General features: G+C 38.6%; 6 protein-coding genes and 1 pseudogene across 8 annotated transcripts in view; all 7 read left to right on the plus strand.

Annotated features, from left to right (window-relative positions):
- Nucleotides 1-11,062, plus strand: part of LOC146485205 (steroid 17-alpha-hydroxylase/17,20 lyase pseudogene) — a 14,564-nt pseudogene extending 3,502 nt beyond the window's left edge. Inside the window, exon 2 of one of the 2 annotated variants that reach the window (XR_014863428.1) lies at nt 10,073-11,062. The product of XR_014863428.1 is annotated as a steroid 17-alpha-hydroxylase/17,20 lyase pseudogene, transcript variant X2 (transcript). Of the gene's footprint in view, nt 1-10,057 lie in introns of both variants that reach the window. The other variant, XR_014863427.1, reaches the window with a different exon arrangement.
- LOC146485206 (steroid 17-alpha-hydroxylase/17,20 lyase-like) lies at nt 7,883-10,065 on the plus strand. The gene has a single exon (XM_085103593.1). The coding sequence runs from the start codon at nt 8,061-8,063 to the stop codon at nt 9,501-9,503; it is 1,443 nt and encodes a 480-aa protein (XP_084959719.1). The 5' UTR covers nt 7,883-8,060; the 3' UTR covers nt 9,504-10,065.
- Nucleotides 11,063-13,896: 2,834 nt separating the features above from the next.
- Nucleotides 13,897-22,382, plus strand: LOC146485207 (uncharacterized). Its single transcript, XM_085103608.1, has 5 exons — nt 13,897-14,152; nt 14,974-15,260; nt 16,141-16,255; nt 17,342-17,578; nt 19,258-22,382. The coding sequence occupies exons 1-5, from the start codon at nt 14,056-14,058 to the stop codon at nt 19,569-19,571; spliced, it is 1,050 nt and encodes a 349-aa protein (XP_084959734.1). The 5' UTR covers nt 13,897-14,055; the 3' UTR covers nt 19,572-22,382.
- A 7,400-nt stretch (nt 22,383-29,782) lies between these two features.
- Nucleotides 29,783-37,822, plus strand: LOC146485208 (uncharacterized). The gene is made up of 7 exons (XM_085103553.1): nt 29,783-29,950; nt 35,837-35,950; nt 36,044-36,157; nt 36,252-36,365; nt 36,459-36,572; nt 36,667-36,780; nt 37,803-37,822. The coding sequence occupies exons 1-7, from the start codon at nt 29,785-29,787 to the stop codon at nt 37,820-37,822; spliced, it is 756 nt and encodes a 251-aa protein (XP_084959679.1). The 5' UTR covers nt 29,783-29,784.
- Nucleotides 37,823-37,897: 75 nt separating this feature from the next.
- LOC146485209 (uncharacterized) lies at nt 37,898-43,211 on the plus strand. The gene is made up of 2 exons (XM_085103554.1): nt 37,898-38,195; nt 42,363-43,211. The coding sequence occupies exons 1-2, from the start codon at nt 37,898-37,900 to the stop codon at nt 42,800-42,802; spliced, it is 738 nt and encodes a 245-aa protein (XP_084959680.1). The 3' UTR covers nt 42,803-43,211.
- Nucleotides 43,212-51,451: 8,240 nt separating this feature from the next.
- Nucleotides 51,452-52,527, plus strand: LOC146485210 (melanocyte-stimulating hormone receptor-like). Its single transcript, XM_085103555.1, has one exon. It carries the CDS (start codon nt 51,452-51,454, stop codon nt 52,370-52,372), a length of 921 nt encoding a protein of 306 aa, XP_084959681.1. The 3' UTR covers nt 52,373-52,527.
- Nucleotides 52,528-58,694: 6,167 nt separating this feature from the next.
- LOC146485211 (melanocyte-stimulating hormone receptor-like) lies at nt 58,695-60,323 on the plus strand. Its single transcript, XM_085103612.1, has one exon. It carries the CDS (start codon nt 58,706-58,708, stop codon nt 59,624-59,626), a length of 921 nt encoding a protein of 306 aa, XP_084959738.1. The 5' UTR covers nt 58,695-58,705; the 3' UTR covers nt 59,627-60,323.
- Nucleotides 60,324-64,604: the final 4,281 nt, after the last annotated feature.

Raw genomic sequence — 64,604 nt, forward strand, 5'->3', positions numbered from 1 at the left:
TTACTGAATACAGTTTATAAAACATTGCATGGTGTTTTTCACTATCTTGTCATCAGGTTTTATTGTGTTTGCAAGCAACTTTAACCAATGTTAAGGACGGTCCCTACTATTGTTACTGCGCATACGTTCTGTGCATCTCGAGATACTCGGGTTTCCTATGGGTAGTACTCACTAATACGGGGATATTTTTGCACGGTTTAAAACTATGCGGAGAGAGCAGAACTTAGCAAGTGCTCTTGGTATCCAAAAAGAAAATTGGGGGTAACCATAAATTTTTCAGAGAATTAAGCTTCTATTTAGGAAAAACTGCCCTACATTGCTTTATATTTGGGCGCTTTTTGGAAATATTGTTGCCTAATTATCTCTGAAAATGCGTTGTTACCCCCAAGTTCCTTTTTGGATTTCAATAGCCCTTGCTAACATCTGCTCTTCCTGCATAGTCATAAACCGCACAAAAATACTTCTGTATTAGTAGGCACCGTCCTTAAGTCAATCTCGTACCCAGATACCTCAAGCTCTTTGGCCAGCGCTTGGTCGCCAGGAGAGACTCTGGGGTACTGGAATCAGTTATTACAGCAGGATTTCTGCGGTAAAACAATGGAAGCCGTGACGGAGCTTATACAGAGCAGCTAATCAAAATTTTTTTTTCGAATTCTCCAGAGTCTCTCCTGGCGCCTACCTGTTGACTAAAAAGCCTGAGGACTCTGGCTACGAGACTCATGTACACGCGTTTAGTGGAACGGAAATGCAGGTGTCGTGCTAGCCTCCCACGCAGACGTTCTTAGTGGTTTGTCACGCGTTCCTGCCCCACGAACGTCCGCTGAAACGAACAGCCACTTCCGTTCGTCGACTGCGGACCACTTAGGAACCGTTTCCCAACTTTCGGTAAACTCGTGTTTGATATAAGAAATATTACCCGAGACAGGATGGCGGACTAAATGTGGCTTTTGATCATGTGTGCCAAACATTTGGTATAAGGGAGTTGAATGCGTATCAAAGAGAAGTCATAGTGCAATTTGCGCAGACGAAAACTGATGTGTTCGTAAACTTTCCAACTGGTTATGGAAAGTCACTTATTTATCAAACTCTATCGTTTGTTTACAATTCAATTCTTGAAGCTGCTGGTCACTGATTGTTGTTGTGGTTTCGCCGCATGTAAATCTTATGAAAGACCAGGTAGACAAACTGGCAAATCTTGGAATTCTTGCCGCTTCTCTCAGTGAAATCACTGAAGAAAATGCAAAGGGTGTTGTGGAAGGAAAAATTTCAACCGTATATGCACGTGCGGAAGCGGGGTTGAAAAATATCTCCACGGTTGAGGATTTTCATTGTTTCACAGTATGTGATTGGCTTTACTTGTCATAATGAGTCAGTGCTGATTGGTCTGTTCAGACAAAGGCAATTTGCCGACGAACGGAAGTGGCTGTTCGTTTCAGCAGACGTTCGTGGGGCAGGAACGCGTGACGAACCCCTACGAACGTCTGCGTGGAAGGCTAGTGTCGTTCACGAATTTCGCCGTTCGACTTGTTTCGAAATTGACCTCAATTTTCCCGTGAATAAAGCTTCCCGTCTCATTCTGACTTAATGACTAACATAAAAATTTCAAAACACAAAATCAATAACTTTTCAGTGAAAACCAATCGTATAAAGCTTTGAAAAGGCTGATATCCTGGTTAGAATCATGTCTCTCTGATTCATGCAACCGAAGCGCGGATGTCAACTCTTAATAGATCATTTTCGTATTATCGAAATTGAGTTGGAGCTATTTTGCAATGGATGCTTTTTCAGGGGAATATATAAATAATATTTGCACGTAAAAAGATTCACCAGCCTAAAATCTCGTGTGCAAGCTACTTCCAATTCAATATGGAGGATACGAAAACAATAATGTCAGTTGGATGTATGGTGGGAAATCCCTAAAGTAAACAATTCCGTATCGTCCAGAAAAACTTCTAGTTTGCTGATCAATTAATTGCAGTACTATTGGAAGAGTTGTCTCCAGAAATAAGTGACCATTGTGAACGAGATGTGATGTTATGTTGTAAGCTGGTGAATTAATGATCATGTATAATTTTTCAGTTAGCCGGACACAGGCATACCAGGAGTAAAAACTCCGAGTTCTCTCAACAAGATTAAACCCATGTCCTTACGATTACTTATTTGGATGTTCTACCACTGAGCTCCAGGAGACTTTTGGGAGGTTAATTAATGCCTTACCTTCCACGAGTCTCCTGTAGCTCAGTGAGAGACCATCGGAACTAACAACTGGAAGGTAATAGGTTCGTCTCCTGTTGGGAGAACTTGGATTTTTTTTCGATTATGCCTTTATCACTGACTGAAACAATTAAAGGAAAACAAGTGAGAACACTAGCTACATAAGCATAGGGACAGATCCACACGCAGAAAATAATTTCTTGACGGAATTCTCGATACCAGGTCCCTTCGAACAACCTGCCTCGTGCTTGTGATTGTGCTTATGTCACCTCCGTTCTCATTAGTGAAAACTGCGACGTAAGAATAGCGCATGAGCACAAAGTTAATTTTTTATTTCGCCTTTTTTTAGAAGAGTCATATTTTAAGACATTATTTACCTTGGGAAGACCGGAGAGAGCAAGGGGGGAAGGGATCGTTTTTGACATAACGACTTTTCAGAAATTTATCTGAGAATTTTTACCGGCATTACGTAAATACAAATTATTAAATAATAGCACCCTAGATATGAGAGGCCTTGTTGCGTTTTACACTATTTAGGGGGGTCAGAAAGGTTTTACTCTGTATCTGGGGAAGAGGGGGGGGGGGGGGGGACAAAAAAGTTTGAAGGTTGATATCATTAGTTTTGGGTTTTTTTTAAATTCTTCCAGAACCGCATGACATTTAATGTACTTGTACCACAGTAAATCAAACCATAATCTCACACCAATAGTTTACACAGCAAATGGGTTCCATTCTATGGATTTGCAAGTTAGATATGTTTGGATTTCACTGGCTGCACCAACAGATAGGCCGCCCTCAGAAATGAGTTGATCTAGGCCTTTCACTAGAACGGTTGGGTGAAGGCTGTCAGTGTTTTGCAGGCAGATCATGTCATCTGACTGTGGCAATATAACTTCTTCTGCACTTTGCCCAGTCAAGGACTCCACAACTGCAGCTTGGCACAGTCTTTTTCTCTTTCCTTTCCTCTGTTTTGCCTTTCTCTTGGCCTCTTTCCGCCTCCTACTCACTCCACTTTTTTTAGTGTCTGCCAGTTGCACAAACACCCTCTTTAGCTGCCTTGTGGTATTTTCCAGACTAGTGATTACACTCGGTATCACTTCAACCTCTACATTAACATACGTACTAGTTTCTTCTACTGCTAGTGGAGCAAGCAAAAAGCAGGCGAGTAAAGCGCATCAATGCATCATTGGGGGGGGGGGGGGGTCAAAAACGTTTACATGTTCTAGCTGGGGGGGGGAGGGGGCAAAAAAAGTTATCCTTTATCATTGAGGGGGGTACAAAAAGTTCCAAACGTTCCGTTTCCCTATTTGCCAGCCCCCCCCCCCCCCTCCTCCCCATAAATAATGAACACTTTCTAAGGCAAATTTACTTTCCTTCAAATGTGTCACCCGCGTGCATGAATACATTTGTCCCTAATCAAACATATGTAAACTCAATGCAGCCTTAGCTTTAGTGTTTGACATCTGTGCGAATTCACTAAAAACATACCGTTTTCCTTATATACTAAATGAGAGTAAATTTAACGCAAGGGCATTTATTTCTACCAGAAGTAAATATTGTAAAGCATTGGTGCAAACTTATTAAATTTCACCATGTTTTCATGAAATTACAGGAGGAGTAAATATATAATGCTTGCATATAATAAGAAAAGATTAAGCAAATCTAAATCAAGGATACAGTTTTAACATCGATGCAAAAGTAGGGTAAATTTAACGCAAAATATCGTATTTGTTATACATGTACATTTTTGAACAAATTCTTCAAGCGAATACATGTGTGTATACATCATCTTTACAAACAGCACAAATTTAGTTCAAATATAGAGCGCTGAATTTGCAATACATTATTTTGCTCCATTCGCAAACCTAAGAATATCCGTTTATTCGTCTACGTAGGGGGCGGGGGGATCATTTCTGACTTGTCGAATTGAGAAATTTATCTGAGAACACTTCGGCGCATTACGTAAATGTTTATTAAGTGGCACTTTCCCTAAGAACGGTCCACTGCTTTTCGGATCACAAAAAAGTTTACCCTCAAACTTTGCCCAGTAAATCATCTTGGGTCATAAGCCTGGGTTGTACATACTTTCACATATTATGTGATTGTTTCAATATACAGAACGAGTGAAATATCGCCAACTTTGCAATATGTAAATTATAGTAAAAGAATTATATATCACAAATAATAGCGAACATTTCCAGGACACATTGGGGGCGCGTATTCGAGAGGGAGCCCTTATTCGAGGACTTATGGTATTTTAGTGGACTGCCTGTCAACTAGCTTGGAGTAGTTTTAAAATTACACTTGCACTATAAACAACACAGCAACAATATACTTTACTGATGCTCCTTAATGTGGGATTTGATTATCCTTCGCTAGGAGGAGAGCTCGTGTTGAATTTTCAGTAAATAGGACTTTAAAATAATTACAAAAACAACGAGGCATTGTATTAAAAATGTTAACTACACCAAAAAGGGCAAGTTAGAAGCTTTGGCATTTGCGGCGAAGGGCCTGGAGTGAAACTCTCAGAGCGAGCTAACAGCTAACTCTACCTAGGACCCGAGTCCACCGGTATTACAACCGAAACACATCGCGACGGACGGATAGACGGATTCTCCTTCCCTCGCTTCCTATGAAATCTTTTTCTTTCTGTACAGTTTTTTTCTTTCCGGCTTCAAACACAAGTTCTTATCAATTCCTTTTGAGCAACATATTGATAATTCCCAGATTTTGAAAATCAATAAATCACATGTTTTACTTATAAAAGCGAATTCAAGTTTTTCTTATTACTACATAAAAATGTTTTCTTCTAACTGTAATAAAATGACAACTTGCACTTCAAAAGATAAGTGACTCAAACAACTTCTAGTCGATCTATCGTTTTTTTGTTTGTGGTTCAGAAGTTTATTTTATCTATATATTGAGAAAGACACTTTACGTAATGGGATGTACAGGCATCCTCCTTCTAGTCTGCGTGCCAATTTCAGCGATTTGTGATTTCAGATGGCAGTAGGCCAAACTCAGCGAAATATTTTACTTCCTAAAAGTCCTTCAAGCTATGAATACCAATTAATTGGCGTCAACAAAGCAGCGACGTGCAAAAAGAATAATAATAATAATCATCATGAAAACAAGTTTCTTAAAACCAAAATACTGTTTAGCAGACAGTACAGACCTAATTTGCATAAAAATTCCCCGCAAAGTATCCAAAAATCGGGACCGAATAAATCACCAATTTTAGGCATTTTAAAACGGTTAAAACTGTTATACATGTTATTTTGTGTGCTTTGCTGTGTAGTTAATTTAGAAAAGTGGAATTTAGCGATTAAGAATGTTTTGATTTATAACAATCTGAATTTGATCAACAACCTCGTTTGCATAATGCGGGTTTCATATTCGCAAAAGCACCAAAAGTGCGAAGTCGCTGTGGTCAAGGAAGATAAAAAGCGCAAGGTATTTTTATATTTCTATGCTTCCTTACATCTGTTAAGCAAAGTTCAGATGGAATTTAGAATGGTTCGGTCTGGACTTGTGAAATAAATGCCGGAAAAGACAGGGTACCTTCGCCGGTTTTTAGAAAGCGTTCTAACGAGGGTTAAAATATTAATTTTTGTGTCCCTAAAAATTAAAAACAAATCAAAATAAACATGCACTTTATACCTTTGAAGGAACACTTAACTTAGGAACTATAATTAATTTTTGTGGCGTCACCTGGTTTTCGAGCAGCAAGCTCATCAATTTTATACAATTTTCTATTTTCGACACGTTCAAATTAAGGTCCTCGACCGCTCTGACTGTTATGGCCTGTACAAAATATATTTTAACGTATTTCCAAAAACTAACGTCATTTCATTTGCTTATGACCCAAGATGATTTACTGGGCAAAGTTTGAGGGCAAACTTTTTTCCGACCCGAAAAGCAGTGGACCGTTCTTAGGGCAAGTGCCACTTAAATTTGTTGTGACCCTAGCACCCAAATTCTTAGTAGCAGGTCTTTAAACAAATGGGAATATTTCAATATTCCCCTTCTTTAAGTGAACAAATATTAACTTTCTCAGAGCAGTTTTCATGTCATTTTAATGTGCCCCAAGTCACTAAAGGTAGCTACTCTGTCTCCGTAATTTGCTAAAAGGGGATGACATAAAACTATTATTTTTATTCAATTCAAAGCGCTCGAGTACAAGAGAGGCTGTCTTTGGAAAATAGCCTGATGCAAATTAGGTCGCTTTTCTGTATGCCCGCCTGTATTGACAAGCTGTCAATAAAAGTATATACCCTATCTCGGTAACTTTCCAAAGGAGATGACAAAGAACTTTTGTTAATTTTTCTATTCAATTCAAAATACTTGAGAACAAGAGAGGTAGTTTTTGGTGAATAGCCCGATGCAAATTAGGTCGCTTTTGTGTATGCCTGTTTGTATCAAACAGCTTTCACTAAATAGAGATACGCTATCTCCGTAACTTTCCAAAAGCGATGACATAAAACGTTCTTCCATTTGATTCCAAATCACAAGAGAGGTTGAATAGCCCAATGCAAATTGGGTTACTTCTGTGTATGCCCGTCTGCATTGACAAGATTTGACTTAAGGGGACTACACTATCACCTGCTTTTTTTGCTTTTGGTCTAACTTTTACGCGAAAAAAGAAATCTAGGAACTTTGCCACATTAGTTTGAAAACCTGAAATTAAAATAGTGAGAGGGATGTCTCGTACCTTTCTGCTACTTATAAATGTAAAATTTGTCATCCTGCTGGTAGTATTTATATTACTAAAATATCGGTAATGTCATTTTATTGTGTTGTTTTGAGGTCTGGAATATGAATGCAATTAGTTCTAAAAACACAACGATTGGGGTAAGAAAACGTCTACTCTAAATGGTTTACATTAGTCTAGATGCATGTGATGGCTGATGGTTTCAAGGGCACAGGTTTTGAATGCGTTGCCAAGGTAATGCTCGATTGTGGCAACTATTTTGGTTTCGGTGTTCCAAATTTTCAGTGAGGGTTTTCTTTTATTAATTGTTATGTTTTTGTTAGCATTTTTGGACTTGACCATGTACAAACAACAATAGATCTTAAAATATGTTGGAGCTACTGACCAATAGAAGCGTTCAAGATAAGATACTCAACTGAAGTGTGAATATTATAACAAAGGATTGTGCACGGTCGCGGCCGTTACAACTTAAATTGTACCCTTAACTAAGTATGTCGAAACGTTGGACAACATTAGTTTAAAAGCCTATAAAGATGATTTAGCCTTCGAAATACCTTAAAAACTCTGCTATTCCTTAAGTAAGATTTAGCGATAGATGCATTTTTGATGCAGCCACATCGTAGGTTTAAAGCGCAATTAGTTATTGTTTTGACCTGCGAATACACTGAAACCCCGCCACCGAAGACACTCCACTCTTAAGTTCTTGCCAATTGCCATCGTAACGGATCCCGCGTTAGCCAAATTTTTTTTAATTAAGCCGTTTTCACGGTAACTTGTTGAGGGCCTAAAATATTGGACACCTCAACCAAGCACAATACATTGACCTTCCCGAGAAAGAGGCAATTTTTTTTACACTTCTTGGATTCTTCTAGATTCCTGACCTTTGACAACACTTCCATCGGGCATTTTCATTGACCAATCAGAGTTAGAGAACATGACCAATTTAAAGAGATATTTTCTTCGAAGATAAACACTAGGTAACCGATCGCGGCACGTCAACGTGAATAATTAAGGCGAGTGAACATAGAAAACTTTCGCTTGGGTGGTACCTGTTTATTTCTAGTCCCTGACCATTTTCACATTATATCAGTTCTCTCAATACCGCTTAAGATTCTTCTAAGTCAGTTGCTGTATCATGGATTGCTTCCCTGGAACGTACAATCTGCCTCCCGGGCCATTCTCTTTACCTGTTGTTGGAAATGCACACTTAATGGCCGCCGACTCAAAGTTAGTTAACTTTATGGAGATGGAGAAGCAATACGGCCAAGTATTTCGACTGAACCTTGGTAAACAACTTGCGATCATGGTTAGTGGAGAAGCTATCAAGGAGGCCTTCGTCTCAAAGGCAGCTGACTTTGCTGGGCGCCCGAGTCTTCACAGTATAGAAATCTTTACTAATGGCGGTAAAGCATGCACCGTCGTAACTGAGGACTACTCTCCGCGGTGGAAGCTTCTTCGAAAGATTTCCGTCGAGGCCAATAAAATATACACCTCCGATGTCCAAAAGCAGGCAACAGTTATCAACAAAGAATTCGACTCCGTCTTGCAGAGAATTCAGTCGAGGAATGGACAACCTTATGACATCACCAAAGACCTCCTGTTGGCTGTTACCAATGTGCGTTGCGTCATGCTGTTTGGCTCGAGATACGAGCTTGATGACCCTGAGTTTACCAGACTTTCTGAAGTCGAAAGTGGATTCTTTAACCTGTTTACCAGTGGATTATTGGTGGACGTGTTTCCGTGGCTAAATTGCTTTCCATTCAAGTCCATCCAGACCCTGAAAGAGTTCTGTGAGGATAGGGACAAGATACTTGGGAGGATTCATCGAGAGCATGTGGCGGCCAACAGAGTGCAGAATCCAGGAGACCTGACGGATGCGCTGTTAAAGGCAAAGAAGGAAGCTGAAGAAGAAGACTCCGCCAACGAAGGATTGGTCACAGATCAGCATGTAATTATGTTGATGAATGAGTTCTTCGTTGGATCCATGGTAAATATAGCAAACACTTTGAGCTGGGCACTGCTGTACCTCATTCACAATCCAAGCATCCAAGATTTGTTGCATCAAGAGCTAGACCAAGTGGTTGGACCAAATCGTTTACCTGATATCGATGACATAAACAGCCTGCCGTACTTGGAAGCCACCATTAACGAAACCATGCGCATCTCATCAATTATTCCATTCTCAGTTCCTTGCAAAACGACAGTGGACACAACCCTGCAGGGATATGATATTCCTAAGGACACCACTGTGTTTACCAACCTATGGTCACTCCACCATGATCCAGATTTTTGGGAGGCACCCAACGATTTCAGGCCCCAAAGGTTCCTCGACAAGGATGGCAAATTTGTACCTCCGAATGCTGAGCACTTCCGTCCCTTTGGCGTGGGACTTAGGGACTGTATTGGGGAATCTATGTCAAGAGTAGAGTTATACCTGGTCTTGGCACGATTGCTTCATAGCTTCAAGTTTGAGAACCCCCAAGGATACGATCTGCCAAGTCTAGAGCCCGGTTCTTCAGGGTTAGCATTAGGGCCAAAGCCTTTTAAGTTCTGTGCTATCAAAAGGCATGTTGTGTAATGCTCACTTTAGTTGTTTGAAGCGGCTGCTTAAGTTATTTGACAATTATATTAGCCTAAATTACGGTGGACGTTTAAGTCTAAATAAGGTCACGCTACGCTACATATACTAAGCTCCACTCCTCCCAGAGGTTGTTTCGAAATATACGCAACATATAGTTCATTTTATTTTAAAAGACTAATGAAAAAGGATGATGTGACAATCATTGCATTTCATAAGTCGATAATTGTTGAAGAAACGTAGATGAGTAGAAAGTAAGTTTTGTCTAGCCAGAAAGAAAGAAAAACATTATGAAATAATAAACAAATAAACAAATAAACCGCCGCAGTAGATAAAAGTAGAAAAAGTGCATAACCGAAGGTGAATTAAGAAATAAAGAGGTGAAATATATTAATTATAGTAATGAAGTGAAATTATATACGTACAGCTATGGTGAAAGTTTAGATCCAAGGAGTTGAGTAGCCGACTTTAATTAAGAGCAAGACTTTAGGTTACTGTTGCTTCTTCAACGTAGTGTGCAAGGTTTTGCTTGAGAATTTTCAAAACTAGACGAGGTAATAACAAAAGAGTAAATAAATTGAGGGGAGACTGCTTGTAACGATGTCGAGTCAGTCCTGAGAGAGTCGAAATATTTGGAAGAAATTAAAACGAAAATAACTAGAATACGGAAAAGTAAAATATACATTCAAAGATGAAAATTAATTACACTCCAAGTAAAATGATCATAGATTTACATTGATGAGAATATAGAGTTAAATAAAAATAACAGAAAAATTCGGTGGTAGGCATTCGGCAAATATGGGCAAAACAAAAAAAGAGAGTGTAGACCAAGAAAATGAATACTAGAACAACTAAAATCTTTTATCGAGTGTTTTAAACCCTTTGCCAATACTGATTGCATTGTAATTGAGTGCACCAACACGAGATGCAGCTTTTGAGAATTGCTCTTATAAACTTGCTCGCTACTCATCTTCTCGTCGCAAGCATGGTCTTCATGGAAAAAACTATTAAATTTAGTAGAAAAAGGACCATCCTATTTATATCGGTGAGGGCAATTAAAAGAGAAACGAGTTTGCAGAATTAAGCATGTCGGAAAATCTAAAAATAGGTTTGTATTTACCTAAGTGTGATTAGTCGTTTATTGATTATCGTAATGGGGGTATTTATAGGGCGTGTATGGGTGTGGCCTGAATGTTTTGGTTGATTGTCGTGCCAGACAACAACAGCATTTTACTTTTGTGTGTCAGTTTCGCTGTTGCGAGGAATGGTGATTTGCAATTGAGGAGGGTACGTTTCTGTAGTTCCAGCCATGAAGAATAAATATTAGCGAATTTGGGAAAAGTGTGTACGTCTTTGTTGTGTTTCCCACAAGCAAGTGCCAGTGGCATGACTTGCGTAATTGAATAGTTATGCGAAACAAGTTAAAGTGCTCTTTTCGCGCAAATTTTGCAAGAGCAGAAGCATTTTGATGCTGCGGGCTGTACTGTTCAAAAATAAAAACAAAACAACAGATGTAGTATGGAAATGCAGGTGTCGTGCGCGAATTTCGCGGTTCGACTTGTTTCGAAATTGGCCTCAATTTTCCCGTAAATGAAGCTTCCTGTCTCATTCTGGCTTAATGACTAGCATAAAAATTTCAAAACACAAAATCAAAAACTTTTCAGGGTAAACCAATCGCATAAGGCCCCGAAAAGGCTGACATTCTGGTTAGAATCGTATCGCTCTGATGCATGCAACCGAAGCGCCGATGTCAACTCTTAATAGATCATTTTCGTATTATCGAAATTGAGCTGGAGCTATTTTGCAATGGAGGCTCTTTCGGGAGAATATATTGTAAAATAATATTTGCACGTGAAAAGATTCACCAACCTAAAATCTCTTGTGCAAGCTAGTTCCAATTCTATATGGAGGATACGGAAACGATTCTTCTAGTTGGTTGTATGATCGGAAATGCCTAAAGAAAACAATTCCTATCGGCCATATTACTCCCGGATGTTACTAAAGAAAATTAATACAGGGAGGGTCCGACCCCTTACCCTTTTATATACCATTTTTGGTAGAAAAGGTAACCCTTTCGTATACTTTCCATTGACAAATGGTACTTCTTTCTTGTTCCTTCCATTGGAAAATAGTGAAAGGACTTCTAAATACCTAAATGACAGTTTTCCCTACCCTTTCATATACTTCGACTCGCGAAATCCCTATCCTTTCATAAACCTGAAGCGTGGAAAAGGTACCCCTTTCGGGCGAAGCCTCCCCGTTTAGGCCATTATAGGGAGTACCCTCCATCCCCGGGATATTACGACGATTACTAGTTTGGATGCACTGCCACTGAGCTACCGGACACTTATGGGAGATAGTTTAATGGCCTTAGCTTCCACGAGTCTCCTATTGCCGGCTTTCACTGTCACGCCTTGCATTGCCGTGTGCATGAAAAAAAAATTGAAACCATTCCATGAATGAAGTCAAGAAATTGACACGTTATAGATGATAAGTAAATAAGAAACCTGCCCAAGTTTTAGGTCTGTGCGGTATTCCGTACTCGAGTTATTTGACAAAATGTTTCACTCAAATTTATAAAGCTTAGTATGGAGACGCCATGTCGGTGTCCCTCTGAGGAACACCAACATGGCGGCCGGAAATAGGAAAAAACATCGGGAGTTCACTTTTGCCAGAAAAGAGGTTTGTTTTCCCTTGTGAATTTCAGAATGTTAAGATAAATATTTCTCCTCAAACTTTAATTGTTTAGAATGCTGAAAATCACTCGAAGAGGCATTTTTAAGATACAGAACAGCTTTGTCACGGCCTTCCTCTTTATGTCACGCACGATGAAATTGAAACTCTCCTATTTTCAAAAGGAAGTACGACATCGAGCTAAGAAATTGTTGAAAGACACATTTTTAGGTAATCCTTCCTTGAATGAAGGTAAAAATTTTGTAGGCCTTCTGGTTATGAATTCTAGAATTTGGTGACATCACGTGAAAGCTCAGCGGTAGATCATGACCAAACAACTAGTAGTCGGAAGATCCCAGATTTTCTTTTTTCTTCGTCTTCTTCTTCTTTTTTTTTTGAGCATGCTTGTGTTACTGACTAAGCAAGTGAGAACACAAGCTACATAAGTATAAGGACAGACGCACGGGCAGGAAACAATTTCTTGACGGAATTCTCGATACCACTTCCCCTCGATCAACTTGTCTTGTGACGTGTTTGTGCTCATGTCATCCCCGTTTTCAAAACTTCGACATAAGCATAAGCATAGTAAGCCTGGTTTTCACTAAGACATAAGCGGAAGCAGAAGCATAAACGCAGTTTTATCAAGTGAGAACACGTGCTACATAAGCATAAGCATAAGAAGAACGAACACGTTCGCTCTTCTTGTGCTTATGCTTATGTTATGTTATGTCGCCGTTTTCACCAGTGAGAACAGGGACGACATAAGCATAAGCACAAGCACAAGGCAGTCAACCGTTTCGTCTACCATCTTTGTTATCATTGGACGGAGCTGGTATCGAGAATTCCGTCAAGAAATGGTTTTCTGCGCGTGCGTCTGTCCTTCTGCTTATGTAGCTAGTGTTGTCTCTTGCTTATCTTTATGCTTATGCTTATGCTTGTGTCTTAGTGAAAACCAACATTAAGAAGTGCGAACGTGTTCGTTCTTCTTATCCTTATGCTTATGTCGCCCCCGTTCTCATTAGTGAAAACTGCGACATAAGCATAAGCACAAAGACGAACGTATGTGTTTGTTCTTCTTTTGTTCATCCTTTTATGCTTATGTCACAGGAATTTTCACTTTCTTTAGCAGCGTTTGTGTTTATGCTTAAATTCGGCCCGCGGGGAGATGAAAATGAAAGGAACATCACAAGTCCTCCGCGATTATTGATCTTCTTCTTAGTATTTAAGACACGTACCATTCCCAAACCTTTAACTGATCGGTTATAAGGACTAATAAACGGCGCTGGCTCAAAAATAATAATCTCAGGCATCCTTTATTAGATCAATATGTGTCAAAAAAAACTTGTTACGATCCTTTCAGTTTTCAAAACTGAAAATCAATATGTAAACTATGTATTCATTGAGTTTTCCAACCTGTTTACATAACAACAATTTCCTTCTTACTTAACTAAACAAGATCAGTTGCTTATTAACTAAACGTTCCATTCTTCCCTTTCATTTTAGTGGGAATTTCTTAAATTATTTAAGTAAAATAAACCTGGTACAACAATGGTAATGACAAAAAGGGAGTTATTCGGTGTGATGTTTTTCAGCATTCATATGTGTGCATAATTGGTGACGGCATCAGCACTTTCGCTTGTAGTAATTTATATGTTTCTTCCTTAAGACGGTGAGAAGTGTTTATAATTCCAAACCGTTAAAATTGCCAAAGTAAAGAAAAAGGTGTTAATTCAGCCTTTTGTTCAACATTTAATTAACCAAAGGATAGAAGTTTGTTGTAACCACCACGCAACCTGCTTGCGTCAGTTTCGTATTTCCTTTGCTTTACGCGGACACACGAAGCTCACGTCTTTCCAAAGAATTTTGCAACGTCCGTTGAATGCAGAGAAAAATGGAAACCTTTTCGTTATTTGTGAAAGCAACACTTATCGCGTTGGCGATGGTCGCCTTATGGTCAACAGCTCACGCTGGTAGAGGTAAGGCTGGTACTTTTCAATTTTTTTTAGCATGCCGTCTTTTTTCGGGGTACGCTCTGAAGAAATAATAACGGATCTCATATCCGATGATATTCGTATTTATTATATACCACACAGGTGAATAGTACTATTCGCAGACGCTGATTGGCTAGCTCGGAGGTGATTAGCCAAGTACTATTCACCTCCGAGCAGCCCAAGAGAAACAAGATGGCTTCCCTTTTAGCCACGCTTACTTAAGAGGAATTTATTTCGATAAACGAGGCGGCTGTTAAAAAAAATACATAAATGGAAATAAAGTTTGGGTTGATGGCATTAAATGGTAACTTATTTAATCTTTTCAATCTCATATTCCAAGGCGAAAAATGAAAATGCAATCCCTTGTTTACGAAAACTGCCGAGCACAATAACAATAAAAACAATGAAATATCTAATATTTTTCAGGATGGTTTCAACAAATGGTTTCAACAAAAAGACGAATTTAAAAGAAAAATTGAAGAAATGACACGGTAGGAACTAAACAAGTGTCTCCAAAAGTTTTATTTGTCTGCAAGAAAGCGAGACAGAACTTTCTACAATAAGAAATTGCTTACCGCGTACCATTTGTCGGTATATTTTCAGAAGTAAAATAATTTTTTGGTTTACTAGATATTCAGCTTGTGTGGTATGTAATAAAACAATTGTTCCCCTCAGTGTCGGTGAAAGTGATGGATATTTATCCATCACTATTCACCTCCACTTCGGTGAATAATTGTTAAATATATACCCTTCTCATCTTCTCAATTTCTCATTTCACTAAAGCGAAACATATCCTCTTATTTCAGAGTTTGAAGCTAAGAAAGGAATAATCAGCGGAAGTTCATCGCGATATGTCAGTTTCCTGGTAGAAGAGTTTTCCTCTCTGAAGCTCACCAGTCTTGGTACACATCTTGTTATAAGCGCTATGAGATGTGGCTTCGCCTGTTTACAGATAGCTCAATGTTCCTCTTTTAATCTGGCTGCCTTCCCAGACTCCAACGGAAACCTGTTATGCGAGCTGCTCCCATCCAACAAGTATAACAACTCGGATAAATTCTCACCCAGCAATTTCTATCACCACTTTAGCATCGAGGTAAGTTAAGCAGTGAAAGTTTTTTTTTTTTACTCGCTATTTTTCTTAGACGAGGCAACTTTATTGGGAAGATTGGAAATGGGGTAGGAGGGGGGGGGGGGGGTCTTTTTTGAATTCTTGGCTAGTTTCTCAGAAATTTATCTGAGAACTCCGGCTCATTCGTAAATGTTTGATGTTACCCTAGCAACCAAATTTTTAGCCGCAGATCTTTAAACAAATTCGAATATTCGAATATTTCTCTTTCTTTAGTGAACAAATATTAACTTTGTATTGCAACTTTTCAACAGCACCTTGCGCGCTTGCTAAAAAATTACCCGAGACCACCGTGCGCGCCTAGTTTCATCAAATCAGGAAACCTTCCCACACTACAAACACATTTCTTACTTTTTTATTAAAAGAATCCTTGTATATATACACGCGTGGAATTCTAGAGTGCTTAGCTCCTCGGGTTTTAGCCTCTGGGCCTAAACCCTTCGGGGGCAAAAATTATTTAAAAAAAATATTAATTATTAAAGTCAGCGCGGGCTCTTTGTCCCCCCCGCCCCTACACACTCCTCTGAATATAATTAATTCTCTCAACTGCAGTAATACTTATACAGCTATTTTGACAAAGGTTGTCCAAAAAAGGAATAAAAGCGTACGCGGCAATGCCAAAAGGTAGTCTGGGAAATACCCAATAAATTTATTGGGTATTTTCTAGACTACCTCTCGGCATTACCCCGCGGATTCCGGTTACCGTGGCCGTGGTCAGAGATAGGAAAATTCTACCCGCTCCCGAAGCCAATCATGTTGCAAGATTTTCAGGATACCGCCCGCTCACGAACAGAGAAAAAAATTAAGGTATATTAATATCATATCAAGTATTATTATTTCTTCGCAGTCACCTTGCAGCCGTTGGCCTTGTAAGAACAATGGCAAGTGTGTGTCACTGTACGAGGAAAACAGCCACGTATGTCTTTGCAAGGAAGGATTCGTGGGAAAGAACTGCGAAATAGGTAAGAAACATTATCATTGATCTGTTTACATGACGTTCCAAACAAGAAACAGCTGGTGAATTGTGGCTTTCAGTTCTACGCTATAAGCAAGCTTTGGGGTGAATATTGTAAGTATCAACCAAGACAATCCTGAGCTGACATCACACATAACGACATAGAAAAGAAGCTGAGTAAAATCGAAATTTCTCCTACGGGTTTATGGACACAATCCGAGTGTGAAAGCAAACTTTGTCTCATCAATGGGACATGCCTCGACCAAGTCAACTCCTGTGGGTGGAAACGCTGTCTGGATTTTCAGGAAATAGCTGTGAGATCGATTAGAAAAAGGGTTTGCTTGTTGTCGCCAACGACTTCAATTATTTCAGGCTAACTGACTAACTGCTGTCAGGGGCACCCAACGGATCATTTCGGTAAATTACCTGTTCGAAAGGCCCTTAATCCCCTACAATTTTCTAAATGGAATTTTCACCACAAACGTTCGTGATATGGGGAATTTAAGGTCTAGTGTTTTTGGATTGATAAAAATGTCGTTTCGGTTAACGAAAAAAGGTCAGCTAAGATTTTCGGAAAGGAAATAAGACCTGAGGTTTTCGGAAAATGGACAAAAATGCCCTAGTAATTTCGAAAAGACTCAAGTTCCCCTAGAATGACCAAACAGATAAAAATATTATAGCGCGGCCTAAAATGAACCTACAGAGCTTTAAAGGCATTCCAGATAGCCTAAAATAGCGTTTTAAAGAATCAGAGAGAAAACTATCATTGGGTGCCCCTGTGCTGTATGGCTTGACTTCCTGCCTGCTTGAATGACTGACTGACTGACTGACTGACTGACTGACTGACTGACTGACTGACTGACTGGCTGTCTAGCTGGCTTACGTACTGACTGGCTCGTGCCTGACAGCAACTGACAGCGGGACTGACTGTCTGACTGCCGACTAACTGTCTCAATGACTGACTGACCAAATGAATGTTTGAATGACTGACTGAGCTTTTTGTTTTAATTGGCACGTGCGTTTTATAGCCAAAATCATCTATTCCTTGCATATGCCTTGCTTACAACTATTTATTTGTGTTTTTGTTTACTAGGGTTTTCGCTCAACTCTACAATAATTTCAGACAGCGTGTTCTACCTCAGCAATCTAGCAATGTTCCTTGCCCCTGCCGTTGGATATGATTCGAAGTGGCTGCTGTGCTATCGAGCCTCAACTCATGGATGGAAAGTCAATGGATTCCACATCGGGTGTGACGGAAAACGCCACACCGTCACCATCATTCAAGTGCACCATACATACATATTCGGAGGATACACGGACATTCCTTGGGGTAAGTATATGTTATTTACTGGCCGCGAGAACTGTATAAAGAAAGAAAAATCTGCCCGAGCATTTTTTCGTACTAACTAAGATAAAAGCATTTCTTTTTTGTTCTTCTTTCCTTCGCTATTTGAAAAGAAAGCTTTCCCAAAATCTCTTTATCTACGCGCGTAATTTAATTCGTTTTGTCGGTAAAATTGAAGGCACTACTATAACAACTTACTAAGATTAACATCAACTCTAAAAACATTTTTAATCTCCTCCAATTCTGAGATCACTAGCTTTTCATCTTGCTTTCAAAAATGGTTAAGGTCTTCTTTTTTTGAAAAAATAACTATTAATCTGTAATTTAAAAGTTGTGATCTTTAATTTCTCTGTTTTTCTTTTTTCTTGTTAACCAATATTTATGGAAGGACATTTAATCTTGAAGTTTGAGAGGAAACCTTATTTTCCATGGTTTCTTTTAGCTTTCGTTGCCATTTCAACTTCCTTGCTTTGCTTGTAAATTTGTGTTCCATAAATCTCTATTTTTAAGTATGGGAAAACATAAATAAATAGGTTTTTGTTTCCATTCCGTATTTTCTATCGTTAATGTAAGTCAATTGGGCAACCCATTGTGGACGATAACCTGCCACCTTTGTGCCATAAATTATTAATGTTATTGAGAATGATGTATTAATCAGTAAATGACACAAGCATACACTATTATTATTATTATTATTATTATTATTATTATTATTATTATTATTATTATTATTATTACTATTTCCAATCTGTTGCTTACCCTGTGCTCCTATCAGAAGTCGAACCTAAGACCTTCCGATTACTAGTTCGGATGTTCTACCACTGAGCTACAGGAGACTCGTGGGAGCTAAGGCCATTAAACTAGGTTCATGAGACAAACATCCTTCATACTGCTAGGATTGGAATGTCAATGTGTGGCAAATGCGCAATGGAAATAATGTGATGGAAAATGTTAAGTCTGTTGAATAAATGAAAGCGATGTATTCATCAGTAAATGACACAGGCATACTCGGAAAAAAATCCGAGTGCTCCTATCAGGAGTCGAACCTAAGACCTTCTGATTACTAGTTCGGATGCTCTACCACCGTTTTTTTTTTTACCATGACAACCGTTTCCCTCGTGATCGAGGTTTATCGGTTAAGTTCAGCGGAGTAAAATGCTTTTTTTATACGTTTTTGCGGATTCTGTCACCACACACGACTTAATATCTTATTTGGAAGGTTCAGATTACTCTACACTGCCAAAATTATAGTAACCAAAACTAATCAACACGATTGGGAAACACAACACTTGAAACCACTTAAAAATAGGATATCAGGAGTTTTCTAAAAAAAAACCCCAGGGATTTATGAATCTGCGAGCATCTTTTCTTCTATATAATCTTTCATCCGCAGTGCGTATACATGTTTTCATATATTCATATTCATTTATTCTTTGCGGGTATATTATGAACTCAGAACATGACCAGTTACCAGGTTGATTGATAGCTCAGTTGGTAAAGCACTGCACCGGCATCGCAGAGGTCATGGGTTCGGAAGTTGCCAAGTTTATGAGATTGGAAAAAATGTGTCAGGTGTTTTAATCCTTTACCTCGTTTATTTCCAATACGAATGGCGATGTTTATACTGGTGTTTCTTAATTTCTTTCTGTTGTCCTGTTGTTCAGAGTCCATTAATGGTCATGGTACCACTACCGAAGCCTTCGTTTTTTCTCTGCGCAACAATGAAGACATCGGGCCTTTTAAAAGTATGGTGAGTAACCCATCAAAAGCAATATACAGGAGCCCTGCTTACGGTCCATTATTTGGTGCCACACCAGCCGACATCTTCATTGCTGACGAGGCAGACAGTAACAGCAATTCACAAGCATTCTTTGGTCTCTGCTACTCTGTGCCAAGCGGAGTAAATAACAACCGCACAATTCTAGCCGGGGCTCCGAACTTTACACCTGATGACTGGGAGGTTTTCTACCTTGCTTAAAGGCGCAGTGTCACCTATATTTTGTTTTACTTGGAATAGCCAAAAGACATATTTGAATCGATGTAATAGTCGCAACAATGGTTAAGTTTTGTTAACGACAAATTACCCTACTAATGCACAGAAACTAGTATTAATTATGTTTATCTGTGGATAGCTAGGCTACGATGGAAATGGATTGCAACTTGAAAAGTTCTTCCTGTTCATTGTGGAGAGATCACTAAAAACAGTGAATATAGCTTGTTCTTCCCCGGAAAAATCCCGCTCAAACAGCAATTTCATCTTATAAAAATTGTTCCTTGATCAGATTCTGATTCGTTGATAAAAAAAAAGTTCACATACCGCCTCTTAATTGCAAATTTAATTAAATGAATCATTTTTAACTAGAAAACGTGTGAAATATAAATTTAAAGATTTGTTGATTTGATGCAGTTTCAATTTTTCAAACCATTTCCTATGGGCCGCACTGTAATTAAAATTGATTAAATCAAGTACCTGATGGAAAGAGATAGACAAAAGTGGTTGCATTTTACAGTACTCGTTCGATTTTGGCGTACTGGACTTTTCCAACTTGCAATTGGATTATAAGAGGAAATATCTCAGTAGACTTAGGAATGTTGTATATTAGTCTAAATTAAAGCATAAAGATTTTATAAATTTGCTACAAAGACGTGTGTGCAATGTGAATATTTTAAGAGGCTGAGTAGAAATGCGTGGATTTTTAGATTTTGGGGGCTTTTAAGGACAGATTTCATTATAATTGTATTGTATTGTATTGTATTGTATTGTATTGTATTGCATTGCATTGCATTGCATTGCATTGTATTGTATTGTATTGTATTGTATTGTATTGTATTGTATTGTATTGTATTGTATTGTATTGTATTGTAAACTTTATTTATACACGGTAAAATCATCAGTACTCAGATAATTATAATTATGTAAAATACTGTTTTAATTGTTTGCCGTGTGGGGCTATGAGGTAGACATTAGGCGATTGATTTCGCTTTTAAACGATTGAAAGGAACTAATTGCTCTGACTTTTTCAGGAAGATTATTCCATAACAATGTCCCACTGTAGCAGAAACTGCGTTTTAGGTAATCATTACGGGGCTTCGGCAGAGTAAACTTATGATGCTTATTCCTTAGTTCGTAGCCCGTGCTGAAGGGTGTAAACAGGCCTTGAAGGTACTCTGGAGTCTGTTTATTTACCGTTTTAAACATAAGTTTCATTTTTAATTTCATTCTTCTGGTAGATACTGAGGTCATTCCATCCTAGTCTAGCACGAAGGGCAGTAGCACTAGAATAATAATCAGACTTGGTGATAGCCCGTTGGGCACGATTTTGTAGTTTTTGAAGCTTGTCGGCCAATTCGTTACTAAGACCGTCAAATACGGGACAGCAGTACTCAAAATGTGGTTCAATGAGTGCTAGATAAAGAAGTATTGCCGTGTCTTCATTTATAAAGGGCCTTAGCCTTTTAAGTGTACCAATACCAGAGGAAATAAACTTAGCAATTTCGTTAACCTGTTTGGACTATGATAAATGTTGGTTAATGTAAATACCCAAGGATTTAGTGTGACAAACTCTGGTTATTGCCTGCCCTTCGATTTGTATTTTGAATGAATGGGTAACAGTATTAGCAAGTCTTTGACGCGAGCCTGTTACCATTAACTCGGTTTTAGCAATATTTAGGCTTAATCTATTCGCCCTCAGCCAATTGTGAAGGTTACTTAGTTCACTATTTACTAAAGTTTCAAGCTTCGATAAGCTACTGGCAGCAATGCTGATACTTGTGTCGTCAGCATACGTTCGAGGTACTGATTTAGTCAAACAGTTTGGTAAGTCGTTAATGTATATCAAGAAAAAAAGTGGGCCAATAAGGCTTCGCTGGGGAACTCCACAGGTAACAGCAAGCGCACCAGATAGCTTACCATTAACTAAACACTTTTGATGGCGGTCACTGAGGTATGAATCAAACCACTTCAACGCATCATGTTCAGCTCCGTAGTTAACTAACTTGCTTAAAAAGGATCTTATGGTTTATCGTGTCGAAAGCCTTCTTTAAGTCAATAAAAATTACTCCATTGATGAAACCATTACCTATATTGACAGACCAGCTGTTGGTAGCTTCTAGCAAAGCTGTTGGTGTACTATAAAGAGATCTGAAGCCAGATTGACAATTACCTAAAAGATCGTTATCATTCAAGTACTTGTAGAATTGATCATAAATTATTCTTTCAAAAACCTTAGCAACGGTAGGGATAATCGAAATTGGCCGATAATTATTGTCATGTTTTCTCTTGCCCTTTTTAAAAACTGGGGTAACTCTGGCTAATTTCCAGTCTAAAAGAACTATACCAGAACAGAGAGACTGATTAAAAATAAATGTCAAAGAAGGTGCTAGAATGCGTGCGGCTAATTTAAGCAGCCTGGGCGGCATATTGTCCAGATCAGTCGCTTTCTTGACTTCTAGATTTTCGAGTAATTTAAGGACTTCACTAAGACTACAGCTGTTAAAGGAGAATGTTTTCTTCGTAGGGTTGAGATAATATTCTGGTTCGTTAACACCCCGGGATATGCCTTTGGCCAGATCATGCCCAACGTTTGCGAAATGGTGATTAAAGGCCTGAGCCGTTTCAGGCGCAGAATTAATTTTGCTTTTCCCAATTACGATTTAAGCAATGTTGATCTTTATGTGTTGGCGAAAGCACAATTCATTAATTAGCTGCCATGTTTTATAAGGATCTTTACTTTTGTTAACTAGGTTAGTTTCAAAATATTTTCTTTTAGTAGCTTTAATTAAATTGTTGACTTCATTTCTCGCAGCCCTGTAGGCGGCCCTGCAGTACTGATCTTTACGCTGTACGGCCTTCCTTTTTAGAAAGTCCCTTTTACGCATGGGTGGATGGATGGATGGATGGATGGATGGATGGATGGATGGATGGATGGATGGATGGATGGATGGATGGATGGATGGATGGATGGATGGATGGATGGACGGATGGATGGAGGGATGGGTGGGTGGGTTGTGCTAATTGAAACTGACAACGAGCGGAAAGATGACCGAACAATCTGCGATAATCCACAGGACACACCTTCTGGCTTCGGCTGTCCAAGAGGGTAAAACCTATCCGAAAACCAAGATACCTTTTATTAGACAAAAAGTTAGCCATCATGTCAAAAACAAACAAACAGGCGAAAACAAATTATGACGAGTCAGTCTCTTCCTCGTGTGATGTATCAGAGAATTAACTCTGTAGCGTATGTTAAAGTGCTAAATGAACACATGAAAATCCTGCTGAGAGCTATCCCTGGTAAGGAAATGCAGGATCGCACGAGAGACAGAAAGATCTAGAAAAAATATTTGACCTTGGCAGGAATCAAACCCACGACCTCCAGATTTTATTGCCTGTGGTTTAACGACAGAGCTACGAGGCCAGGCGAGAGCAAAAGATGGGTGGTAATGGTGGGCAGTCGCAGCAAGTGTAAGCGTATGTGACGAGTACAAATGAAGCCGCTACCACTAGTACTTTAAAGGACGCAAATGATGGATCAGAGTATTAACTCTCTTATCCATCATTGGTGTGCTTAGAACTACCATTTTTCTCTTGTGGTCAGTCTCGGTGGTGGTTATAACAGAATCTGGGGTCTGATGGTGAAAATTTCTAGATTCTCACTTCTCGAAGACCTAAGAGAAGCAATAGTTACTTCAAGAAAAAGGTACTTCGAGAAGGCCTGTAGTAAATTACTGCAAACAGTATCAAAGGAGAACGAGTTTCTGTTTAAGATAGCAGAAGGTTAGACAAAGCTGGTGTTTGAGATGGTGGGCCTATCTTAAACTTTCATGTTTTTATGAAAACGAAAGAAAGCCTGAATTTATCCTACGCGGTTTCAGATGAAACGTTTGCTTAGACTTGTGGCAGTGTAAGGTTTGGGGCAACTTGGTTATTTTGACATTTTGACGCGACTTCTTAGTGAACGTGTAAAAATGAAAAGTTCAAGACGAAAAACTGCGAGATTATAGATTTGACTAACGTCTAACGCAATGGTCCTCTCCGAACATTCGATTCGTTGTGGAAGACCGCAAACGGTATCACCTCGTCTGGAAATCCACTTACATGCCACATGTAATGATTAATTCGATTTGAAAATGAAATCGTGTTACACCAAATTCAAACACAAAGACAAAACCAACGAAACAAACAGAAAAAAGTTATTAGAACAAGGAAAATACATTACCTCTAGCTCATATTTTAGCCCCCTCCTAGTTTACACTGCGACATAAGCATAAGTACAAGCATAAACATAAGCATAACGAACGTTCACACTTGTTGCATAAGCACAAGGAAAGTGACATACGCAAGTGCAATGAGCTCCACAATGAAGCCGCGGTAGCATGGGGCTATGCACGTTTTCAAATTCGAGGACGAAGTTGCTACCGCTGCTCCGCAGACGAAGAAAACGACGGCGACGAGAACAAGAACGTGTGGACAGAAAGAAGTCCTGTTGGTGAAATCATCTGAGTATTTGCCGTAGAGGCAGGGATAATTGCGAACTGCCTCGCAAATTTCTTGTAGAAAACAGCCAGACGCCATTTTGGGACTGCCAGACATGACGGAATAGCATTGGACACTATTAACTTGAATATCCGCTGGCATCAGGAGCCATAGGAGTCTTAGAGATTTTATTGTTATAATATTTAATACAGTTAGGGCGGTCACCCTATACTAAGTCCCAGCGAGCTGTTTCTATTGTCTTGACCTGTTTTAAACGGTCACCTTGTAAAAGGAAACCACTTTAAAAATATGGTAACAAATAGCGTGCCAGGCAATTGAGCTTCTAATGAGCTGCACAATCGTGGCGTTAATGTTTTACTAGTCTGTTTCAATACCATGCTCTTCTTTGCCATACAATTTTACCGCCGAACTTTCTTAACCAAGTGATTGATGTATTCTGTGCAACCTGTATTAAGCGGTCAACCTGTATTAAGCGGTCGCTTAGCCATTCCCCAAGGGTGACCGCTTAATACAGGTTCGACTGTATTTATTACTCCACATTTCAATTTGCATTTCCATTGGTGATCTGCTTCAATATGGGGTCTTAGACTCTTTCGCATTTCATCCCTTGGCTTCTGTTTTTGAAAGCCATAAATTGGTAATAAATAATCAAACACAGCTGCTTCCTTGGGATTTTGCTTATGCTTACGTTACTTCCGGTTTACACACTTATTTTAGCGGCATAAACATAAGCATAAGCATATAAAAATGGAAACGATTCCTTTTTCTTATGCTTATGCTTACATGTGCTTATGTCACCTCCGGTTTACACTGCTTATGCTTATACTTATGCTTATGCTTATGTTTATGCTTGTGTTTTTGCTTATGTCGCAGTGTAAACCAGCTAGGCCCAAACTGTTTATCAGGACTGTCTATCAGACCTATCAGGATCCAAAATTAATTTTTTAGACACGCACGAGCTTTGAAGTCTTTTCAAGAACTAGAGTGCCGAACGGGTTTGGCTCATGACTAATGGAGGTGACAGTCACGTGACAGCAAACCACCACTAGAATAACAACACTATAATTTATTAATAATAATTTATTAATTTATATTGCGCTTTTTGACATGCAATGATCAAAAGCGCATTACACTAATAGAATATACTAAATAAACTAGGTTTAACTACAATAAAGTAATTTAAGAGCTAAAAACTAAAAGCTAACTTAAAAAGATATGTCTTAAGACAAGATTTAAAAGTTAAAATGGAATCGATATTGTGCAGGCTTGCAGGGAACGCGTTCCACAGTGTAGGCGCAGCTACACTAAAAGAACTGTCATTGAAGGATTTTTTTTCATTTTCCCTGTTGGATGTAATAGAATAGTGCCTGAATTAGAGCGCAGTGCTAATATAAGCTGGTGCCATACCATTTAAATCTTTAAAAGTTAAAAGTAAATTTTAAAATGATCTTATACCTAACTGGCAACCAGCGTAATTCTTGCAAAACGGACGTAATATGGTCATATTTGCGGCTCGAAGTTAGTAACCTAGCTGCTGCGTTCTATAATAATAATAATAATAATTATAGTTTATTGATTTCCCTCTCGCAGCCTAAAAGCTGAATTACAAGGATGGTCAGTGACAATAATACAAAACACTACGGTATAAAGACAGTCAAAAAAATAATTATATAAATCTGATTAGGAGCACTAAATAACAGAGAAAACATAACAGAGAAAAGGATTACAACTGGTCTTGATACTTAATGGTACAGAAATCTGCGAACCGCTTGTCTTGGGGACATTAAGCGCACCGGGAGACAGTATAGCCTGTCAATTGACACACAAGGTATTAATGGCTTGAGAACAGGAGATGACAGGCAGTCCTCCCTTCTGTGGGAAAGGGCAGTGATGCCAGATTGAATTAGGGCATCGTCATAGTGACAGTTCGGCAGAATGATGCGTAGGGCCCTTTTTTGTACAGATTCTATAGCGTCATCTAAGTACTTTGGCAGGGCTGCCCAAACAGGGCAGGCATATTCTAGTACAGATCCTTAGAATGCTACAGTCAATTGCACTAGCTGCATGATAGTGAGGCCACTCTACGCGCAGTGCGTACAAACGCTTGTTGGCCTTTTTTACTATATGCTCTATGTGTACGTTCCATGAAAGATCTTCAGAGATACAGACACCTAAAAGCTTATAGGTCACAACCCTTTCAATGACAGAACCCCAACGGTAACGGGGCCAGGGGGGAACGGGCTATACTGCATAAAGTTAATGATCATTTCTTTGCATTTCTTAGAATTACGTTTCACGCCTCTTAAGGAAGCATACGGTATAGATATCGGATACTGTAAATGGTAGGTACGATGGCGAGCACCTAGGGACGATTTCCATGGCAGTAGCGTCGTCTACATACTTGACTCTGCTCTTACACTGTACTTTCCATCTGTGGCAAATTTAGGTTTCTAAATTTGACACAAATTTGCCTTTGATGCAAATGTTAAGCAAATAAATAAATGTGGCTTTAATCTAATATTTTCTTTGAATTTGCGTGTTACGCAACACAGGTAAATCTTCGAATGCCATACATATTTGCTTCAGATTTGCTTACTACCAAAGTTGAAAATTTGCATCAGATTTGCTCACCATACCAAAGTTGAATATTTTACAGCATAGCAAATGCTGGCAAACACTGCACAAATCCCATGTTTACATTATCAATTGAAAACATTAACCACGATGCAAAAACTGCAAATTTCCGTTTAGTTTATTCACATTTGCTCCAGGAGTAAGTATGCCTAATTTGCCTCCCGTCTGTCCTTGGCTAACTTTATATTGCCCTTGGTCCTGAACCGACTAAACGGCCAACTCTTGAAGAATTTTTGCGAAAGTTTTCTTAGGTTATAAGGACGTTAAAGACAAAGTATCATGGGTTTTTGATATATTTGTTTAAAATGATGAAATAAGAACTTCAATCAGCTGCCAAATGATTCTAGAATGACAAGAGCAAAGGAACAACCCGTGATCTGTTCTAGCGCATTTTGGAAACAAAATGCGTGAATTTAAAAAAAAAATTAGCCTAGCATTTTTCAAGTTTCAATCCATTCCGACCTACCCTGTCTCTGACCAGAGGAACTTGCACTGGGGTGATAAAATTTTCAATTGTTTTTAACCTCCAGTAGGTTTATGTGCCATTTTGGCTATTTCAGCACGACTAAGTGGGTTTAAGGTTCGCTGTTCAGGGCCGTACTTAGGATTTTTGGTCTGGAGGGGGGGGGGGGGGGGGGGTTGGGGAAACTCCGTACACCCCTCCGGCTGAGGTCTCCCGTAAACAGACAGGGTTTCTAGTTGGAAGTTTTTGTTTTCACCCCTACACAGAAAGTTTCGCAGATTTTAATGAGTGTAATAGTGTAAATACTGGAAGAACTTGTTACGTGTCTTCATCAAAACATAGAATATTGTCAAAAAGTTATCAATAGGACAAGTGGTACTTGGTCTTGGTACTTGCTTTGTGCAAGACCCAGTTAGTGACCAGCTTCTGTGAGTATCAAGAGTTGTGCTTCAAACATAAAGGATCTTTGACCAGATTGGATCTCTTTTAATTTAATGTACATGAAACTGTCATTACTAACAATAGCAGGGTGCTTTCTTGGCTAAAAGGCACAACTTGTATTAATTGACCAAAGTAAACGTTCAACGTATTAAAGGCAGCTATGCCCCCAGCCCTTCTTCAATAAGTCATTAAATGACTTCAAATTGACTTAGTTTTATTAAATGGTATTTCATTGATTATAATTACTCCCAGATATTGCAGTTTGAATAACCATGATTTTAGTGTGTAGTTATTTCAGTTATACTTGTATCTAATATTAAGAGAATTAAGATGAATTGTGTAGTGTAAGTCACCGACGAGAGACACTTTGCCTTCTTCGCTGGACTTCCTGGAAATGTTTAGATTATCCTTAGTTGTGCTTTACAAGTGACACAGTTGAAACCGTGTTAATCATATCTTTTTAACGCAATAGTTTGTTGTAGACATAATTTTAGCTATGCTGATCCAAAGTTGTTTTCTCCTGGTACCGATTCAATGTGAAGCAAAAGTCTTGTTTTGAACTGTTTCCTCGGAAACCGTACCATTGAATAGTTTAAGAAGTAACAATAGATTGTTTGGGTCAGTTTACTTATTAAAAGACATTTTAGACGGTGTTTAACAAAACCACGTTCGGCTAAGTCATTTTCAATTTTGCCAACAATCATGTCTAAACAATGTCTACTGCCAACGGTAACAACAACAACAACATTTTTTACAAATTCAGATTATATAAGGGACTTGTCCCGCAAATATCCACAAAGTTTGTCGAGGCGGGACAAGACAAGCACGAGAACATAATGGAAAAAAAATTACAGTAAATTACAAACATGCTGGAAAACGGAAAAACTTAACTTTACACAATAACGCAGATTTAGATAAGGCTATACATCAAAATTAAAGTAAGTTATATATAATTTTTTATTATCATTAATATTACAATAGAAAATAGATGAAAAGGGAAAAGGAGAATCAGATTATACTGGCAAAGAGAAGGACATGGATGGTCAGTTTTTCATTTGGTCGATTACCGTTAACGGTAACAAGAAGGCATGCATCCCAGACTAGAAAACTATTTATCTACTTAAAATAAACCACTAATTAACAGATTTGGAGGCCTACTGATTGTCTTAAGCCGAAGCCTAAGAGTAAGGCTGGCCCTTTATGTTTTGTCAACAAGGGATTCCTTAGTTTTTACTTTCAGTTATCTTGCTGCCGGAACTTGACTAGAAATAACTTGCTTATTCGTTTTTGGTAATTTTTGGTGTAATTCCGCCGTGTTTCAGGTTGAATTTGTACCAGTTGAATTTTACCCTTAATGACTTTTAATCTATAAGTAATTACTGAACGGAAACACCTATTGCACCAGATTTGTGGTATCAACGCGCACTGTACTTTTTAATTAAAGCTACGAGGTTCTAAGCACGTAGCAAGTTAATTTATGGAAAAAGGCGGAACCAAGATTTGGACAAAAAGGTTGTGTTCTATTTGAAGTCTCCGGCGTTGTCAAGTGTTGCTATGCGATTTCATTTAATGTTTGATATCTCTTTTATTTAGCCAAGAATGTTCATTTGCCACTGGCACAACATTGCCGAATCGGGTAAACCCAAGGGAGTTTGTTTCTTTGATTGCTATAGGTTTTGCCGACTGGTGTTGTCCTTAAATCAGCGAAAAAGAGGCTTAGGCAATGTAAGAGACTGTTAGAGACTGTGTGTGCGCGCCAAGAAACCGACTCACAAAATACACTTTTCTATATTTTATGAATTATCTAATTAGCCTGGTAAAACTGAGCAAAAGGTTGAAATGCCCTGTAAAAAAACCCATTCTCAATAATCCAGCTTAAATTCCAACCGGAGCAACATTGCACAATCGCGTAAACCCAAGGGAGTTTCTTTCTGGCGTTGGCTCTTATTTTTAGTGTCGTTGTATAATGGCATTTCCACGCTATTGTTCTTTACCCTCTGTCAAATCCACAATTCATAGAAACTTCATTTTAAATTAACTCACAGGTCACTCAACATTATTCGTTATACCAACGCCATCACGTACGCAATACTTACTGATAGCTAACTTTGAATTCAGTGTTTTGAAATAAGCATCGAATAAGTCATTTGCTCTATAATGGCATCAACTAAAAGTGACCGCCGACTGATGATCTTCATAGCCATCGCTATTTCCGTTGCCTGCCTGGTAGCTATTGCCGCTTTAGTTTTAGCTGCAATAATGATATCAATGGTGAGGTCTGGTAACACCCCGACAGCTTCTAAACTTGGTACCAATGTACAAGGTAAGAGACCTAAATATCTTTCAGTTAGTCGTCATGCCAAACTTAAATGTCTGCTGCTTAAAGATGTCCCTAAATTCAAATGTTTAAGAGTGTTATCTTTAATTGATCTATTAAACGTAACGGTGAAGCGAGTGATAGCCGGAATTCTTAAAAGTAACCAAATAGGCCTTATCACAGTTTTCGACGCCATTTTGACGAGTAGGCAAGCAGGCTTGAAATAACAGTGTTTGTATGGAAATCAGACGTCAAATTACTTTCATAAAACATCGCTTCTGAACAATTCATGAATTGGAAACTTTTAGCACTAGGAAAAGGATTTTAGGAAAAAAATTGGAGGGATGTAGCTGTGCCAGAAAGCGTCCAGTCGTGTTTTGAACTTTCCATACATTTCCCTGTATTTTTTCCCGCGAACTATTTTTTGTAGCAGTTCACGGCTGGTTCGCTTTACAGACTAATGTACGGAAAGTTCAAAACACGACTGGACGCTTTCTGGCACAGCTACATCCCTCCAATTTTTTTCTTAAAATCCTTTTTCTAATGCCAAAAGTTTCCACTTTATAAATTTCTCAGAAGCGATGTTTTATGAAAATTGTTTGACATCGGATTTCCACACTATTATTTCAAGCCTGTTTGCCTACTCGTCAAAATGGCGTCGAAAACCGTGATAAGGCCTATTCCGATTGTTATAATTAAGAACTAAACATAAAATGCCATTCCATTTCAGTATAAGGGTAAATTGCATAATTATACTTCTATTTATTACGGAATATATATTTTAATTTATATTGACCTTATAAAGGTTACATTCTTAGTTGAATTGAAGACGCACACAGAAGTAACCGAAACATCCTGATATAGTTTTTTTAAAGCCAGTGTCAACTTTTAGCTTTTTCGATTTTTTAAGTCAACTTTGATTGCTAATCTTTTGCCGATTGGTTTGCCTTTAAGAAAACAGTACGTTATTAAAATTTCAAACATTCATCAAGTCATACAGCACCAGAGAAGCTAAGGTTATGTAATTTCCAACAAACATGGACAAGTGAAATGTGTTTTCTGTTAGAGATTGTGAGTGCGCGCCAGAAACCGGCTTACAAAATGTGTTTTTCAATATTCATGAATTATCTAATTAGCCCGTTGAAAACAAAAATTCGAAAGGTCCTCTAGAAAAGGCATTGTCTAAAAACAAAAATTAAAACTCACACCGCAACGTTGTCGAAATCGGGTAAACCCAAGGGAGTTTCTTTCTGGTATTGTCATGCGACCGCTATTTCTTAATGTCGCTATATAATGAAATTTTTACGCTATTGTTCTTTACACTTTGTCTAATCCGCAATCGAAAATTCAAGCAAACTTTAAGGTTACCCGTACCTTCAGAGGTGTCTCGCGTTTAAGCGGTGTAGCGCGTCCAGTTTAAACTGTAGATACCTAAACCCCTATATCAAATTAAAGCTTATAGAGCTGACTATCAAACCATACCAAGAATTTTGAAATAAAATAAATTGTCGAATTTTTCACGACCTCTAATTGCGAGCGTCCGAATCACCTTTTTAAAGCTACAAGTCAAAGTGAGTTTTGTTTTTTGCTAATTTAATTCGTTCCTCAGTTTCCGGACCCAAAGCGCTAAAAAAACGTGTCTGCGTTTTGCCATATTCAATCGTAGTGAAAAGTTATAGAGCATTTTCGAAATAGGATGAAAAAAAATGTCGAGTAATCGTACAAAAATCGCTCTCGGAGAAAAAACATTTCGAAAGAAAACATTCGCAGACACGTTTTTGTTGTTTATATGTTAAACTAGCTACTGTCCAAATTTGAAGGCAAACGAACAAATTCCTTTTGAGTTTAAGCTCTTTGAAGTGGCTCCTCCAAGTGAAAAAAATCTATTCGAGAAAACAGCGCTAAAAATTCGGCAATTCATTTTATTTCAAAATTCGTGGTTTAGTTAGATAGCCAGCTCTATAAGCTTTAATTTGATACAAGGGTTCAGGTATCTACAGTTTAAACCGGACGCGCTACATCGCTTGGACGCGAAACACCTCTGAAGGTACAGGGTAACTTTAATTTAAATTCACCCACGTACGAGTCGCCCAACATTATTCGTTAGTACGAATATACTAAAGATAGACCCCTTCCAAGCAGATTCGCCCGTTCAACTCTGCAGAGTTGCACCTTCAAATCTTTTTTCAATGGTGCACCGCGTTTGTTTTAAACTACCTCCAGAGGCCGAAAGTTTAGTATACAGTGTTGGAATAAGTGTCGTTCTACAGTGACATCAACTCGAGGTGACCGCCAACTGATGTTCTTCATAACCTTCGCTATTTTCGTTGCCTGCCTGGTAGCTATTACCGCTTTAGTTTTAGCTGCAACATTGATATCAATGCTAAGGTCTTGTAAAGTCCCGACAACTCCTAAACTTGATACTACGTTACAAGGTATAAGAGATCCAAATACCTTACGAGTTATCCGTCATGCCAAATTTAAATATCTGCTTCTCAAGATCGATGTATTGTTTTCAAAATGTTTAGGAATAGCTTTCGCAAATAGTCGGAACTATTGAAACTACATCAATACTGATTGTTAAATGAATTAAGAACTAAACCTAAAACACTATTGCACTTCAAAACAAGCGTAAATTATATAATTATCCTTGTATTTAAATGGTAACAAAAACAAAATTAGCACTCAGAGATCTAAAAAGTTTGAGCGTTGAGCATTCGATTATTTAGCGGAATCTTTCAGTTGTTTATGTATGTGAGAAGTTAACTTATGTCACGTGACTTAAGGTGCGTAGGTTACGGGACAAAATGTCCAAAAAGATCGCTGGTAGTTTGTAGCCGCTTTCTCGACTGAGAGTGGGGCCCTGGAGCTAGCTGTATCTCGATGGCCTGTCTGATCCCATTTTCAGCGCTCTCATCTTCCCACTCAAGCCTCCAAAACTCCCACGTGCTGGCATGAATGTGAAAAATTCACTGACTTCACGTTACTGAACAGCAAAGTCAACCACTTCTAATTTACGTTTACGAAGAGCAAAGGCCACATAACTCCTTTTTGACAAAATCATCCTTTCTACCCAAACATGTTCGTATCGATTCTCCAATTACAAAACCAGCTTCCCTCTAAAATATTGCAACTAGTTCAAAGCCAATGTACATTAAACATTTTCTCATCTAAAGTAACTCTGTGACAACTGATATTTTTGCAATTACAACACGATTTTGTATGAAATTTGTTTGGTTAATGATGTTTTGAGCTAGTAAACAAGACCGCTCTCCTCACATACATATACAGTGCTTTGAGCGAACAAGCGTATTCTTCGATTTATTTTCAAGGATTTTAACTCTGAACACAATAATTAACTTAAAAAGGCAGGAACTGCAAACCTTAAGGACAAGCGTTTACAAAACATGATTCTTACTATTTTTAAATGTCTTCATTTTTCTGATTATCCAAGAAATTAAAAAGATATGTTTCGTTTACGCTCTAGCACCTATTTTTTTAGGAGGACATAATATACTCCGTTTGCCCAAACCACTGACCACTTCTTATGGCATCAATTCCTTCAGTTACTTGGCAGCAACATCTTGGAATTCTCTTCCTGACCATTACCGCACTATTTCTGATTTTACTTCTTTTCGACGACTGATATCTACTGGGAACAATAATTTACTTAAAAGGGCAGGAACTGCAACCTTTCTACCTCATGATAATTTGCAAGTTAGTTGTCTAGGTAGTTAGTTATCTTATTTATTATATAGAATTAATTAACTTTTTTATAATTATTTATTAATGTAGTTGGCTCGAAGATATTAGCACTTCAGTGCTACACTGTAAATTCGAGGGTAAATAAAGTTTATTGATTGATTGATTGATTGATTGATTGAATATTAATCCACTTCTGTCATTTCCAAAACTTTCAACCGCGTAACGCATCTCTAAATAACGCGCTTCCTTTCCAATCGTTGCGAAACTATAAGATTGCTAACAACTTTGACTTTTTTGCGACATTTAGCTTCGCCCAATGCAACGTAAGAGGTGCGTTAATACTTTTCCATCCGCGGTTTGAGTACCGTCTGTAAAGTAGCGTCAACTGTCATCTGATTGGTGCCACTACGCGCCGGAAATAGTTATACACAAACACACACACAAACCAAACTTCATACCGATTAGGACCTATGTTGATCTTATCAACAAAAAGTATTTGCATGAATGTGATTATGTGCCAAACTAAAGAGGTCTTTTCACTTCTTATATTATTAAACCTAAACTCTAACAAGTAGTTGGATGGTTGCATCTCTGATATGCCTTAAGGTGACTGTCTGATGCAGTTATGAGTTATATGTGCCTGTATTGATTTGGCTATGTGACTGTGTGATGCAGTGCTAGTCAAAATCCCACATTTCACCCTAGCTCACCATGGAGTCTCCAGTAGCTCAGACGTTAAAGCATCCGACTAGATCACGGAGGGTCGTGGGTTCAAATCCCATCTGGAGCTCGGATTTTTTCCGAGTTTCCCTCTAATGCAAAAACTTATCATGTTGTTATTTCTAACAAAAGACTCACTTTGGTAATTACCACGTTTCCAGTGATTACCACGTCACCACAAAAAAAAAAACTCTAATTAGATCTTTTGGTTGCACAAAGATTTGCTGACAACCAGTGTGAAACAGGTTACAGACAATTGCAGACATTCAGCTATAAATTCGCTGGAAACACGTCAAGTTTTATTCCTGGCTTCATGATTACCTTTGCTGGAGATAACAGAAACTGCACGCAATATGCAATGAATTCGTACTAAAGAACTTAAAGGTTATTTGTGTTTTTAACTGGTTCTGGTTGCATCGTTGCACTGAAACATCAATGCATGTGACTGTAATCTTTGTTTTAAAAATAGGATGTGCGTTGATAAGAAAACAAACTTTATTGGCAACCGAGGAAACAACCTCGTTCCCAGGGTCCTCTCCTACCACGGGGGCCGAGTAGGAGAGGACCCTGGGAACGAGGTTGCCGAGGAAACAGGCTACAGACAACTGCATGCAATTTAGAATGAATATCACTCAAAAGGACTAACAATTAAGTTCTGTCTCTAACTAGGCATCATCATCATCACCTTTATTTAAAAATGGTCTTCAGTCCTGCGAGCCTTGCTAACTACTTCAAAAGTACTAGACAAGTATAACTTAAAATTACGATGTTTTCAAAACATACCCTAAAATCATTATATTTACTGAAAAAGATTTTTATTGTTTAGTAATTAGGATTTAAACTTAAAGCTCAGGAAAGCTACCCTGAACTCTTGCTTCAACAGAGATGTTGTTTTAGAGGACAAATTCTGTATAGTGAAGACTACATTAAGAAATCAGATCTCCAAATTTGCTTTGGGGATATGGAAATTAATAATGATAATTGAACTGAGGGGAGTGCAATTTGGTCTGACATCATACGCGTGATTTCAAAATCGAACGAGCGCGCAGCGCGAGTTTGATTTGAAATCGCAAGTATGATTTCAGACCAAAATTGCACGTCACAAAGTTCAATTACCACTTTATTACACCTATTTTGAAATCACCGAGTATCATTGTCAATATTGATATTCTATTTTTGTTACTTCAATTCCATTTTGATGGGCTAAAGAAAGGATGCGATTTAGAGCAAAAAATGGTGCAATTTGGGAATAAATCGCACTCTGAAGAGCCAATCAGATTGTAAGGATTGCCAGTGATTTCAAAATGGGTGTAATAAATTGAAGAATTTTTCAAGTTATAGGAATTCTTTGGTGGAAATTTCTCTCAGATCTGAGGGATAATACTATTGACGGTCGTGTGCGTGTGTTTTTTTTAAAGGCTATGTCTGTAAGTTTAACTGGTTGTTGTTATTTTTAATTTGTTGCAGAGATCAATGAATGCGACAGTAACCCGTGTTTGAACAATGGAACGTGTGTTGATAAGATAAACAGCTTCAACTGCACCTGTCCAGGGGGATTTATTGGCAAACGATGCGAAACAGGTTACAGACAAATGCACGTTATCTCTGATGAATTCATTTAAAAGGAAGAACAGTTTATTTCCGTTTTTAACTGTTCGTGTTCGTCTCTTGCAGATGTCAATGAATGCGACAGTAACCCGTGTATGAACAATGGAACGTGTGTTGATAAGATAAACAGCTTTAACTGCAGCTGTCCAGGGGGATTTACTGGCCACCGATGTGAAACAGGTTACTGATAATTGCACAAATTTCTGAAGAACTTATTCAAAAGGATTTAAAGACTATTTCTGTTAGTTTAACTAGTTGTGTTCATCTATTGCAGATATCAACGAATGCGACAGTATCCCGTGTTTGAATAATGGGACGTGTGTTGATAAGATAAACAGCTTTAACTGCACCTGTCCAGGAGGATTTACTGGCAACCGTTGTGAAACAGGTGACAGACAAATGCACTCTATTTCTGATGAATTCATTTAAAAGGAAGAACAGTTTATTTCCGTTTTTAACTGTTCGTGTTCCTCTCTTGCAGATGTCAATGAATGCGAAAGTAACCCGTGTTTGAACAATGGAACGTGTGTTGATGAGATAAACAGTTTTAACTGCAGCTGTCCAGGGGGATTTACTGGCCACCGTTGTGAAACAGGTTAGTGATAATTGCACTGTATTTCTAATGAACTCAATCAAAAAGACTATCAATTACGTTCTGTTTTTAACTTGTCGTGTTCTTTCTCTTGCAGAAATCAATGAATGCGCGAGTAACCCGTGTTTGAACAATGGAACGTGTGTTGATAAGATAAACAGTTTCAACTGCACCTGTCCTGAAGGATTGATTGGCAACCGATGTGAAACAGGTTAGAGGCAACTTCGTGCAATTTACAGTGAAATCGCGCAAAATATCTTAGATCTTGTTACTTTATCTCTTAAGTATCCTTAACCAATAAACCTTTTATGTCTGCCTTTTTTCCGGATTGCTTTGGCCAGAATTTCGGCTGAAAGAATAAAAAGGTAAGGGGAGAGAGGACAGCCCTGGCGGCTGTGGACCGAGTTGCTGATGAAGTTGCTTGCCCAGCCATTGCTTATAATACAGCTTTTAGTGTTGTTATAAAAGGTTTTAAACCATTGGGTAATGGAAGGACCAAATCGGAAAGAAATAAGTGTTTTTTTGTTTTGTTTGCTGAAGTTATTATAGACAAGGCCCTTTTCTCGAGGCGTAGCGGAGTTACAAAATTATGGCCAGCGCAGTGTCATACAAATACTGCAATATAGTTTATTACACGACCCAAACAATGACTTAAACGAGAAAAGAAGGTTTTTTCCTCTAACCGTGGCCTTAGTGACTTCGGATTCATTATTCCTTAATATATAACATATCAGTTAAGATCCATAGCTCATAATCCAAAGCACTAAAGGAAAACGAGTCAAAATAAGGTATTCATCGAAACATGGCATAAATTATATTTCCTGTCACTACTTGCAATGTTTAATATGCGGTCTTTAAACAACTTTTCGACCAGTTACGTAAGTCAGTCGGAGAAAGTAGGGTGTAACAGCGGAATATTTCACCCAGTATAAGAGCCAATCAAACTGCAGAATTTGCGGGATATTGCCCGCTCGAGCTCTATCCCAAACCAAAGTACACAAATGGTTCCATAGGAGGCCTCATAGGAGAAACGCAGTGTGACTGTGTTCAAATTAAAAGTATTTTTCTGCTGCTCCAAGAATTGCTTTTAGGCTAAAGGGAAACTTTTCAAATGTGCATACAATTAGTTTCTCTCGTGGTGATCAGAATAGAGCCGACGCCTTCTGCTGTTTTTAAACTATTAGATACAGTTGTAGTGAAACAATTTAGTTTAAAGATTTTTTTGCATTGTAGTTTTGTTGAGGCCTGTGTGATAATCATGCCGCCCAAGAACTAATGCTGTTCTCCAGGCTCACCTTGACCAACTCCTTGCGTTTGTTGTTGTCTAAATGGCTGGTTGCTACCGCGCCTCGTTAATTGCCATTTATCCTTATTTTTTGCTTCCAGAAAGCTTGCTCAACTCCTCAATAATTACAGACAACGAGTTCTACCACATCAATCTCAGGAAGTTCCTCGAGCCTGCTGTTGGCAATGATTCCGAGTGGCTGCTGTGCTTCCGCGCCTCCATTCATGGATTTGATGTGGATCCTGAGTTCCACAGCAGGTGTGACGGGAAAAATAACACTGTCATGATCATTCAAGCCAACCAAACATACGTATTCGGAGGATACTCGGACGTGACTTGGGGTAAAAATATGTTGATGTTGTTGTTGTTTTTTTAGGAGGCTCGTTTAAAGGTAAATCTGCCCTAAGCCACGAGTTCTCAAGGCCGAATGAGAGCGGTTGGAAAAATGTAATTGGAGCAGTGTTTTTTAAGGCAAAAAGTTGACTGTTATTAACACTTGAATACTTTTATCTTCTGGCCGTCTGATCTGTTATCCTGTATCTTAGATTTCACTTCCACTTCCACATATAATCCCTGTTTCCCTCCAATTCTTCTCTCAATTGCGCAGTTTTTTTACTGCCGCCATTTTGAAAATTTGACTCAGTTCCAGGTCTACGCTACTTTATGGGTATTTTGGAAGGAAGCGTAGACCTGGAACTGAGTCGAATTTTGAAACGGCGGGGCTAAATAACGGAGGCGGTGTGGCCTGGCGGTTTAGGGCGACGGACTTGAAATCTGGAGGTCCCTGGTTCAAGCTCCATCTTCGGCCACGCTTGTAAATAGCCAGCTAATTTTCCTTCTGCCATTTGGGATTTTTAACGATATGTTCGATTTGATTATTATTTGCTTCTCGTTATTTCTGAGTGAAATGCCTGCAAACTAGCTTTGGGTAGCTAAGCGCATTTCCACTATAACCAAAGCATTTGACACTTTCGACAAATAGCTAATGACAACTGTTGAATTGGAGAGCCATCTAAGAGAAGAATCGAACGGAAATAAGGATTATGTAAGGAAGGAGAAATGAAATAAAAACGTAGGGCATCAGATCACGCGGATAGATGATGATTTTATTCAATTGTCGATAACAGTCAGCTTTTGACCCGACTCCGCCCTTTTTGTTTCCATGCTTTCCACTCCTCGTAAGCTGAGCTCGAGGACACAGTATCTTGCAATACTTACCGGCCATGTAAATATCATTCTTATCGCATGCTATCTTTGCAAATTCGACAAGGACACGTTCTCCAAGTTCTTTTTAGTTAAGCACGATATTTACGTTAACCAAAATCTCTTTAGCTTAATATTATCTGTACGGATAAGATAAAAATCATGAGAAAAAACAATGGTAAACAAGTTATTGCCAATAATCTTACAATTTTATTAGGTTACCATAGCAGCAATATAATATCACTTTTTAACACGAGCCTTAAATTTAGCCTTAAGTGATTACAACTTTTAAAAAATCGAGCTCAATGACCCTATTTTTAAATCATGAATTGAGCATGCGGAGTGAACTATTATGTATTCACCATCCGGCGCCATTACGGATCAAAACAAGGACGAAATATCGACGCAACGAAAAAACGATTGTAAAAAGAAACCAGTTAAAAGAGGTGTTGTCTGCTAAATCCTTTCATTTACCGAAAGTAAGGCACAACTATCCTTTTCACATGTCAGGATCGATATTTTCCAAAAATACGACTTCGATACGCGAAACTGCGTGTTCAACGCTTAAACATTTGAGCATTTATGAGACGCATTTTCAAAACCAAAGTTGTGCAAGTTTTTTTCACATTTTACAAACAGGATTGAAAGTAGTGTTTCATTGCTAAATAAACAAACAACTGCTGCTTATACGTACACTCTCGGTATGAAAATCAAAGGTAGCAAGTAACTTTAGCCATAATCCGCAATATCGATCATTTCAATCACACCTCTTCAATCCACGGGTTCGCTTGAGCACAGGGCGCTCTGATATTACCATCAAATTGTAATTAGCATGTCAAAACTCAAAGTATTGCAAAGTTTAAAAAAAATTGTGGGAGGGGGTTTAAAATTCGTAACTTTAAGCAATCAGCAATCAAGTCAGCTTTCATTATCGTTTGCGCTTTGTAAGTTGTTGCAAGCATTACTGATCCGCCTCGATTAACCTTTACTATTATCGTGGAACCATCTTATCTGTAATGTGAAATAATTAGCAATTATTGGACAAGGTTGAGCAAAATATCGTAATATGTCATTGGCGAGCAAATCAATTATTCGGATGAGATAAATAATTGTTCTGCGAGACGCTGATATATAAAGATAACCAAGTTCAGTAAAGGAAGGAAGCGATATGCTATTTTTACACAAGAGCGTGGTTTCAGTTACGCGTGAGCAGAATATTATTTGCAGCAAAACAAGCAAAACACAGTTGGCCAGTATTGCGCATGAGCAGACCATTATTTGTAAATTTTAAAAACTGCAAAAGCCGTGAACGAAGATCCTGCTTGCTTGTACGTTGGATCTCACAGGAGATCTAATCAGCCAAACTTGAAAAACAGACGATGAGAAGTCCAAAGACTACTGCAAAGCTGACACAACGTAATATATTTTAAAACAATATTTCGGCTGGCCAAACCAGCCTTCTTCAGGTTTAGATGTTACTAAATTATATAAATGAAATTACAATATTATATTATGGAGGATGTTGCAATACATGGGAGCGGCGGAAATGACGTTTACAAGGTGGTACCAAATTATGAGGAAATAAGTAAAATAAAATAAAAAAATTACAATTTATCACGTCTATTCAAACCGTGGGGTTCCAAGGTCCCCGCTAAATCTATAAGAAAAGACTCTCTGGCTTTTCTGATTGAATCACGTGAGGAGTGGATAACTTCAAGTGGTATTAGTTGCATGTCAGTGTGGCAGTGGTTAGGTTGAGAAAGAAAATGTTCAGAAACTGGTTGGTTTGGATGTAATGTTAGTTTTGTCAACTGGGCGTCTATGTTCGTTGAATCTGTCTTTGAGACGTCGCTTAGTTTCACCTATGTATTGTAAATGGCATAGTTATTTGCAGGTCACGCGGTTTGCTCTCGGCCAATGGAAAGAAAGAAAAACTGCATCAGGGGTGTTTTTGTTGAAGTACTTAATTGCAAAACCCGTAAAAGCTCTGTCTGTCATTAACTCCCTTTCTGTGATCATAGTGAGCTGCGTCTGGATATGCTGGTGATGAGTATTTTCCTATTATCTCACCCCCCCCCCCCCCCCTCGCTTCATTATTTTCCAATTTAGGAAGACTCACACTATTGAGGCCTATTAATCTTCAAAATTTAAGTGTCCATAGAATGACCTAGCCTTCTATCTGTTGAAGCGTTGTGGTGAAACGCAACCGGCTTTACTGCAATGTTTTCGTTAGACACGTGGTCAATTTTGAAAAAAATATTCATTATTTTTTTTCACAACTGACGGTTTGTATTAAGCGCCCCAACTGTATTAAATTAACGCTATGATAAGCCTTACCCTATTTTAAACTCTGAAAATAAACTAGCCATTGAGAGTTTTTTATATATTAAAATATATAGAGCCATTTCTTATCAGTTAAAAACGTCCAGGAAAGTGTCAGGAAACGCAATGCTTGAACAGTCAACGTTTTTGAAAAGGACTCGTTAAGAAGTCTTGATTAAGTTCGTTCTACTCGCTATTTTCCATTTCAATTTGGCAACAGTTTAGCAACGATAACTTGGCAATTGAGCCTTAGCAATAATAATTTTACCAGCTCGGTCGAGATTTATGGATTGTCTCGAATGTTTTACGCGGCTACCATGAACGCACTTCATGTGCACTTGACACGTATTTGGAAGGCTAAAATTATTTTATCCGTGCCACAACTAGAATCACGTGACGTAGTACGTGTAGCTGTTTCTTAAAAAGGTGGCAGGCGATTTTTTCTAAGGCGTATTGACACTGATCCAGTCATTTGAAGTGATACAAACATTTCAAAGAAGTTTTACCCAGGAAACAAAATGGGAGCCCTTGTCAGTGAACACCCTCGGAACGCAAAAAGGTGTTCGTTAACAACTGGAACTGGCCGCTTGTGCGAGATCGGTTCTCGTAAGAGGGCCACAAGAATTGTAAGGGATAAATTGCCGCTTCCCTGAGCTTGCCCAGCTAACAATAATCATTAGAAATGAAAAAAAAAACCGTATGGAATGCTTTTTTGTTTTATTGGCTTATTTAATAGCCGTGATAATGGCGATAACCTTTATCATGTGGTTGATGGTAAAGATCCAGAGGCTAATGGGATTTCCTTTCGGGTGTCCCCTTACGGGAGTTGGAGTTCAAAACAAAGGAAAAGCCTAAATCGTAACCCCCGAAAGTTTCCGCTTGTCCGCGGGTGCTCACGGGAATGTGTAAATATAGAGTTTGCTTGGAACTTCAATCGGAGTTTTGTGAAGACGATCGTAAGTAGAGCCGTCCCCTTCATAGAGTGTCCGTTAAGAGAGCTTCCAAGATGAAAAGAAAGATCAACATTTTGCGAAGTTTCCAAAAATTTTGTATTACTTTGGTACTTTGTTTTTCGCTTTGTTTTATTTGCAATGCGAGGAAAACTAACGATTTATTTTCTTGCTTTTCAGAGACGGCCATTAGTGGCTTTCGTAACACTGCCAACTCTTTTGTTTTCTCCCTACGCAACAGCGAAGGACTCGGACCTTTCATAAGTAATGTGACAGACCCATCTAGAGCAATTTACAGTAATAGTGGTATAGGATTTGGTAGCGGAGACATCTGGATTCGTTCAGATAGTGAAACCTCAGCAGTCTTGGGCGGCGCCTACTATGTACCAAGTGGAGTAAGTAACACGAGGACAATGATGGCTGGGGATGTTTTCTTCTACCCAGATGACTGGGAGGTATTCTATCTTGCCTAAACCACTTTCAATAGTATCACTACCCTGAAAAGTCGCCATTTTCTTGGCATTAATCCTTTAAACGTTTTACGGCATTATCACAAAGTTGTTCAAACAAGAAAAGTCGCCATTTTCTCCGCATTAATCCTTTAAGCCCCAGTAGTGACCAGCATCTAATTTCTCCTCACAATATCACTGTCAATCAAACACACAGGTTATGAGAATAAGGAAAATGATCTCTAAAGATTAAAATGTTTTGATAATTACACAAAATTCTGTCAAGTAGTACAATGGAAATATAAAAAGAAAAGTAAGGAGATTGTGCACGTTGATATTGGGGCGATAAGGGTAACAATGCAATAACAACACGTGCCGCTCGTGACATCCTTGAGCTTAAAGTATTATTTTGTCCAGCTATATTTTTGTTCTTGCTTTTAGTTGTTAAGTTTTAGATAAGGGCGTTCAGGTTTTGTTTGAAGTAAATGGGGTGCATTGATTACTTATATTAAGTTATAAAAGTGTGAGGGTGTGTGCGTGTGTTGTGTGTGTGTGTGGGGGGGGGGGGGTGGAGGGTGGAGGAGGAGTTGTTGGCTGAGATCAGAAGGAGAAGAGAAACGGGGCACGCCAATGAAAGGTTTTCTTAATGTGTAGTTTAGCTAAAATCAGAGGATACCCCGCAAGATTGAATAGGGTCATTGTGTTACTATTCAAAACATTGATAACAAAGCACAGTTTTATTGTAGAAAAGCTGGAGACGATGTTCCGAGGTCGCTCATTGTTGAAAGCGCTCTGTCACTCTTCTCCCCCGACAAACGGAATTACTTTTCTCGTAAGATACCGTTGCGCACGGACGACGAATATTGAGTGCACCATGACCATATTTAGTAAGTGTAACAATGTGTTGAATAAGTGAACGTTGATTATACATGTCTATACTGGCCGCATGTCCAACCTTAAGTTCTAAAGTGAGTGGTTAATGACAATATTGGAACATAATTATTTGGATGACAGTTCGTGCGACTTTGGTAAAACAAATTCGTTCATGAATAACCGACATAGCTTATAGCAAGCGTTGTTTAATTTTAGATTAATTTTGGACGATAAGCTGTAGGAGTAGATTGAGAAACATAATTGTATAGGCTTTTCAAAGGTCGTTAGAGAGATCTAGAACTTTTTCATGAGCTCTAAGGAAACGGCAATAGCAATACTGCAGCAATTCCTACAGAATGAAAAATAAATGTTCTTAAACAATGCTCGAATCATGTAACAGCTGACAATATTTATCCGCTATGTATATTGCCTTTCTCTTTTGTAATTTTCTGAGGACGTTAATAAATTTCTTTGTTTGTGACAAATCATTTTACATTTCTTTTTTAATTTTTAACATATTCCAGTTTAACTGTTATACGAGAGAAGGTTGTTCCTGGGTTAAGAGAGGACAGAAACCGCCGGGAAAACAGGCGAAAAATTTGGGAAATAATACACCGTAAATATATCCGAACTGTAAACTGTGATTTTATCAAAAAATGAAATTTTCATCGCCTTCCCCACGTTTAGTGCTCAAAATTAACTAAAATGCAAATGATAACTCAAAATACCGTGCCCTTAAGTCCCTTTATCCGTCCTTTTCACTCTTTCAAAATGCCGTTTTGCCCCCACCCCCCCCCCCCAAAAAAAAAAAGAGAGCGCATCCAGAGCAAAACCTGTATCAACTAAATTCGATTTTGAGACGGCATTACGGCTTTATAATGACGGCTAGTTGGGAGAAAATATATTTTCTCCCAACTAGCCGTCATTATAAAGCCGAAAAGCCGTCTCATAATCGAATTTAGTTTTTTGTCGCGATACTGACATTTTGTTGGAGAGAGTAAACGGATAAAGTACAAATCGTGCACTGATTGAAAGAGAAATTCTTACTTCAGTTAAACTGTAGCCATGGTAATATCCGTGCGCGAGATTATTTCTTGGGGGGGGGGGGGGGGGGTTATTTGAATTTTTGGCTTTAATTTTTGCGTCAAAACAAAGAAAATGCAAAAATTTACAGTCCCTAAAGCAGCTACCATTGATGAAATTGACGAGCTAGTAGGTTTGAACATTTTACCAGCAAATTTATTGAAAATTTGTTACTATACCGCCAAGATAAGCTTATAAACAACAACATGAAAACAGTGATGAATAAACCTCACAACCAGAAGCAAGAATAAAAAGAGCAACCATACTAGTACCCAAAAACGAAAACAGAGCATTGTTATCCTAGCTTAGATGCCGTAGAGATTTAGAAATTTGAAAGAAACCAAGCCGCGAAGAATACTGTAATAATTACCGAGTCTGCCGTTCTGCGCTACGACAAGAAAATCAAATTAACAGACCTGAGCCATGAAAGCGTGAGAACGCAGCAGAGCTCTTGGAGCAATTTTTTCTAGAGATAAAAGACATCAGAAAAGAAACAGATCCTTTTGCTTTGAAAATGCCATAATTTACTGGAATTTATGCTCATTGTTATTTACCGTGGCCGCTTTCACACTCAAGAAAGTCTCTTAAGTAAATTTCTTTTCATCGAATTTACAATCACTCTTTTCGCTTACCTTCAAGACAAAAGTTGTTCCGCTGTATCATGGTACATGTTCACCACAAAAAAAATATTATAAGTAGTCCTTGATCAGTATCAGAAGCTTTAAAAACTCAAATGAAAAGAAATAAACAACACCATTGCATGTTCATTCATAGAAGTAAAATTTTGATCTGCGCGCACCGAACCCATTTAAGGACGGTGCCTACTTATACCGAAGTATTCTTGCGCGGTTATGACAATGCGGGAAAAGCAGATCTTAGCAAGGGCTATTGGAATCCAAAAAGAAAATTGGAGGTAACCGCGCATTTTTTAGAGATAATTAAGCCACAATTATTTTAAAAGCCGTAAAATACAAGGAGTGTATGGCGTTTTTTTCCAAATTGAAGCTTTATTATCTCTGAAAAATACATGGTTACCCTCAATTTTCTTTTTGGATACCAAGAGCACTTGCTGTGTTCTGCTTTCTCCGCATAGCTTTAAACCGCGCAAAAATATCCCTGTATAAGTAGGCACTACCCATAGGAAACCCGAGTATCTCGAAATGCGCAGAACGTATGCACAGTAACAAAAGGAGGCACCGTCCTTAAGTGCCGTGTTGTCATGCTTACATGACAGTTTTTGAGCCAATCAGAAACCGTCATTTTGAGACGACATTATTGCAAAATAATCTCGTCTCAGCGCTATGGGAAGATCGCCCAGAATCGCGATAAAAGACAGTATTTTGTCATTCCCAGTTTGTACCACTAGTTTGAAGCTTTCTTATTTTTGCAAAAGAAACAAACAAAATGCGGCTGACCTTTCAAAATATTGCAACAAAGGAAACTTTTTGCCAGTGAAATTAAACGAAACGTAAAATTACGCATCGGTGGTGGGATTTTAAGCCCCTCATGACCAAACGCAGGTTTTTTTTAAGCCCATAAATGCAAACTGTCCGTCTTGTGAGTGTCTGTATGTTCACTAGACGAACTTCCAGACGCACAGCCACTGAGAAACAAACAGATGCATGTTAAATAGCATGTTTAATATGACAGAAGGGTTCTCCCTGAGATCCCTACTCTTGTGCCTGAAAATCCCCCCCCCCCCCCCCCCTTCTCAGCTCTAGCTCAGGAACTAAGAGACTAAAGCAGGGTTCTCTTCTTTTCACCAGCCTGGCATCAGGAACCCACCTCTCTCCCCTCGACACACATATACCTAGATCAGGAACAGCACGATTAAATAGGATTAAGATTGAATGGGTTTTACCTGAGAAAGAACCCTCCCCTTACACTGGCAGAATCCCTCCCCCCCCCCCCCCCCCCAAAAAAAAGGAAAAAACACCCCACATCAGACACTCAAAAACACATACAGATATTTACCTAACTCAGGAATAAATGGAATAAATCGCGGCCGCCGGCCGTTCAGATAGTAAGATTTTCCCTGAGAACCCTTCCTTGACAACGGCAGCATCTGAAACCCACTCCATCATCGCCCTCACCCCTCCCCCACCCTGCCTTTCCAGCTAAAGCTTAGAAACTAAGAGACTAATTGTGCATTTCTTTGGGAAAATCTGAATCCGGATTTTTGAATCCTAAATGATCCAAGATCACTCGGATCATGGTGTATCAAAGAAACCGACGAATCCACCGCTGAGTAAGGATTCGTCGGTTCTTTTGATGCACCATATCTGAGAGAACTTGGATCATTGATCTTGGTAAAGAAACGCAAAATCCGTTTTAGGATTCAAAATTCCGGATTCAGATTTTCCTAAAGAAATGCACCATAAAATAAGGGGGTTTTTACATGTGAAAACTCGCACCGGTGCGAGTTTGATACCGGTACGACATCGTGATTTCATACCGTGTTTACATGAGGGGACACTTCATGTCGACCGACGTGATTGTGACGCCATATTGAATTGGATTCATGCTGGAGCAAACGGCCGTACCGCTCTTACATAGTGACATCGGAATGAGTTTTCGTACCCGAATGAAAATCTCGCCCCGGTACAGTTACTGGGGTGAATCACACCAGTATGAGTCGCTCCATTATGATATTTTGTACTGGTATCATATCCCGGGGGGGGGGGGGGGGGTACTTGGGTTCAGTTTTGCTGGGTACGTGCCGCTGGCCTCTCAGAGCCCCTGCCCCATTATAAGACACCGTTATGACGACATCATAATGGGATTTTATGTCAAGGCATTTCATAATGGTTTGCAGGCCAAGGCGGCAGGGTCCAAGCCTATCTTATTTCCAGCCAATCAGAATTTAGGGCGTTCCGGACTATATCATTCTTAGGGGCGCTTTTCCATGTGCTCGCCCCCTTTCGATCGCTCACCATCACGTCGTTCACATCGCTGGTTTGAACCAATTTTCGCGATCCCAACTAAGTCACTTTCTATTTATGCATCTACTTTATCAATCCTTTAAATAGGTCATCCTAAAATGAATTGAAAGAACGGAATGTAATGCCAAGTGATTGTTTCATTTAATAAACAACAACTTCTGAACTTTTTAACCGAGACCATTTTGAATCCCTACTTTATAGAAGTTTCTTACCCCAAAAATCCGAAAATGTGCGACCCCATTCTAGTAACTCTATTGAAAATGTAACCCCATTCTAGTCAATCCAGTCGTGAAAATGCTACCCCATCCAGCGGCACATCCCCTTAGCCTCTTATAAGGAAGAGCCACAAGAGAGAACTGGAGTGAAGTCGTACCGAGTAAATTCTAGACGCAAACTAACGCAAGCACGATTCAAACACTACTTTCATCTAGTGAATACATTTATGTATTTTACGTCTTTTCTCAAATAACTTGTGAACATGAATCGAATTAAGTAACGCTCCGGCTACAAGCGATAGCAAGAACAAAAGGCCCGCGGTAACCAAGAATAAACATGTTAAGTTATATCAAGAGGGGATGAACAGTACTAAGAATACGCCAAACCTTCTCAGGTGTTTAGAAAAAAATAATTTGTATTCGCGTTGTTTTTATAGTAGCACCGGAAAACTATATATCACTGTAAAGCCAATAAACTTCAAAATCTCAAAAAAACGTTACATTTAAAGTTTTCCTTTCGTAGCCGAGCGCGAGCCATGAAGCACAAAATGACATGTGTGCTTTTACTGTCAATTACCAGCCATCGCGTTAATGCCAGGCATCCCAACAAACTGGATTCCCATTGGTTACTGAAGAAATCCCTTGTAAAGATTGACAATGGAATATTCCTCGTTGGCCGTCACGATCTGGCACGAGATGCATAAGACAGCCATTTTGAATTTCGCAAAAGCCTGACAAACTTTGGTGTATTTATATATAATGTGTGAGGAACATTTGATAACTCGACATACCCTATTAAATAATTTGAAAATGCAGGGAATAGTCCTAACACAAACCCTGAGTTTTTAGCCTCCAAAGACTGATTTGAATAGTTTTCGTACCTTATTACAGCAAATTGACAACAACGTAGGAACTCCCTGCAAAGACTCGTCAATCAACTGAAATTTGCGAGAAAGGTATAGCGGTTTAAGTTCTTCCTGTTTTACTTCTTTGCACGCGTGGTAAAGCCAGCAATGGGCAAAACTAAAGGAAAGTGGAGCACCGCGTAGTTCCAGGCTTACTTGATTCTTGTCCGATTTGTGAAGTTCATTATCGATCGAACCAGGAGCTCTTGTCACTGTCTGCGAGTACTTTCTTTTTTGTCATTACAAAATTTGCTTTTTCCCTTCTTTTGTGGTCCTGGCTTCGCTCTGGTTTGTGTCCAAGGACTTTGGTTTCTTCTAGGGCTTTTCAGGACGTCAAAATCCTTCCAATGTCAACGACAATTCTCGACAAGTAATGTATGACACTCTGGCCAATGGAAACAAAAAAATCCGAAAGAGAAATAGAAGCTTCTGGATGAACCACTTTTCCGCAAACAGGTCAGTGGAGAGTTCACGCCTTTTTGAGATTGTCATAACTCGATGGTTAGTTAACGTACTTTCATTTATAAAGTTATTTCACTCATTTTCTCGCGCACTTTTGAAGATTTCAGTTTTCTGTTTTAAATTGTTAAATTGATAATCAACTTTAATTTGGCTGAACATAGTTTTTTTTCCTAAAAGTATCTCCGCGAACCTTTGGAATAGCCTTAATTCAGTTTACTGAAAAAATTTGCTGCTTTAATGAAAGTTTTATCTTCAATATAAGAGGAATTCCTGATTTCAACAAACGTAGCGTCGGTTAGAAGGGACCTTACACATTAGCCACACAGTTTGTGTGGGTACCCTGTGCTAAGACTCACGCAACTCGAAAGCGCTGCAACAAAACTGTTAGTTTTTAATAGAATCAACCTCCTTACATTCAAGAAAGGAACAGGTAGTTTAAACGATGAAAGTTTGTACTCCACTTTTCAGTCAGTTTTGTCGCAATATAAAAGTCTCATTTTTTTTTCACTTAAAACCAAAACTTTATCACTTGTTTTGCTTTCTTTTTACTCGCTTCTAGCCAGGACAACGCAGAGTTGTTTCCAATGTTCCACCAAGACAATTCCATGTTTTTGGACTTTCTCCCACAAGAAATTCACAGAATCCCATACAAAGCGTCTTTGTCTTTTTACCGGCCGCCATTGAATTGTTATGAAACTAATACTGTTTCTCTGTATAATATCTGTGTCACGTTCGGCACATGCGCAGAATATATGCCGCCTGATTTGCATATGTGGATTAGCAGCTTCAGAATATTTTTCAAAGTTAATAACCGTCATATCAGTTCTGAGATGCCAACCTCTGAAGATCTGAAATCTGGAGATTTTTTCTTCCGAGCAACCCCCCCCCCTTTATCACCCTACCCTCCCCCCTAAACAAAATTGATGCACTTACCCCCCCCCCCCCCCCCCGTTGGCACAAAATTCGCACAGCACTAGAGCTTTTTCTGTCCTGCTTTTTAATTGGTTGAACGTTTGTCCAATCAGAAAGTCGTTTATATTGCAATGATGACAAAAGCGTATTTTCTTTGGTTTCCGTCAGTTTGTGGCAGACTGGTTAAAGCAGCCATGACACAATATTTCTTAAATTTATGGAACATTTGAGTTGAAATACTAGCCTATTATGTAAATAAAACGCCAACTCGCTTTTATCCGCGGGAGGTTTAGTCACCCGTACAGGAGGCCGGGAGATTCGTTCCGTATGCGGGAGACTCCCGGATAATCCGGGAGAGTTGGCATGAGTGCGGGGGCACCAAATTAACGATTTCTCTTCGAAGGATGCTAACTTGTATAAAAGACTGAGTAAAAAAAGTAAGACCTATTAAAAACAACATTAGTAATGATTCTTCACGTAGACTTTCATTGATGTTCATTGTTTAAGCTCCTCCCATCTCGAAATAAGGGAGACTTGCTCTTTATTTACTGAACAAATGATCATGGCCGGATTTCATTTTCTCGGATACACGCCTGAGGTCTAGAAAAATTCTACTGCATGGAGTCACAAGCCGAACGTGAGTGATTCCACTTATTACAAGCTAAACCACATGAGTGACAAAAGGAGCAGATGCTCGACGATAAACGGAGTCCCTGATGTAACCGAACTGACGCGAACGGTATAATGACTTGACACAGGAGTCAATTATGAAAGAGACTTTTAATGAAAAAAAGCTAAAAAAGGGTCTTTAATGATTTTAACCTTACATAATCGTACCTTTACTTTCATCTATCGCGAAACAAATAATATTCTCTGTTTTAAAAAAACGACAACGACAGTTTTTAGATCGTATAAAAGACATGTTTCGATTGAACACATCGTCAGTTTATCTAATAGTATCAGTTTCTACGTTTTGATGAGAGTTACAAATAGACGGCATGTATTTGGAGGAAGTAGAAACGAACCGTAGACAAATGTTTACTCCGTCGGAAAATTTACCAAATTTGCATAAAGATGTCAAAGGCACGTGTTTAAAGCAATAAAGCGAACTTATTTAAGGTCATATTATACAAAACGCAGTATGCAGTTGTATTAACTCCTTATTTAATTCATGCAGTTTGCTTACAGGTGTCGGTTGTGACTCTCATTAGAGCTACAAACAAACAGGGGCACCACACTTATTGTGAAACATATCGCTGGATCTGAATCATTAAGCTCACCATGGCCGAAGAGTTGTGCGATTACAATTTGGAGAGACTTGGACAACTTTTGAAGTTTCATGGGACTGCTGTGTCCTCGTTGTGTGTGTTAAACTTTGTTTTTTCTCCCGTGGCAGCGTTTGGAAATGTTCTTGTTATTCGCGCCCTGTGGAAAGCCTCATCGATGCCCGCTAATATAAAGAAGTTCTTCCTGAGTCTGGCTGTCTCTGATCTTGCAGTGGGATTGTTCGCCCAGTTAATGGTCGCAGTGGTGTCTAGGATGGCAGCGGATGGAGGTCATAACTTTGACTTACTCTGTCCAACAATATTAACCGTTTGTTCTTTCTCTTTATTTCTTCTCGCTGGCGCATCATTTCTGAATGTAACCGCCATTGCTGTCGATAGACTCCTGGCCCTTACTCTTCACCTACGATACCGGGAACTTGTCACTTCAAAGCGCGTCATACTAGCCTTAGTATCAGTTTGGCTTACAAGTAGTGGCTCTGCTTCTTTGGGCGTTTCTCTTAATACACGCAATGCCCTGATGGTAGCTGTGACTGTTCAATTTGTTGGAATTCTCTTGACAACAGTAGCGTACATTCGCATTTACAGAGTTGTTAGATATCATCAGAATCAAATCCACAGCCAACTTCAGCAGCAAAGTGCGCAAGCAATGGAGCTACTCCGAGAGAAAAAGTCCGCTTTAAATACTGTGTATTTCTATGTAATTTTTGTCGCGTGCTATTTTCCGCATGTTTGCTGTACAATATTGTTAACAACAGACAATACTCGAATTACTTTTTGGTTGGCTAATTACGTGACATGTTTTTTCGTTCTTCTCAATTCGTCGTTAAATCCTGTAGTTTACTGCTGGCGATATCGAGAAATTCGTCAAATTATGAAAAGCACAGTGAAAAAAATATTCCGCATCACCGACAGTTAAGGCGGAATAAAGATGCTTTCTTTATTTTTTTCTTTCACTTCGAGCTAATATGTACAGTATAAGTAATTATGCAACATGTCTTAAGCAGGAACTAAATGAACATTTGTTGAACAGCGAAATAATTTTTTAACTCGTGAACTTAATGTTAGTTGCGGCACAACAGTACTTTTTAATATCATGAAGGAAAAGTAAAAAAATGTACGCCGAATGCAGAACAAGAAAAATTATAAGTTATTATTGTATGCATGAAAAATGGTTACACAAAGTATATTCGATTTTGGCTCACATTCTTGTATGATTCTATTATGGTCCATAAGTGCATGAATGGAAGAGCCCCTGGCTATCTTATTAACAAATGTACACGTAGATCAGACCTTCATAACAGAAATACGCGATATAACAAAGATTTAAATCTGCCGAGATGCAGATTAAAAACTGGGCAGCGATTCTTTGCCTATAGAAGGGTTACCTGCTGGAACAGACTTCCCAAAGACCTCAAAGAAGTAGTGAACTCTAGTACTTTACAGAAGAGACTTGTAAATATGCTGTTAACATAAAATTGATTTATCTTTATTTCCCTTAGTAGTTCATTTCATTAGTTATTACATTTTATTCTTTCGCCTTATCTTGTAATTTTAATATATTGTGGCTGAAAAGCCCTGTAAAGGGAGCTTCAATAAACGTATGTATGTAAATAAAAACGTGGCATAAATAATAATATAAAATATAAAGGTGAAATCAACTGATCCGTATTTAGTTTTTGTTGCTGTAAAATGACGCACAAATGCCCTTTTATTTATTTATTTTTTATTTTCTCTTTCCTTCCTTTCTTTCTTTCTTGCTTAAAATATTTTGATGTGTAGTTTATCCCGGTATCTTTTTGGGATTTTTGTCGTATTTTTGGCGACTTAGAATACAAACTCCGTTTCGTTGCTGCTCAATTCAATTTTGATTCGGTGGGTCATTCGGTGAAAGCAAAGTTCCAGAAAAAGATAAATGTTGGAGAGGGCTCTGAAAGCAGGCGGCACAGTACATAACGTCATCTGAGAATAAAACATGTGCCCAGAAAACATAAGTAGAAATTTATTACAAAACGATCGATGCTGTGTAGTCTGAGTTCCTGGTAGGTCAGTATTCATGATACTGTGCGCATACGTTCTGCGCATCTCGAGATACTCGATTTCCTATGGGTGGTGCCTACTAATACTGGGATATTTTTGCGCGGTTTAAAACTATGCAGAGAAAGCAGAACTTAACAAGTGCTCTTGGTGTTTAAAACGGAAATTGACCATGCATTTTTCAGAGTTAAGAAAGCTTCAATTTGGATAAAAAACGCCATACATTGCTTTGTATTTTACTACCTTTTAGAATAATTGTTGCTAAATTATCAAAAAAAAAATGCCCGACTCTCTCTCTTGGATTCCAATAGCCCTTGCTAAAATCTGCTTTTCCTGCATAGTTATAAACTGTGCGAAAATACTTCTGTATAACTGAAGGAAGCGTTGACGATCCAGTTTCACCCAGTTTACCATCCGCAACAATTCATCAGTACTACGATCGCAATTTGAAAATGTTATGACGCGTGCTGTGCAATTTTGTAATTTTTGTAACTTTTGAGAAAGACTCTTAGAACAGGATCCCCACACCGAACTGCAGTAATCGAGATGAGGTTGGACTAATGAATTATAAATGGAAAGTAAAGTCTTATATGGGACCAAATACCTAATACGTTTAATGGCGCTAATACCAGAAGCAATCTTTTTAGAAAGCTCATTGATGTGACACTCCCAAGTAAGATTTTCATCAATGTGTAAACCTAAGGATTTAACAGTCGAGACTCGTTTTATCGGAAACTGGTCCATATTAGCATTAGGATTCGCTGTAAAATTTAAAAGCCTTTGCTTAGAACCAATCAGAAGGAATTCTGTCTTTGTCATATTTAAAGTTAGTTTGTTGGCTGCAAGCCACACACGAATTCTCTCCAAATCAAGATTAATACGACTATTTATTTCATCAACATCACTACCAGCAAAAGTAATACCATCGGCGTACATCCTTGGTTGGGAATGCTGGAGACAATTAGGCAAATCATTTATATATAATAGAAATAGAAGGGGCCCAAGAATCGTTCCCTGTGGAACACTACAGCGAAGGAACATTTTGGACGATTTATTCCCTAACAGTTACAGTAGCAGAATCTGACCCCCCCCCCCCCCTCCCCTCCCCATGGCCTAAGGAAGAAACAATGGCTACTTGCTGCAAAGACATAAATGAGATACTTATACAATGCAAATACTTTGTGCCTCTGTACAACGGTTGCATTGGTGGAGTGAGTGAGCAAGGTAAGAAGGCATGGCGGATAGACATGCATTTACTACATCAACATCAACAAGCAAGGTTTATTTACCGTCAATATAAAATAATCTAAAAGAAACTTTTATACTCTTTGGCAGAGAGCATCTCACATGCATATTAACAAATAAGTACAAAATGTATATTATCTAAGTCAATGGACCTTCTGAAAATCTGACACTGACATTTACCATAATTTCAGAACTATAGTTTGAGCAGACAGGAAAAGGTGACCAAAAATAAGAGCGTTTACCATTGAAGTTTTCTTAGAAAACTAACAAACAAATTTGTGTAAGGCTGATCATAATTTTCTTATCAAAGAGGAATTTAACGTCTTTTTCAACAATAATCATTCCTTGAAGCTAGAGCAGAGTGATTTCCAGAAATAGAAAGACCGTGTTTCGATTAATGGGAACATAAATTTTCACACAAGTGACACACAAAAGCAAGATTTTATTTTTTATTTTTTTTACAGTTGGAATACTTCAGAAATTTAGAACTACTCAAGGTATTGTATGGAGGTGGCATCGCCAATAAACTGCAGAGGAGAGATTTTATAGATTAAGTTTTAACCCCTTTAATCCCTAATAAAACAGAACAAATTCTCCCATCTTCTCCCCATACTTTTCTTATAAAAGAAATGTGGAAAAGTTATTACAATATCAAGAAAATTCACCTTGGATTATCATATCTTCAATTCTCATGACCTCAAGGGTTGAATAAGCATCAATATTACAAAGAGAAATTTGATGCTGATCATTGTTAGGGCTTAAAGGGTTAAAATTTGAAAAAACTACATGAATTTGTAAATGGAATAGACTAATCAGCAGAGCTTCTTCTTCCTACACAATTCCTTCTAAATTCAAACTATCATGGACCCCCCCGCCCCCCACCACCACCCCTTGTGAGATTCAGCTTGACAATTTTCATGCTAGTTAATAGGCCATTTCCGAGTTGCTGTAAACCTCATTTCCGAGTTGCTGTAAACCTCATGATGAAAGCGAGGCTAAGTGCAAAGCTTTTCTTATGAAAATTAGTTTTGTTTGCATATGAATGAAAACTAATTTTCGTGATAAAAACTTTGCTTTTACACTCGCTTTCATAATGAGGTTTGCGGCAACTTGGAAATGTCCTATTTATTTTATTTATTTAAGGTGGCTCACTACAGTTTTCTGGAGTGAAAGAACGCCTTAAATCAAACTTAAGAAAAACGCCAACAGGAATTTTCTTGCACATTTTTTCTAGTACAGTAAATACAAAATAGATTATTTTGAGTCAGAAATTAAATTTAGAATGCTCAAAAAGTGTTAAATACAAAAGAATGAGTCTTATTGGGGGCCTGGAAACTACACCTTTCAGAGTTGTCTGGCTCTAAATCTAGCCGTACGACCCCACTTCAAAATTTCAGGATTTGGAAAGTGGGCAAAAATAAGTATTTACAGGGAAGAACACGAAATTTTGACAGGGAGAAATTTGGCAAATGACAAAATTGGGAAATTTTGCCTTATTTGAAAATCCCTTTAAAAATTTCTGACGGATTTTCTCTAAAAAATGTTTACGTTTCCGTTTTATTGTTTTCTTTCAACAGCAAAAATTTGAACATAGATTGTACGGCTAGATTTGGAGAAACAAAGCGAGAAAAAATAGTTTTTGCGACCTACGGTGAGAGGACCATTGCGCATGCTTGTTCTGGGAAAACCCGGGTTCCAGCACGCGCACGCGCGCTCCAACTGGTGAGTGCATGCTGTTCGTGTTCAAACATTTGGCGCAAAATCACAACTCTTCAAAGGCTTTAAGGCTGTTAAGGGCCGGCAACCATTAGACAACACGTTTTTTCAGTTATCAAGCCCAAACACGATCTAGCTACTGTAAACACACTTCTGAAACCCACCTGGAATAACAGGAAATTTTTCCCAGAGCCGCCATTTTGTTTTTGTGCTGGCGGGTTTCCTCAGCAAGCTCGCGTGATTTTCCTCGCGCGTGATGCTTTCGCGCGATGGGTAGCGCGCGCGCATATCAAAGACTCGCACAGTACAAAAACTATAGTAAGCCACCTTAAGGCTCACGCAACTCTAAGGCGCTGTAACAAAACTGTTTGTTTTTAATAGAATCAACCTCGTTACATCTAAGAAAGGAACAGGTAGTTTAAAACGATGAAAGTTTGTACTCCACTCTTAGCAGGGAACCCGTAACCAGAATATAATGGGCTAAAAAACGGGGCTAAAACCGTGTATTGTGCAGTCAGTTTTATCGCGATATGAAAGTCTCATTTGTTTTTTCACTTAAAACCAAAACTTCATCACTTGTTTTGCTTTCTTTTTACTCGCTTCTAGCCAGGACAACGCAGAGTTGTTTCCACTGTTCCACCAAGACAATTCCATGTTTTTGGACTTTCTCCCACAAGAAATTCACAGAATCCCATACAAAGCCAGTCACGTGCCCAGATCTCCGGCGACACTCCCGAACCGACTGAGATCTGGGTACGAGATTAATACAAAGCATCTTTGTCTTTTTACCGGCCATACCCTGGACGCCCCACAATGCATTGCAATTCAATATGGCCGCCATTGAATTGTTATGAAAATAATACTGTTTCTCTGTATAATATTTGTGTCCGTGCCGCACATGACCCGAATATATGCCGCCTGATTTGCATATGTGGATTAGCAATTTCAGAATATTTCTTATTAACCGTCACATCAGTTCTGTTGCCACAAAATTAAGGATTTCTCTTCGAGGGATGCTAACTTGTATAAATGAGTTGGAGTAAAAAGACTAAGGGGCTGTTTACATGGAGGGAGGAAGATCCTAGAAGGCGGATCATCCTAGTGCCATATGTTTTCTTTATTCAGTTTACATGCAAAAAATTGTACTTGGCCCTAGTGCTAGGATCTTCCTAGAGATAAGATTTTCCTAGCTGAGAGATAGGAAGATCCTAGTACTAGAAAGATCCTAGCTCCATGTAAACTACCTTCGCTCGGAAGATCCTAGTACTAGGAACAAAAAAGAACAAAATGCCGGCAGTCGAGCGTTCAGCTTCTAAAGGCCGACAATTTTTCTTCTTTGTCTTCTCCTCTTGGTAATCACTTCGACCGAAATTTCTGCATGTAAACCAAACGAAAAGTTGATCTGCCTTCTAGGATCTTCCTTGTGCTAGGATCTTCCTCCCTCCATGTAAACAGCCCCTAAGACCTGTTGAAAACAACATTAGTATTAATTTTTCACGTAGACTTTCAGTGATATTCATTTTTTAAGCTCCTCCCATCTCGAAATAAGGAAGACTTGCTTTTTATTTAACAAGCAAAAGATGGATTTCAAGTTCTCAAATACACGCCTGAGGTCTAGAAAAATTCTACTGTATGGAATCACAAGCCAAACGTGAGTGATTCCACTTATTACAAGCTAAACCACATGAGTGACAAAAGGAGCAGATGCTCGACGATAAACGGAGTCCCTGATGTAACCGAACTGACGGGAGCGGTATAATGACATGACACAGGAGTCAATTATAAAAGAGACTTTTAATGAAAAAACGCCAAAAAAAAGTCTTTACTTTCATCTATCGCGAAACAAATAATATTCTCTATTTTAATAAACGACAACGACAGTTTTTAGATCGTATAAAAGACATGTTTCAATGGAACACATCGTCAGTTTATGTAATGGTATCAGTGTCTACGTTTTGAATAGACGGCATGTATTTGGAGGAACTAGAAACCAACCGTAGACAAATGTTTACTCCGTCGGAAAAGTTACCAAATTTGCATAAAGATATGAAAGGTACGTGTCTAAAGCAATAAAGCGAACTTATTTAAGGTCATATTATACACTGAAACGTGGTATGCAGTTGTATTAATATCTTATTTAATTCATGCAGTTTGCTTGCAGGTGTCGTTTATGACTCTCATAAGAGCTTCAAACATATAGGGGCACCACACTTATTGTGAAACATTTCGCTGGATCTGAATCATTAAGCTCACCATGGTCGAAGAGTTCTGCGATTACAATTTGAAGGGACTTGAGCAACTTGCGCAGGTTCATGGGACTGCTGTGTCCTCGTTGTCTGTGTTAAACTTTGTTTTTTCTCCCGTAGCAACATTTGGAAATATTCTTGTTATTCGCGCCCTGTGGAAAGCCTCATCGATGCCCGCTAATATAAAGAAGTTCTTCCTGAGTCTTGCTGTCTCTGATCTTGCAGTGGGATTGTTCGCCCATTTAATGCTCGCAGTGGTGCTTAGGATGGCAGCGGATGGAGGTCATAACTTTGACTTACGCTGTCCGACAATTTTAACTGTTTGTTATTTCTCTTTATTTCTTCTCGCTTACGCATCATTTCTGAATGTAACCGCCATTGCTGTCGATAGACTCCTAGCTATTACTCTTCACCTACGATACCGGGAACTTGTCACTTCAAAGCGCGTCATACTAGCCTTAGTATCAGTTTGGCTTACAAGTAGTGGCTCTGCTTCTCTGTTCGTTTCGCTTAATACACACAATGCCCTGATGGTAGCTGTGATTGTTAAATTTGTTGGAATTCTCTTGACAACAGTAGCGTACGTTCGCATTTACAGAGCTGTAAGACATCATCAGAATCAAATCCACAGTCAATTTCAGCAACAAAATGCGCAAGCAATGGAACTATTCCGAGAGAAAAAGTCCGCTTTTAATACTGTGTACTTCTATGTAATTTTTGTCGCATGCTATTTTCCGAAGTTTTGCTCTACAATATTGTTAATAACAGACCATGCTCAAATTACTTTTTTGTTGGCTTATTACCTGACCTTTTTTTTCGTTCTTCTCAATTCGTCGTTAAATCCTGTAGTTTACTGCTGGCGATATCGAGAAATTCGTCAAATTATGAAAAGCACAGTGAAAAAAATATTCCGCATCACCGACAGTTAAGGTGGAATAAAGATGCTTTCTTTATTTTTTCTTTCACTTCGAACTAATATGTACAGTATAAGTAATTATGCAACATGTCTTAAGCAGGAAATAAATGAACATTTGTTGAACAGCGAAACAATTTCTTAATTTGCGAACTTAATGTTAGTTGCGGCACAACAGTGCTATTTCATATCATGAAGGAAAAGTAAAAAAATGTACGCCGAAATACAAGACAAGAAAAAATATAAGTAATAACCGTATGCATGAAAAAAAGTTACACAAAGTTAATTCGTGTTTAGCTTACATTGTTGTATGATTCTATTATGGTCCATAAGTGCATGAATGGAAGAGCCCTTGGCTATCTTATTAACAAATGTACACGTAGACCAGACCTTCATAACAGAAATACGCGATATAACAAAGATTTAAATCTGCCGAGATGCAGATTAAAAACTGGGCAGCGATCCTTTGCCTATAGAGGGGCTACCTGCTGGAACAGACTTCCCAAAGACCTCAAAGAAGTAGTGAACTCTGGTACTTTTAAGAAGAGACTTGAAAATATGCTGTTAACATAAATTGAAATATCTTTATTTCCCTTAGTAGTTAATTTCATTAGTTATTATATTTTATTCTTATCTTGTAATTTTAATATATTGTGGCTGAAAGGCCCTGTAAAGGGAGCTTCAATAAACGTATGTATGTATGTATTGTTGAAGGAGTAAATAAAAACGAGGCATAAATAATAATATAAAACATAACGTGAAATCAACTGATCCGTATTTAGTTTTTGTTGCTGTAAAATGACGTACAAATGCCCTTTCATTTATTTATTTTTTATTTTCTCCTTCCTTGCTTCCTTCCTTTCTTTCTTTCTTGCTTAAAGTATTTTGATGTGTAGTTTATCCCGGTTTTTTTTTGGGATTTTTGTCGTATTTTTGGCGACTTAGAATACAAATTCCGTTTCGTTGCTGCTCAATTCAATTTTGATTCGGTGGGTCATTCGGTGAAAGCAAAGTTCCAGAAAAAGATAAAGGTTGGAGAGGGCTCTGAAAGCAGGCGGCACAGTACATAACGTCATCTGAGAATAAAACATGTGCCCAGAAAACCTAAGTAGAAAGTTATTACAAAACGATCGATGCTGTGTAGTCTGAGTTCCTGATAGGTCAGTATATATGATACTGTGCGCATACGTTCTGCGCATCTCGAGATACTCGGATTTCCTATGGGTGGTGCCTACTAATACTGGGATATTTTTGCGCGGTTTAAAACTATGCGGAGAAAGCAGAACTTAGCAAGTGCTCTTGGTGTTTAAAACGGAAATTGACCATGCATTTTTCAGAGTTAAGAAAGCTTCAATTTGGATAAAAAACGCCATACATTGCTTTGTATTTTACTACCTTTTAGAATAATTGTTGCTAAATTATCAAAAAAAAAATGCCCGACTCTCGCCAATTTTTTTTTGGATTCCAGTAGCCCTTGCTAAAATCTGCTTTTCCCGCATAGTTATAAACTGTGCGAAAATACTTCTGTATAACTGAAGGAAACGTTGACGGTCCAGTTTAACCCAGTTTACCATCCGCAACAATTCATCAGTACTACGATCGTAATTTGAAAATGTTATGACGCGTGCTGTGCAATTTTGTAATTTTTGTAACTTTCGAGAAAGACTCTTAGAACAGGATACCCACACCTAACTGCAGTAATCGAGATGAGATTGGACTAATGAATTATAAATGGAAAGTAAAGTCTTATATGGGACCAAATACCTAATACGTTTAATGGCGCTATTATACGTACCAGAAGCAATCTTTTTAGAAAGCTCATTGAATGATGGCACTCCCAAGTAAGATTTTCATTAATGTGTACCCCTGAGGAAATAACAGTCGAGACTCGTTATGTCGGAAACTGGTTGATATTAGCAGTAGGATTCGCTGTAAAATTTTAAAGCCTTTGCTTGGAACCAATCAGAAGAAATTCTGTCTTTGTCATATTTAAAGTTAGTTTGTTGGCTGCAAGCCACACACGAATTCTCTCCAAATCAAGATTAATACAACTATTTATTTCATCAACATCACTACAAAAGTAATACTAGTGTCATTGGCGTACATCCTTGGTTGGGAATGCTGGAGGCAATTAGGCAAATCATTTATATATAATAGAAATAGAAGGAGCCCAAGAATCATTCCCTGTGGAACACTACAGCGAAGGAACATTTTGGACGATTTATTCCCTAACGGTTACGGTAGAAGAAACTGACCCCCCCCCCCCCCCCCCTCCCCATGGCCGAAGGAAGAAAAACTACCACTTAATAGATAGATAAAAGGGTTTTTCCTGAGAGCAACATCTTTATTGGTGACAGAATCTATACTCAACCCCCTTTCCTGAGTTACTAAAAACAAAGGCTAGAAAAACCTTGCAGCAAAGACACAAATGAGGTACTTATACAATGCAAATATTTTGTGCCTCTGTGCAACGGTTGCATTGGTGGAGTGAGTGAGCAAGGTAAGAAGGGATGGCGGATAGACATCAACATCAACAAGCAAGGTTTATTTACCATCAATATAAAATAATCCAAAACAAACTGTTATACTCTTTTGCAGAGAGCATCTCACATGCATATTAACAAATAAGTACAAAATACATATTATCTAAGTCAATGAACCATTTAAAAATCTGACATTGAAGTTTACGATAATTTCAAAATCATAGTCTGAGCAGACAGGAAAAGGGGACCAAAAATAAGAGCGTTTAACATTGAAGTTTTCTATGAAAACTAACAAACAAATTTGTGTAAGGCTGATCATAATTTTCTTATCAAAGAGGAAATTAACGCCTTTTTCAACAATAATTATTCCTTGTAGCTGGAGCAACTGAGTGATTTCCAGAAATAGAAAGACCGTGTTTCGATTAATGAGAACATAAAATCAATTTTCACACAAGTGCCACACAAAAGCAAGATTTTATTTTTTATTTTTTTACAGTTGGAATACTTCAGAAATTAAGAACTACTCAAGGTATTGTATGGAGGTGGCATCGCCAATAAACTGCAGAGGAGAGATTTTATAGATAAAGTTTTAACCCCTTTAATCCCTAATAAAAAGAACAAATTCTCCCATCTTGTCCCCATACTTTTCTTATAAAAGAAATGTGGAGAAGTTATTGTAATATCAAGAAAATTCACCTTGGGTGATCATATCCTCAATTCTCATGACTTCAAGGGTTGAATAAGCATCAATATTACAAAGAGAAATTTGATGCTGATTGTTATGATAAGTTGGTTGTCCTGTGCAAGGTATTGTAATGTGATCTTAAGGATCACGTGTGGAGTAAAAGTACTGTAATAAAGCTCTTGAAGTTGAAGCTTGTGGATGTGTATTTTCTCGTACTCATAACATGGTACCAGGATCTCTTTAAAAGAAACCTCTCTGACTCCCAACTCCGACATGGAACGTATCAAACCTCCCTCAGAATTGGATATTGATAGTCTCAATCTCGCAGATGTGTGGAAGGAATGGAAGGAAGCGTGGGAATTGTATCGGATATCGAGTGGCCTTCACGAAAAGGACGATGCCATACAGATAGCAACTATCCAAAGTATTCTCGGGATCAAAGCAAGACGGGTGCTCAAAACCCTACCAAACATTCCCGTAAATATCACGGAAAGGACTGTTGCAGGTATTTTAACGGCGCTTGAAACGTATTGTGTTCCTCGTAAGAACACAACCTACGAACGATACGTCTTCAGAATGACCATTCAAGAAGATCGCTCGTTTGACATATTTGTTACCGATCTCAGAAGAAAAGCTGAATACTGCGATTTCGGGGCGATTAAGGATTCTCTGATACGAGATCAGATTGTGGTGGGCATAAATGATCCCAAACTACGAGAGCGGCTGCTACGCGAGACGGATTTGACACTCGAGAAAGCCATGAAATTATGCAGAATTACGGAACAATCTCAGGAACACTCGAAAATCTTCATCTCACCAGCCACTCAGACGGGTAACATCGACGCTGTAAGGAAGACAGAGCCACCGGCGGACACAACAAAATCTAAAAACGAAGACTCGCGTAGAATAATGAAATGCAAATTCTGTGCAGCGTCTCATGACAGGGGAAATTGTCCGGCCTATGGAGCCACGTGTCACAACTGCAATGGAAGAAATCACTATGCTCGGTGCTGCTTCAAATCGAAGAATGGCACGGAAGAAAGAAGAGTTCGTCACGTGGAAGTAGAGGAGAAGGGAAACAATGAACTGCTGGAGGGTCTGTACATCGAGGAAATTCAAGGTAGTACTAGAAGGAACATTCAGTCAGATCTACTTGTTAATGACATTCCCGTAAGTTTTAAACTTGACACAGGTGCAGAATGTAATGTAATTTCCTTAGGTCTGGCTAATGAGTTGAATGCTCAGGTACACCCAACAAACATGCTACTTAAGTCGTTTGGAGGGAACCAACTAGATACTGTGGGCAAATGCCTTCTTGACACGAAGGTAAAGGAGGCTAAGGTTTCAACACCCTTGGAGTTTTATGTACTCCGAGATAATGTCCGACCCCTCCTTGGTTTAGAATCATGTTTAGACCTAGAGCTTATCACCTTGAATAACAAAGTAGAACAAATAGGTCTCAGTGTTGATGAAGTTCAGGAAAAATTCACCCTTTTGGATGAATTTCAAGACGTTTTCAAAGGTTTAGGATGTGTTGAGGGAGAGTATAACATTAAATTGAAGCCTAATAGTCACGCTACTATTCAACCACAACGGAATGTACCATTAAGACTGATAGATAAACTCAAAGGAACCCTCAATGATCTTGAAAGAAAAGGTATTATTGCCAAAGTAGAATGTCCAGTTACCTGGGTTAGCAATTTAGTAATCGTTGAAAAAGCAAACAAAACTCTAAGATTGTGTTTAGACCCACCAGATTTGAATGAAGCCATTGAAAAGGAGGATTTCAAACCGCCAAGTTTTGAAACAATTTCAAGTACTCTGAA

Source organism: Pavona decussata, unplaced genomic scaffold, assembly GCF_977016875.1.
Source record: "Pavona decussata unplaced genomic scaffold, jaPavDecu1.1 SCAFFOLD_27, whole genome shotgun sequence".
NCBI classification, from domain to species: domain Eukaryota; kingdom Metazoa; phylum Cnidaria; class Anthozoa; order Scleractinia; family Agariciidae; genus Pavona; species Pavona decussata.

Coding starts and splice junctions, on each gene's coding strand:
- LOC146485206 (XM_085103593.1), top strand. CDS start 8,061: ATGGATTGCTTCCCTGGAACGTACAATCTGCCTCCCGGGCCATTCTCT.
- LOC146485207 (XM_085103608.1), top strand. CDS start 14,056: ATGCAGAGAAAAATGGAAACCTTTTCGTTATTTGTGAAAGCAACACTT. Junction 16,256..17,341: donor GGGAAAGAACTGCGAAATAG/GTAAGAAACATT, acceptor TTTGTTTACTAG/GGTTTTCGCTCAACTCTACA. Junction 17,579..19,257: donor ATACACGGACATTCCTTGGG/GTAAGTATATGT, acceptor CCTGTTGTTCAG/AGTCCATTAATGGTCATGGT.
- LOC146485208 (XM_085103553.1), top strand. CDS start 29,785: ATGGCATCAACTAAAAGTGACCGCCGACTGATGATCTTCATAGCCATC. Junction 36,366..36,458: donor TGGCAACCGTTGTGAAACAG/GTGACAGACAAA, acceptor CCTCTCTTGCAG/ATGTCAATGAATGCGAAAGT. Junction 36,781..37,802: donor TGGCAACCGATGTGAAACAG/GTTAGAGGCAAC, acceptor TTTGCATTGTAG/TTTTGTTGAGGCCTGTGTGA.
- LOC146485209 (XM_085103554.1), top strand. CDS start 37,898: ATGGCTGGTTGCTACCGCGCCTCGTTAATTGCCATTTATCCTTATTTT. Junction 38,196..42,362: donor ATACTCGGACGTGACTTGGG/GTAAAAATATGT, acceptor CCCTTCATAGAG/TGTCCGTTAAGAGAGCTTCC.
- LOC146485210 (XM_085103555.1), top strand. CDS start 51,452: ATGGCCGAAGAGTTGTGCGATTACAATTTGGAGAGACTTGGACAACTT.
- LOC146485211 (XM_085103612.1), top strand. CDS start 58,706: ATGGTCGAAGAGTTCTGCGATTACAATTTGAAGGGACTTGAGCAACTT.